Source organism: Falco rusticolus, chromosome 3, assembly GCF_015220075.1.
Source record: "Falco rusticolus isolate bFalRus1 chromosome 3, bFalRus1.pri, whole genome shotgun sequence".
NCBI lineage: Eukaryota > Metazoa > Chordata > Aves > Falconiformes > Falconidae > Falco > Falco rusticolus.
The window spans coordinates 67,635,740-67,706,993 of NC_051189.1; the positions used below are offsets into that span (position 1 = coordinate 67,635,740).

General features: G+C 43.4%; 3 protein-coding genes across 3 annotated transcripts in view; 2 read left to right on the top strand and 1 right to left on the bottom strand.

The window, feature by feature from the left end:
- Positions 1 to 3,631: 3,631 nt before the first annotated feature.
- On the bottom strand, positions 3,632 to 19,225 carry DIPK1C (divergent protein kinase domain 1C). The gene is made up of 4 exons (XM_037382281.1): positions 18,938 to 19,225; positions 12,943 to 13,620; positions 8,977 to 9,141; positions 3,632 to 8,241 (listed from the first exon to the last, which is right to left on the bottom strand). Exons 1-4 carry the CDS (start codon positions 19,118 to 19,120, stop codon positions 8,026 to 8,028), a joined length of 1,242 nt encoding a protein of 413 aa, XP_037238178.1. The 5' UTR covers positions 19,121 to 19,225; the 3' UTR covers positions 3,632 to 8,025.
- Positions 19,226 to 37,225: 18,000 nt separating this feature from the next.
- Positions 37,226 to 52,518, top strand: CNDP2 (carnosine dipeptidase 2). The gene is made up of 12 exons (XM_037380429.1): positions 37,226 to 37,317; positions 39,824 to 39,909; positions 40,875 to 41,018; positions 43,452 to 43,614; positions 45,158 to 45,246; positions 46,144 to 46,344; positions 46,864 to 46,948; positions 47,496 to 47,656; positions 49,594 to 49,758; positions 50,280 to 50,421; positions 51,059 to 51,206; positions 51,824 to 52,518. Exons 2-12 carry the CDS (start codon positions 39,850 to 39,852, stop codon positions 51,891 to 51,893), a joined length of 1,428 nt encoding a protein of 475 aa, XP_037236326.1. The 5' UTR covers positions 37,226 to 37,317; positions 39,824 to 39,849; the 3' UTR covers positions 51,894 to 52,518.
- Positions 52,519 to 66,551: 14,033 nt separating this feature from the next.
- Positions 66,552 to 71,254, top strand: part of CNDP1 (carnosine dipeptidase 1) — a 17,462-nt gene continuing 12,759 nt past the window's right edge. Inside the window, exon 1 of the mRNA XM_037380676.1 lies at positions 66,552 to 66,830. The gene's annotated coding sequence lies outside the window, so the exon portion shown is untranslated. The remainder of the gene's footprint in view (positions 66,831 to 71,254) is intronic.

The following is a 71,254-nucleotide window of genomic DNA, read 5'->3' on the forward strand; positions in this document are numbered from 1 at the left end:
TCACCATTCAGGTGCAGGAGAGAAGAACCCGAGCCCCTGAGCTGCCTGCCCTGCCCTAGAGCTGAGAGGAGGTGCCCAAGGTGTGAGCAGAGCCGCAGGCTCGCCGCCAGTGTGCCAGGCACCATCACTGAGCCAGCGTGGGTGGAGTGGTAGCGATGACTGCGCCATGGTCCTCAGGAAGCATCCCTGGATCACTTCTGAGGTGGCACAGCTGTGCGTCGCCCTTTTCCAGAGATTTCAGCTAGGGAAAGAAAAGCAGCTCTGGGCTATAGTTAAACTTCGGTATTCTCACATTCATTAAATGAGCTTATTGCTCATATTACTCCCACCTCTGCCCATCCAAAATGCAAGGAGCTCCTTCTCTCCTGCTTGACATGATTCACGAGCACACACCAAAATGCCAGTGAGTTATGCTGGTGTAAATCCAACTTGATCCTTAAAGCATGCTAGTATCACATGTGAATTCATGTAAGTACATTTGCAAGGTAAAAAGAATGCAAAGGGAATGAGGTGGTACTGAAGATCTGTCCCTGCAGAGACCATTTGCAGGCATTTTAGTAGTGCTTATCATTGTCCTGCCTGATTCCTGGCTTCATTTCTTTGCTTTTGAGAGATATCTACTGAATCGGCAACGGAAATTCATGCAGTATATATTTGCATTATCTAATGCCTCTTCAGTGACATTGCTTTGGTTAATATAATACTGTTTATCTGATATTTTCTAATGATATGATTAAGACAGAAAGAATCACTAACAGAGGCTGAAACTAAAGCAATGATTAACTCAACCTATTGAATAAGCTCACTAAGATGCAGCAAGCTTTCTGAGACACCTGGGTTATAAGAATAGACAAGAGAAGTGGGATAACAGGGCATTGCGGTCAAAATCTTGTAACACAGAGAACTAATGAAGTTATATAAGATCAAGCAGTGCGCATGTTCCCCAAGAAAGTTCAGCTGAAGTTCACCAACTTATCATCCACCAAGGGTCTCAAAAGACCCCAAGAAAGACCCCCCAGGAGCGAAGTACATATATGCGAGTGCCTTATGAATATGTAAATCCTTTTGGGGAAGTAGTTATAATATATAGTAGATTTTGGGGAAATATGATGAATATGTATGTTTTGTTGTAATAAATCGAGGAATGCTGGTCAGGTAGGTGTGCATGATTTGAGATGCTAATCTCCATGTGCCCAGCACTGCAATAAAGAATGCCTGTCTTCTAAACTTACAAAATGAAGTCTAGAGGGTTTTCTTTTTGACAGTTTCTCAGTATCACTAAGAGTTGGAGACTAGAATCTAATCCAACAAATTTAACTCTTTAGTCACTTAAGAAAGCTGAGTGAAAACAATGGGTAAAAGATCAGAACTTGATTAAACATTCTGTTAAGTTTTCATTACTTTTGTACACTGTGTGATGCTCATTCATGCTGCTAATTACTCTTGCATTTTCCCAATTTATATAGACTATAACAAGAAAAATAAAAATACCGGGTATTTGTGGACTGCGCATTTGTTACATGAAGTTACAGTTCAACAAACAGATGCGTGAGTATCTGTGTGCGCGCACGCTGCCTTTACTCCACAAACCACTGAACATGATGAACATGATGAACATGACTGAACTAAAAGACAGACCATGGGTGTAAGTTTGTAAGGGTTAGCTTTTGTTCTTCTGTGCTCTGGGCCAGATACACAGTTTTGCCAAGAGTCAGTTGTAGTCTTAATCCATGTGACAGCATATCTGAACATAGGTTTGGCAAAGCACTTACTTGAACATATGTAGTCTAGAATCAGACAGGATAATACTGGTATCATTACATTAAAAGTGAAATTCTGTAATTACATGGATATTTACTTAGTTATTGTTAGACACTGAGCCCATTAATTGAGCCCTGGATCATGTAATAAATACTTAGCCACTGATAACTCTCTGCAAGATTAGAATGGTGCTTAATAAGACTTGAACAAGAGAAAAATTTAAAAACGTATTTTTCCAGACATTCACTTTCTTGGGATAATGGAAAATATCTATTTCCTAATGACAAAGATAACAACGCAAAATGTCTGACTTAGAAATGGGAAAGAATTAATTAACATACCTGTGAAATTTGGAGTAGTAAACGCCTGCTTTTTTTATTTTCTTTTGAATGGGAAAGAAGCAGAGGGCTTTAAATAATGCAAATACAGACAAATGTTAATTCACAAATGTACATGGGATATTGGTGGAAACATTGATTTTTTTCAGCTGCTTAAATTTAGCCAAAGAACCTCTTCTTTAGAAACAAAAATTAACCTCTGTTCTTTCCAGCAGCTTTGCATGTCGTAGCTTTAAGAGAATGAACCCATCCTGAACTCGATGCAGTTTGGTCTTTTCCTGCCATAGCATGAATCTTGGAGAGATTATAACCAATTTAAGCAGGATGGGAAATTCTGTTTCTAACTAGCTACAAGCAAACCGCTAAGGAACCAGCAAGGGAAAAGGAGAGGTATTCAGAATATTCTCCAGCTTGGATTACGTGTATCCTGAAAGCACTAGCAGCAGATGCTTGTGGAAGTGATTATGCACTGGATCATATGCACATCCTTCTGGCTGCCGTCACCACTTAGGCCCATTTGTAGTGTAGGAAAAAGCCCCTCCAGTCTGCAGAAAAAGGAGCTCAAAGTATATTGCAGAAGGCATCAATAATCACGGAGTTTAAAGGGGCTCAGCAATCACTCTGCTGCTGAGGGGCCCAAGCCTGCAGGACCAAAACTTTAAACAAACCACAGGATTATGGATCGTAGCCTTTCAGGGATTTCAACATTTTGCCATACTTTAATTTATAAACATAACATTTTTATGGAGAAAAGCACTCTTTTGTCCTTTTTTTGGTTGACATGGGCTGTTACTAATTAGGGCAGTTTTCTGCATTTATGTAAATAGGAGTTCTAAAAGCTTTTGCTAAATTCTGTTATTCTGTCTACCCTTTAGGCTGCAGATGCTGTTGCACAGCTCCACAGTCTACTTAACAGATCCTTAGGCACATAACACAAACGGCTTTGGAGATGCCTGCACTATATCCCCCGTGCTGCTGTTCTGTTTTTTGGGGTTTTTTTTATTTGAGAGAACTACAACAGAAGTGTTCAGGACTTTTTCCCCCAATCAATTTATTGACAGTCTCTGATTTTTCAGTACAGGGTTTCTTACTAGCTTCAGTTCTGAGTTCAGTTGTCCTGGATTTTCATTCTTCCAAGCAACTCATTCTTTCCCTGTCTGCATGTTGCTGCCTTTTCCTGCTACTGAAAGCCTAGCAGCCTTTCTCCTGTTTTCATCAAGGATCCAGGACCGTGGCAGTGACCGAGGCTCCTGCAGAGTGACTCTGCTTATTGCTTGGGCTCACTGCAGGTCAGCCCTGACAGAGGGATTTCCTCGTGCACCTGCACCAGGCTCCCAAGAGCATCTGCCGAGATGGCCAACCTGACGGTGTGCTTCCACGGATGCAGGCGTTTTTACATTGGTTGTCCAGTCGTGTAAGCTGATATTACAACCACAAGGCTCCAATGTTACAGGCTGGTACTAATTAAAAGCTGCAATTTATCACCTTCCTGCCCATTACATACAACAATATGCTCTGCTGAAAGACAGGCAACAAGGTATGTGGCTTCTTTAATTTTTAATTTTTTTAAAAACTTCATAAAAAATAAATAGGGCATCTTGGGTCTACACTTTTTAACAATGGAAAAAAAAACCAAAAACCAGTGAGGAGTCCCTAGTTCCTTCAAGTTTGTGATCCCATTTTTCACCTGTAGGAAGTGTTTTGTTCAGTCAGCGTGTCTAATTAAAAGAAAGCAAACCCTCCTCTCTCTTCTCTCCCAGTCCCAAACACCTGTTGTTAGCCAGCCTCCAGCAATGAATCTGAATGCCCTCAGTGGAGGGGGTCCATGAATTTACACTAGGGAGTATTGCTCTCTCTATGAAAAACTGTGTCTATAGCAATGACCTGCTGTTCCAGGGCAGCCACCATTAAGCCAACCTCAAAACACAAGGGAGACCATGTCAATCCTCTGGGGCATGGAGTTTTGCTCTGTTTCACAATGACCCTAGTGCAGGACTGTTGCTTGCGGATGTTTTTGCAGAGTATAAAACGCCAACTGGAGAAAAAAATCTACATTTCAGAAGTAGTTGTTCTGTGGAAATCTTGAGGAAAGAGTTAAATTTATCTTTCCTAAAGATTATGAAGCAGACCTCCAACTGGACTCACCTCTTGTAAAATGTGGGAACAGACAGTGTATCTGGATTATTGCAGAGCTGAAGCATGTGCTGCTAACCAAGATGGAAAGAAGGAATAAACAATATCTTAGTGCCGTTCCTGTTTCACAGAGAGTCATAAATGTGGGAAGAAAGTTGCTGAGCAAGGCACTAATGCAGCAAGTGGTAGAATGAATCAAGAGATAGTGCCACTTTTATAAAAACGATTCAGGGACAGACTGACTGAGCAAACAGATGGGGCTGAGACCGTTTGAATGGGAACAGATTCTTGGATTAACTGGCCATTCCCAGGGCAGCCAAATGCTATTAGTGAACCTGTATAAGAGGAGTCATCTTTTATATGGAGGGGATGAACAGTGTGAAGAATCTTATGTAGCCTGTGATTTTGCAGAGCTGCAGTGAACTAGATACCAAACAGGGATGCCAGTGGGCAGGTGCTTTGGAGATACCTCGAAGTGAGAGAAACCAAGCAGAAACCACTGCAGCCCAAGTTAACAGCACAACCAGCGTGCAGAAATTAAGTGGGAAGCAAAGGTGCCTTCTAAGACTGTATCTGGACCTCCTGTTTTCTGAATCTGACCACTGGGGCTAGATGAAAAAAACTCTGCAAAAGATTTTGAGTTTTCACAAAGTTTCATCTGAATCAGGATGAAAAGTAAACATCAGAAAATACTGAAGGTACTAACAATCTTCACTGCATAGACCAGACAGAACACTGGTTTTTAAATTGTGATTCATTTCAACCTTTCTCTTTTTGCTTTGCAAACCTCAATATGAATTAACTAAAATTAAGATAATAATTTGCAAATTTTTCCAGATAGGAACTGTCAAAACTGAGTAGGTTAGACATTTTCAAAAATTACTTCAGAGCTTCTTATATGGAGAGTTTTGGTGTTTACAAATAAAACAACCAAACAACTCTTGTAGTGCATGATATCATTTTGGACAACTTTTCATTTTCTGACCATAGCCCAGAAAATCTTCCCTGCAGAATTTGCCAGCTATCACTGCTGGCTGTTGTGGTGCAACAAGCAGTGCCAACAGCCCACGTTCAGCAGCACACAGGGTGCTCATTCAGTACCCGCCTGACCTGGCCGTGCCCCCTGCAGTATGTGCCAGCTGGGTATCTCTGTGCCAGGGCTATTTTTGGTGGCAGTACTGCCAAGGCAGTATGAAAAGGGCTTTGTTGGAAGGAGCACTAGGCCATGCGAGCCCGGTTCTCCTTGTCAAACACCTGTATAGGTATTTCCACCAAAAACAACTATAAGCATAATTTAATACAGGCTCAAATTATTGCAGTTTGCACTTGCCTCCTTAAGGTAAATGGCGACAAACCAATGTCTCCATTTTCTTTTCTTTCTGTCACAGGGAGATAAAGGCACAACTACTGTTTCATTCCTGTTCTGGTCATTGGTACCTGTGCTAAATAAATGAGAATATTTCACTTTTCTCTCCCATTTCCCATGTTTGAGTGATTTTACAAAGCACGTGGTGGGTAGTGAAGAATCAAGCCCTGTGTTCACACAGCCTGTCAGGTTCTCCTTGTCCTTTCACTCACCAGTGAAAGTGTACCAAGCTGGCTGCATCATTTATACTCAGCCTCACAGCCCAGCCAAGTACAAATAACCCATTTGTGTCACTCTTGAGAGGTTTGTGAGGATTGTTTTCTGTATCCTGAAAAGAAGTGAAACCTAATGACCTGGAAAAGTGTGTAGTGTGGGGAAGGAGGTCCCTGCCAGGTGGAGATGGCTGCAGCCAGGCCCTGAGGGGTTTGGAGAAACGTGTCAAAGGCAGCTTCCCTTCCTAAATCCTGCCAAGGAGAAGGACCTTCTGAGAAGAGTGACATTCCACCAGTGTTTGGCTCCAGTCTCTTCTTCCTCAGACTAAATGCCAGTTTATTCAGTCTTATACCATAAATCTCGTTTTCACAAAATGGGCCATACTTTTTTACTTCATTTTTCCTATTTCTCCTTCATCTCTTTTTCCTCTGATATTTTACCTGTCCCCAACACTTTATCATTACGTGATTCTACCCTTAATTATTTTTTCCTCTATAAATTTCACAACTTTGTGACAAGGCTAGCTCTAGAATTTGGCTCTCTTCTTATTCTGCTTTGCCTTCCTGCTTTTGCAAAGGGTGATCTTAAAGTATTGAAACATTGTCTGTCTCCCTGGTCAGAGAAGCATGGACTGAGCGCAGCTTTACCAGCCAGGAGCTCCTAAGCTGTAGCTCCATCTTGCCACCAGCTTGTCTTCAGTACAGCCCCAACCAAGGCAGCTGACCTTGGCCTTGCTATGAGCTTCTTGAGGGTTTGAGTTATTCTTAAAATTACAGTAGTTTATTGCAAGAAATACTAAAAAAACTTAGCCTAGTCTGAAAACCTGAGCTAGTTTTGGTTGTGTCAAGGTCTCCTAAGCAGCTCACATTTTTGTGGTCACAGGCAGTCTTTAACATCACTTTGAAGAACCACTCCAGAAATGGAAAGTTTGTGTATAATTAGTGCTCACAGGCTTCAGGGCTGTCATAAGGCTGAGGGCTATAAAGACGAAAAAGATTAGGTGTTGTTATGTGTTTCACACACACAAACCAGTATTGTCAGTCTTAATATTGAAGAGTCCTTCTGAGCTGAGGGCTGGCACACGCTGCTAGTTTTTCTGTTTGAGGGGGTTTTAATGTCTTCAGGATTGGGCCTGAACACATGTGATCTCTTCTGAACCCATGTGTTAGATTCTCCAGCCACAGCTACACACATTTGAAATGCAAAGTTAATGATTTTAACTTAATCTAGGGATCTTTATTTATGTAAGTGATTGCAAGATAATGAATCCTTATGAAAAATTTCCTTTTGTCCATTAAAAAAATATCGTGTAAAAAACCTCCAGTCTGGATATTGTTCTGTTTAGTGCAAAGAACAGATTGTTGGCATTCCTGGGTAATTCTGCTCTCTGGCAAAAGAGTGTTTCTTACGAAGTGCTCTGATGTACCAGTGCCTGAGGGCTTGTTCACATGGGAAAATTCAGTAGCACTATTCATACCTCTCCACTGCAGAATGTGAGTACCCTCATGGGAACTCAACAAGGGTACAATTATATTGTTCTAGAAAAGTCCTAAGTACCTTCACATCATTTGTCCCCAGAAAGTTAGCTACGGCACAGGTAATGCAACACACCAGAGAAAATGCATTTGGTGACATCAGACAGGACCGCTTTGTACAGCAGCTCTTCACTCATGTGGCGATACATTTACATATTTGAGACTGTTTTATCACACAGAGCATTCTGTCCCTGCTTTAAAAAAAACTCATTCTACAGAGACATTAAAACAAACTCCATGCACGTACTTATCCACACCGACTCACCCACTATTTTAATCATTGATGTTAGTTTTGCTGCACTTACACTTTTCTTCTGTAAATGCATCCTCACTCTGATCACTGCACTCAGACGGATGCTACCTGAGCAGTGACTACAGCTCTTGGTAAGCAAATGATGCGCTGAATGCTGATGGAGAGGGCTAGCGCTAGCTCAGGAAAATAAGCAAGAACAGCGTCCAGGTAATGTAAAACGATTTCACGCTTGAAAGGATATTAACAGTACCTGCTGCAGCTGCAGCTGTGAATTTCATTTGCATAGAAGAAAAACAATCTCTCTGCTGTAAGTGTAATACAATGGGTAAGAGGGATGGAAGAGCGAGAAAGAAAACACAGGCTGCCTCACATACAGCATCCCTTAGCAGTGGCTAGATATGGCCTTTGCAGTTCTGCCTTTTGCGCCTACTCTGTCGTTTGCAGTTCTCGCTGAGTGACCTGAAGCAGGTGGTATAACTCAGAGAGCGATTTCAGAGTCCTCTGGTGCCCGGCAGCGTCCATGTGCCCCGGCTCGGCACACTCCTGCACAGCCTTCTGCAGCTGCAGCTGCAGGGGGAGGGAAACCAACGGTCCTCTGAGATTTGGGGAAAACCAGCGCCGGAATATTTTGTCACAAATTACCTGAGGAAAGGAAAAAGAGCAGATTGTTGTCTTTCAGGAGGTACAGCTAAGGCCCTGCTGCTTCTCTAGGACTATCGAAATGTCATCGGAACCCAAAATGCCTCTAGCCATCCAAAGAGGACGGTATAGAAAAGGAGCATCCACAGAAGCCACACTCTAGCTGAGAAATTCCCTTCTTCTCAGGCTGCTCTTGCGCTTCTGCACAAGTGATGAAGGTGAGGGGGTGGGAGAAGCAGGCAAAAGGCCATCAGGCTGTACTCCCCCAGCCTCTCTGCTGCACTAGTGCCTCCCGCCAGCACAAGCCGGGTGAGCTATAAGACACCGCATCCCAGGGACAAGAACCCTGGGGACTCCCCTTTCCACTACATCCGCGTACTATATCTGTAGAGTGGAGCACCGCAGCCACAGCCCCCCTTGCTGCTCACACGTGAACAGCCCTGACTTCACCATTAGTAGAGACAGTAATGCCGATCCCCTGCCCCTGCTTCCTTCACTCTCCTGTCTGAGGCATTGGGCTAACAGCTGCACAGAAACACGGCAAGGAAACACTAGTGAATATAAAGATCGATTTGCGTGCCCCAGGATGGGACTTCTGAACAGGAACTGGCACTGAAATGTGGCCACATTTAAAAACCTGTCTGTCTTCATCTCACAGACTCCTAGTACATACTATGCATTTTATAGTCAATGTGATTTTACAAGAAATGGATGCATAAGGCAGCTGTGTCTACTCACTTGCAAGTTGTTATTGGCTCTCTGTGCTCCACATTTTCTGATTTTCAGATTGCATTTTGAAAAGCAATCAAAAAAATTACAATCTTCATCTCCCGTGCAGTTCTGTTCGAGGATGTCCCTCATTTTGGGTTCAAAAAAGGCCATATCCACATCAATGGCCACCACCTGTGGATCAAAACAATCCATGAGATCTGGCACAGCACAGCCAGTGGGACAGGGCTGAGCAAGCGTTCTTTGCTGCTCGCTTTTGGAAATGCTGTGCTGAGAGCATCTGCCAGTGGGGAACTGGCATCACAATGAAAGGGCTTTATTTCACTTAACTGAGCTGCACTTGTCTTATAAACACCACTTTTTAAACAAAACCAGCCAATGCTTATTACACAAGGAAAGGGGATTATTTGTGGACAAGATGCGTCCCTGAGGTCAGCTGGAATGACTTGCCTTAAACCGGAACTATCCAGCTTGAGGATTGATTTACTTGCTGTTGCAGCGTATGCAGATGGCACCCCAACCTTTTAATTATATGATGGTGCAAAATTATCCACAAGCCAGATGGTATCATTTCACAATTTGCCATTCAGACTAAACCCCTAACTTCACCACTGTGGAGAGGCGCAGTGGGATGTGCAGAATTACCTGCGCCTGGTACAGCTCCTGCAAACCTGCCATCGCATTCAGAGGGTTTGAGCCTTTTCAGCTGTAGAAAGAGATCCCTGAGATTGTTGAGAGTTGGGACTGTCCTGTTTGCTATGGTTTGACTCATTTATTGTGCATAGTTCTTGTTCTGCCTGTCCAGAAATACGGTCCATAACAGAGTCCAGCCAGCAGCTGGTTTCAGCTGAAAAAGCAAGGACTGGAGGGATCAGTCAGTTTTCACCCTGACACAAGGCTTGCAAAACAGTGACCACGCAGCACAAAGAGGTCTGCAGAGCTGCTGCCCGTGCTGGGTTTGAGACCGCTCTGGGGGCTAAGGGCTGTAGTCTCAGTTTCTGCCAGTGTCACTCCACCCATGAATACTTCACTTAAAACAATCACAGCAATAAACAGGGAAAAAAAGGGAGCCAGCTACGAGATGGCAGCTGGTTGACATGAGACAGACTGTGGGTGACCACAGTGAACGAAGCCTGCTTTCAGCGTGATGGATGCAGCAATCAGTGTACATTCAGAGCTGCACTTAACGCTTGACAGCCAGGGTCAGAGATGCTCCCTTGAGGCTGACACACGTTTCCACAGAGGGAAACATCTGGGACCAGGGCAAAGCAGAGTTACTTGGGCTCAAACGATAGTCTCATTTTTAAGAGTTGACCTCCCAAATAACAGGGAAGCTGAACTGTGTGGCTGGAGCAGCAGCTGGATCAACCCCAGGAACTAAAGATGTCTGGTCTGGTAGAAGGCCAAATAAACCTTCCACAGTCAAAAGAAAGAACATGGTCTAATCTTCATTTTATTCTACTCCTTTTTCCCCAGGGAAAAATCTTTAAAAGATGAGGCATAGCTTAAAAACTCAAGTATTTTTAAGCTTCTTGGAGAGCTTGATGATGATGATGTAGCCTAAGGAATTTCACACGTTTGGACAGGCAAATTCTTTTTCTTTTCTTCTTTTTAAGCTTTCTGCAGTTTTCCTGTTTGCTTCTTTGCAGAAGAGACAGTAAAAGTGGTGCAGGGTTTCCCTGGTCCTAGGGTTGCTGCATCAGCTCCCGGGTAGGGTCTCTGCCAGCGCTGAGCACCTTTGACAACCTGATCGATTGCTCCGCTAGGAAAAACAGCCCTGGTTCCCAAATGTGTGGCTGCCAAAGGGTTCAGTGGTTTCACTGAAGTTAATCTGTTATAAAAATGTGTGGGCATCCAGCCAGATCCTGTGATGATGGATCTGGGTGACACTCTACCTGTGAACAGCTACATTTTGGTGGGGTTTGTTATGATGGTAACAAAGGAGGGTACCTAAGGAAACACAGGAAGGACCCGACTTGGCTCCTGACCTGATTTAGAGTCATGTTTAAGGTGCTGTAATCTTTCTAGTTCTCTCTGAGGTGCTGGTAAAAGAGGAAGTTGTCCCAGAGCGCTGTATATTTACCCAGACATCCTTCCCACTCTGCACCTTATGTATCTCCATCACAGCTTAAAATTCCCGTGGATGATCTACCAGGCAGTGATCTCTCCCCTCTGTGCTGCAGGAACACCATGTGAAGGCTGGAGTGAGAGCTGGAGGCTTACCCCAACCATTTGAAAACAATCCTCAAAGTAAAACTGTTGTTCTCCAGCACATTTCTTTGGGCATTAGCAGTCTCGTTACTGGGCTGAGGAACAGTGGTACTATTATGGGTGCTTATATATATTATCCTATACAGAGCACAAAAAACAAGCAAGTGAAAAAATTGCTTAAAACAAACATAATGGACAAAAAAGAGGCTGCCTTGCTGTGCGCCGTTCTGGCACTGGTTCGTAAAACCACATAGAGTTTCTGCTTGTCACTCTCCTTCCTTCTTCACCGACCAGAAGCTCTCCCTGTCCCATCCCTGTCCCGGTCCACATCCTTGCCACCCTGCAGCTTTCTGACTGTGTGTACCTCCTGCCTCCCAGCCCAGTGCAGTGATAACAGGCGATACCAATGAGCTGTAAGTAATATACAACTAGGAAGTCCATGTGTAAGCAACAACTTCTTTTTCTTAATTAGTTCTCCTAGAAAATACTAAATTGCTTTCCTTTACTAGAAGGTGACTGTCGTCTCTTTGGACCCCAGAAGTCACAGGATCCCGGAGAGGTAAGCCTCACCAGGACTCATAAGGGAAGACGTAGCCAATATTCTTTCTCTTTTCCTAAATGAACACTCTTTTCCTGTAAGTAGGCTGTAAAACAGATGCTCTGGTGTGTGCTCAGCCCCACGCAGTCACAGCTCTGCATAACTGAAAAAGATGGGCAACGCCTCCAGGAATCCCTGCCATACCTCACTGCCTAAATACTGGTACGTTTGTTTTAGTTACTTGCTGTAGCTCCTCACCCATTCCCTGTTCAGCTGCTGTATTGCACCTGAATAAACAACGGGAGGGAAGGGAAGGGTGAAGGGGAAGCACTTTAATTGCTTTTAATGGCTAAATGTCTAGGCAATGTTTGCCTAGTACTCTGAAGATGTGAGTGTTACATTAACACTCAGTGAGTACTGGAAACCGCATTAAAGCCCCTGGAAATGCTTTACATCTACTCAGAGTGCAGAAACTCCACTGATGTCACTGCAAATTGTGAGCCTGGTTTAAACACTACTGCACAGTGTCTCCAGTCTGTACACACAATTCCCACCAAAACCAGTGGAATTTCTGCCCGCAGAATGAATGCAAGATACATGCAGCAATGTGGTGCTCGGCTACGTCACTACTTATAAAACATGCAGAGCTATTCAGGTCTGAGTTACAGCTGTACAATGAAAAGTCAGAGCGTAACACTACCAGGGAGTTTCATGTCACTGTCCTTGGATGGCTTCCAGACCAGATAAGCTGAACACTGCAGCATAAATGTGTGTGTTGGGATGTGGTGAGTTCCCCTTGTATCAGGCCAGACAATTCAGTTTTGAAATTCAAACAGGTTTTCCTTTCAGCATCACTACCAGAAATAGTTGCTGTGACTCAAATTGCAGCTTCACTTACAGCTTTTGAGATCTCCTTGCTTTCAGGAGGTATCCCTCACTACATCCAGGGGACCCTGTCGGTACTGATGCCTTTAAGGAGGTGAAATAAATCAGAACTAAGCAAGCAGTCCTCAAAACGAGCAGCAGGATTAGTGCTTTGAAATGTGGCTGCACATATTACAAAGGGGAAAAACAGTAGAGAATCTCCCAACGCTTGTAAATGCATCAGTTTTGCAAAAACTTAGCCAAAAGTTGTATGAGGAGGGAAGTGTCGTTTTTACACAGCCATTTTCAGACTAGAATTTGACCTCAAATTGCTGTAACGCCCCCCCAAAGACCCAACTTACTGTAAGATCGTGCCTGATAGCGAAGTTTTCTGGTTTGATGTCACACAGGTGAAGTCGGTGAGAGAAGTCATTGTCAAAATGCTGCACCATGTCCAGAAAGCTGAGTGCAATGTCAGTGATGGCTTTCACCCTGCTTCTGTGGCCAGCAAGGGAGAGACCAACCACATTTTCCAAGGGAAAAAGAGTTTTGTGCCAGGCATGTCCAGCTGTGAGATACTCCACAGCATAAAAGTGTCCACAAGAGCCAATAATTCGCAGCACGTGTTTGCTGAAGTCCTGCAGCAAACTGAAGTAGATATATTCTTCCTGCTGGAGCAAGGACCACATGCTGGCCACCTGTGCTTTCCAATGTGGTCCCTTCTTCCTCATCCAGAGGGGCCCCATGGTATTGTTAGATAGTTCCAGCCCCAGGACATTTTTGACCTCCAAGGCTACCATCAGCAGAAGCTCTGTTTCAGGAAAATCCTCTGTTTCCACCTCCTCCAGCATACTGAGATGCTGGTAGCTGGAGAAGATTTCCTTTTTGGATTTCAGGATGATGGGCTGGCCTCTCCAGTCAGCCTGGATAACCTTCTTACCTCTGTCATAGTAAAGGCAGTGTTTGTACACCAGCTTCTGTGCCACACACAGGTCTTCACAGAGGTCGCCAGTCAGGGCTCCGCTGCTGTAGTCAAGACACTGGAGTGAAAGAGTAGAAAATTCATAGCAGGACCATACACCCACAGACCACACAGAAGAAAGGCAAGCAATCAGCAACGGTCCTAAGCTCGAGAGGTCTGCAGTAGTCATGGTACTGCAAGCACACACCTTGTACAACTGATCAGATGTTTTTTTCAGAAGAAGTCTCTAGAGAACTTTCACTAGGCAGAGTCTTGCCTCAAAACTGGGATTCTTGGATGGTAAAGGACAGGCCTTTGGGGGGCAAGGAAATGGACCAGATGACCTGCTACTCTTAAATTCTTGACACATATGAATTCAGTGAGACAAGCTTTGAACACAGTTGGCTGTGCTATGTTAAGATTCTGGGCTGTAACACCCTAAGGCACAGGAGATAACTTGCAGTGTAATGCAGGATCTCTGGAAGGTTCAGGGCAGCATAACTTTGACATCCCCACTTAAGCTACAGGAAAACCCATGGGCAGATTGATTGCGGGGACCTTCCACAGGCCTGCAAGTTTCAGCCTTGCACTCCACATGCGCTGAATGGAGCTGTAAGAACCTACTTCTGCACTACCAGGAAACAGAGGTTGTGCTCAATGCCTCTTGGACCAAGAAATTTCAGAATTTTAAAATATGTAAATGCTGTAAGACAAAATGACTTTTCAGTTCTTATATATAATTATCAAAAATGACATTTTAATATCAATTGCTTAAATATTTTTTTTAATTGGGGAAAAAAACAGCCTGTGGAAACATGGGAACTGCTGCTTCATAGTTAAGTGGTTACTACAAATTCGTATAAGAACTGCAAGGATTCCCCCATCAGTCCTTCCCTCAACCCATAATTGTTTCCATACCATCACTTCCAAAAGTGTAGGCAATCAATACATTCCTATGGGCATTCAGAAGTGCAGCTGCAGGGACTGCTTTGGGCGAATCAGTAGAGGGGATGATCAGAGGTCTCTGGTGAAAGGGGAATAGACTGTGCTGATGTTGAAAGCCAAACATCTGGGAGGAGGTCTCAGCCTTCTTCATTGCTTTCTGGCATTTGAACCTTCATTTAATCAAGTTGGCAGCTCCCCCTGCATGTGGAGTACTTGCAACGGCTGCCTGAGCCCCACCTCAGTTGTGACTTGCTGTTACACACACAAGAAACACGATCATAAAATGCAGGTGATATATTTTATTAGGACGGTGTCTAAGGTGTGCACCAGAGGAATATCTTCTGATGCCAGGCAACATTCAGAGTCCAAACTTAAACAGCACACTGGGGAATGGGTGGAGGATTAAGTCCAAAATCCAGGAACAGTGATAAACTGACTAAAATAGCCCACTGAGGGCAGTTCAGATGGGCATAAAATTTATTTATACTCTGATGTTCTCAGAGCCCGCGTGAGAACATTCAATGCCAGCAAGGAGAGCCAGGTGGGCAAACTCTAGCATGAGCGTTCTGACCCTGAGTCCAGGGTGATGTACACGTGTGAAACGCACACTGCAACCGCAGCCACATCAGGATGGCCAAGCAGACTCACCGGGCTGTCCACAGACTTTAGAGCATGCAGATCAATGCTTTTGAAAAGCTAATCCTATGAATGTAATACACATTTATTCTCCCTATCTAAGTAGGAAATTTAATTTTCTTAACAGAAGCATTTTAACAGTTCTTGGCATCTGGAACTCTAAGCGATTTTAGAAAGATGATTAAAAACAGAAGGAATTTTGGGGGGGTTCTTTGGAGCGTAAGCCTAGTCACATTTAAAATCATTGATCTCCTGTTGAGATGACCACAACCTAGCTCTTCTTCTGCTACAGTAAGAGAATATAGAACTTAGTCCTGTAATTGGGTCCACATGTGGACAATTCTACTGTGGTCCACCAAGTTTGCTCTTAGACAGTCTGTATACATGGACCTCCTGCATCTAGAAGAACACACACCCAGAAGACCTGTAGTCAAACATGGAGCTTATTTTCTTGTATTGCCATCACGTCATTCTTAATGGCATTATTGAGAAAAAGTAGTTGTGGAAAAAGCAGTCTCATTTACATTTCCTAGACATAGGAGGTGAGTCACTTTTTAACCTGGCCGCTGTTTAGGACTTGTCCGCTGTTCCAGTGGAACCCATAGAACTGTGATTATTAACCTGGTGTCTGACAAATGGTCTCTGAATTGGATTCTTCTTATGCTGAATTTGCGCAGTGATTTGCAAGCTGGGATCTGTGAAAGAGGACTTGACCAAGGAGTTCCCTGTCTCTCCGTAATGAAACACAGATCAGCCTTCCAGAAGTACCCTTCTCTACTGGTCACTAAAGCAAGCAAGAATTTCAAAACTGCTTCCTCAAGTAAGCAATCAAGAAGTTTGAACAATTTTCAAGGTGTCCCTCTCTCCTCACAGAAAGTAGTGAGTTGTGAGTCACTCCATGGCTTTAAAAATCTTCTCAGTTTCCTGTTCATTATGACCTAGAAGGTCAGCAAAGAGTGACTGCACCTTCACATACTCGCCACCCCCCCTCCATTATTCCAGCTTTTAGTGTTTTGCGTTTGCCATAAGCATAGTACACTAAGTAAAGCTTAGCTCCACAGCCCTCCCACTATAATCCTTATTTTTTCAGCCCACAGATGATATTTGTGTTTTTATTCCCTCTCTGTTTCTCCTCTCCATCTTCCCCTCCACCAGCCTTAGAAAGACAGACATCAGAACTGAATGCTGTTGTCCAGTGCTGCGAAGACAGCCAACAGCCCTTCTCTAACTCTAGGAGGGATCTAGATTTGGATCTAGATCCAAAAATCCTAATTTTTGGAGACATTCAGAGATAATATAGATCTTTTAGGTACAGTCTGCACTGGTAGTTCATGTTGAAGCAATTATCTGATCCCTACATACTTTCCAAAGTCATAGACTTTTACAAGACAGTCTTCCATCCTATTGGCATAGCTTGTACTCTTGTGCTCCCCAGTGTACTAGCTTGCATTTTACCATATTAAAACATATTTTGGTGGACTGAAAACATTTAACCAGGTGATTCAGATTACCCTGCCATGAAAAGATGGTCTGTTTATTATTTACCAACCAAGGAGTCTTTGCGCTAACTGCAAACTTCACCATACAAGATTTTGTATCATAGCAATGACTGCCAATAAAAAGAAGAAACAATTCCCCAAAGAAATCTGCCAGAAATGGTTCTCCACACCGCCATCCTTGTCTTAATGACTGCATTTTGAGATCTGTCGATGAGACAGTTTTAAATCTATCTAGTGAGTGCCCTTTGAATGGCACCAAGTGCCAGGCTTTTAAAAGTAAAATATGAAAGTGATACTAAGCCAAAAGCCTTGTAGAAAAGCAGCCATACAACACAAAAATGCAAACACAAGCATGATTTGGACTTGCTCATTTGTGTGTTTAAAACTAGCTACATAATTTTTTATATCCTTACTAGACTTTTAAGTTCAAAAAGCAGGATTTAAATTAATGTAAAAGTTTAAAGTCATGTAAACCACGCTAAGGATTTATATAAATTCAAATAACTTACTGTGTACCACCACCACTTTTGTGTAGATCAGGCCTGAGACTGAGTCCTGCCTTGTTATCAAGTAATTCTCCTGTGTAAATGCAATACTGCGCAAGGTTCTGGAAGGCATCAAAATTAATTGATTTATCCAGAGAAAACAGAAATTGATTGCTATGAGGTAGGTGTGTTCAGTGTAAATGAAGATGAGACCAGCATTAGGAAAGAGTTAGTGGTTTCTTTGAGAGTTGCACGCATCTGCACAGACGTATATTTCACTCGGAAGAAGGAAATCTTCAGAAATATCACTCGCAAGGGTATACAACCATGTAATTTTTACCCTCTTGCTTAAAATATCTCATATTATATCCTACTGAAAGCATGACAGATGATTAGTAAAATATTTTTTTATCAGAAATTGGATTTTGCTTAATAAAAGGCATGAGACTCAAACTATCAGATTATTTGTCTTGTAGATCAATTGCACTTTCCATAACTGCAAAACTCATGCCATTCTCAGAAGATGTATGGAGACTTATTTCAGGGCTGATGAAGATAAGCTTATTTTCTAATCGTTCCACTAAAAGGACAATCTTTTTCTAATGTCATCTGGGAAAACTGTCGCTTACAAACCTGAATGATACTATTGCAGACTCACCTACAGAAACAGATGGGCACAGCGATCTCAGCCACTCTTCCTCTGGAAGGAGGATCTGAAAGCTGAGCTACCACACAGTACCAGAGACAACTTTCCAAGCTTGTGTCTGAGACCTGATCCCGGCCTGGGCGTTCGTCATGCCCTATGCTCTCCAAACTGAAGAACAACAAGAAGTCTCCCTCCGTCTGTTTACTGGTAGAGTGTGATGGCAAGGGCCTGGATCTCCCTCGGCTTGGCAGCTCCTTGCACCTCCGCACCTCTGTGCTCCTGCCAGCCCCATACAGAGCAGGCAGGGCTTGTTACTCCAGCTGCAATCCTGAGCTCAGCTGTACTTCAAGCTGACTGCTGGGGTAAAGAAACTAGCTCTCATTGCCATTAAAAACAGGGTGTCAGGACCACTGCCCTATAGTTTCTCTTCCTTTATTATACAGAATTTAGGGAAAATCTACAGCAAGTTTTTGCTTGCTGCAGTAATAGATTATCGAATTTCCATTAGCACTCCTCCTTTCCCACCTGAACATTGGCACTACAAACACCTCAATGAAGAAACAAAATTAAACTTCAAGCATTAACCCACGCTGCTCCTCTTCTCGAAGTGTTTCCGACACAATTCTAAATCTGTTTCTTCTTCTTTTTTTTTTTAAGGGAGATTTTAATGAGTATTTGCAAATCCTTTCTTGAATTTTGAGTAACTGCATCCTAAATGCCAGCCCCTGCCAGCCGTAAAGGAGGCGTTACAAGCTGCGTGGCATTTCTGAAAGACGGCTTTTGTACAAACACCTTTTCGGCTAAATAAAAACAAAAACAAGAACGGAAAAATAAACAAACAAAAAAGACAAGCTGGAGGAAGGCTTCCCCCGGCTCCGGAGCGTGCGGGATGCCGAGCTGCCCCTTCCCAAACGCCGGGGAAGCGCCCCCGCCGCCACGCCGGGACCGCCCGCTGCCGGCACCTGCCCGAGCCCGGGGGGGGAGCGGGGCAGCGGCGGAGCGGGGCGGGCAGCTCCCGTCCCCCCGCCCGCCGGGGCGCTCCGGGACCGCGCCGGGGATGCGGCACCTCCGGCGGACGGGGCCGGGCCGGAGCTGCCCGGGGGACGGCAGCCCTGAGGGACTGCGGGCGCCTCGTCCTGCCGGGCAGCCCCCGAGGGATGCCCCGCGTCCCGCCGGGGCACGTACCAGCCTCGCCAGGATCCGGTGGCTTTTCTCGTCCGTGCAGCGCTCGGAGAAGACGCTCCTGTGGAGGAGGAAGAGCAGGGCGCTCACCACCACCCAGCAGGCAGCCCAGAGGAGGAGGAGCGCCACGGTGCATCGCCGCCAGATTTTGAGCCGCAGCCGCTTGAAGCCCGCGATGCCCCTCATCGTCGCGCCCGGGCTGGGCTGGCGCGGCCGCTTCAGCCGCTGCGGCCCCGAGCGAACGGCGGCGACCGGGGCCGCCGCGCTCCCCCCGCCGCACGCCTGTCCCGCTCCCCGCCGGCGCCCATCGCCACACGCCCGCCGCCTCCCCCCGCCCCGCCGCCGGGCTGCCCGCCGCCGCCGCACCGGCCCCCTCCCGCCCCCGCCCCCGCCGCCGCCCCCTCGCCGGGCCGGCGCTGCCCTGGCGGAGCCCCCAGCGCCCCTTTTGAATGGAAGCCACGTAGTTCCGCCGGCTTTTGTCCGCTCCCCCGGTGCCAAGCGGCCCCTGCCGCCACTTGGCGGCTTCTACCCGCGCCCCCCCCTCCTTCCCCCTGAGTTTCCCACCCGAGAGTAAAGGGGTGATGAAGGGCGATGGGGGCGGCCGCCGGACCCGTGTCCCCCCCCCGGGTGGCGGCCCGGCGCTCTGGGGGAGGCAGCTGCTGCTCCGGCGGGCGGCCCCGTCTGCTGAAACCTTCCCCTCCCGTAAATAAAACCCAGGAGCAACTTCTCCGGTTTTATCCGCCCAGGGGGTAAAGGAGGAAGAGAGAGAAGCGACTCGGTGCCCGTCCACTAACACGCCCCCAGGCCCCCCATGGTGGGTCACCCCTGGACCCCCCAGCAGCTCCCACAGCCCCCCCGCCCGGCCGCGGGGGTATGGGGTGGCTCCTGCACGGCACCCCCATGTCCCGGATCCCTCGGCAGCCAGTGGAGAAGCCAGCGGAGCCGCCACGTTGCGTACGCTGCCACAACAGGGCAGGTGTACTGGGTCCAGGGATGCTGGGGACCATAAATTGTCTCCCTGCCTGCTGGCAGCCGGAGTATATGCTGCGATGTCCCTCCGTGAGGAGGGAGGGGCCAGCTCCATGGGACACTTCTAATATGTTTGACCTCAGTGATGTTTCTCAGGGGTCAAAGACCCAGATGATTGTTCCTGTGCAGCAAGCAAGGTCCTGGCATCCTCTCCTCAGTCCAGGTGCAGATGTTCACTGTCTCTGTCTAGCCCACTGCATTCACTTTTTCCTCCCTTGGCTCCCACTTGACAGCATCTCACCACCACAATTTTCAGTGGGAAAATTCATCTTTTAAAGTACAGCCCAATGTCACAAGGGTATCTGATTCAGGTTTTCTGTTGAATATGATGAAAAAGGACCAGATTAATTTTCTTTCCCCTGTATGGATGGTTACCTCAGGCTTCTGGCAATCCTATAGCAGGAAGATGAATTGCAGTTAATGAAACCACTCAGAAGGTAAATTATTTACCCAAATGAGTAAGGATAGCAGAATCTGGCCCATGGATGGAGAGCTGCAGAATAATTCAGTAGACTTACTTTAATGTGCACCTTGTGTAAGTTACGCTGGTGCACATTGTTAGTAAATTAATATTAAAAAGGGAAAGTTCACTGTTGGAGAGCTGGGTTCAGAGATATATGTTCTGTATCATCATGTCCAACTTCATGAAAAACCCCTCTCTGTATAAGTTGTTAAAAAGAAAGATGCGTCTATTGACATGATCGAATTTTACCTCTCAAAACAGCGAGGGGAAGAGCACAGGTGCAGCAAACTTGCTGCTATTCACACCTTTTGCATGGTCAGTACAGTTCTTCCCTACACAGCAGAGCAGGGCCTGAAATACAGCTGCTAAGTAGATGGCAGACTGTGGCAGAAAGGAAAATGGAAAGACAAAAATATTGCTGAAAGTACTAGAGCTTTCTAGAGATTGGAGTGGGGAGGGGGGTGCAAGAAAAGCAAAACCACTTTCATCTCCAAAGAGTCTCAGAAGCAGAATCATTATCACTAGCCACATCTATCGTTAGCGTGTTTTGCTCTCTCTGCCATCTCATTTCTTCACCTGCAGAGGCTGTCTTTGGCTATCCTTTCCATATTTGCTTTTTTCCCCCTGATCCTTTTACCAGTAGGAAGCTTCCTTTTGAGGCACTGGTGATAGAGTCTGTTTCCTGGGAATGTAGCAAGCAGGAAAGACCAACCGGGCAACCAGGAACTGAAAACTTGTAATCCTATTTCTCAGTCTGGCACAAAATACTTGCAGAAGCTGTTTCTGACCAGTTTTGAGTGTTCATCTGGAAATCCCTAAGACAGTAAGTGGGGAAGGGCAAGAAGGAGAGTTGCTTAGCCATTCCTCCGTAGGGAGTACCAGCCAGGCTTGGATACAGCCAACTGCCACCAGCTGCAGCTGCCACCTGGGTTGAAAAACTGCAGACCTGCCATACTGACTTCTGGAACAATCCTGAGATGGAGGCAGAAGTGTCCCACATGGAAGAGGAATGTGGGTGGTGGGGAAAACTCAAGCACCAGATTATCTCCCTACTGCTTGGTCCTAAACTGTTTAGGCACTACCAAAGTTATATATTATTTTACACTTTATTTTTTAAAGTGTGGATCTTGATTTGTCTGTGTGTCAGCATTCCCCAAAGGACATTAAGTATTATTATTTCATGCCCATTAAATCCTGTATGTGTTATCGTTTGCATTTTAACAATAGTTCTGAAAACAAATCTTAATTACTCCTGACTTTGAGCCAGGAGCAAAACACGGAGACTTCAGATCTGGTTAGGTGTCATGGCTGAGCTGTTCTAATTGCTACTGAAAGAAACAAGCATGTTCTCTCCTCCACCACCGCCACCACCTCCTTGTTTTCCTCTTGGTCTTGCCTGCCTCGTCCAGCCCTTTCCCCCAGTTAAAGATACGCCTTCCTGCCCAGTGAGTTTTCTCAACTCACTGACGGGGCAGAGAGCTGTACATTTCTTTGCTAAGATGACCTTCAGACAGGTTAGAAAGTCCTGAGGATGCCACCAGGCACACGGGCAGAGCTGTCACAGGGAGGCTCATTGCCAGATCAGGCACTCTGGGATGCTGGAGGCAGAACTGTCCTGCTGGCTCCACTCTATTAGATGTCTGCACCTTGAAGATGCAACACAGTGTTATGGATAAGGTGATCTAAATGGAAATTGGTGCTGAAAGGAACAGCCCTGTCCCCATTTTCATGCCAGCCACATGCTTCCACTGCTTCCTTGCCAGCAGCATCAGGGTAGTTAGCCCAGCAGGCAGCACCTGCAGGTTTCGGAGTGAGTGCACTTTTCATTTCCTCCCAAGATACCAGCTAAAATTCACTGGATTTGGGGTGTGTAAGGAGCCCACATCCTTCTCTTTGGTTTGGGAACAGCTGCTACACAGAGCAAGTACATAACGTACAGGTGTCTGCTGCTTTGAAAACATGGAATAAGAAGAAATAGACTAAGAAAATAATAATACTTTTTAATATCGTTTAATAACGTTTTTTAAACAATTTTAATAAAAAATAAAAGTACATGGTGAAAGGAGCCTAATGGAGGAAATGCAGGTTGCACGACACTTACACTAGACTGTTCGCCAGTTTCATTCTATGGCAAATACCACAGGAGGCATTTGCAGGGACTAAAGCCTTGTCTTCCCAAAAGATTTCAATATAGCATTCAGACAGGGGAAGGGGGTCGTGTCTAGATGTTCAGTCTCTGAATTTTCAGATTCCACACTGAATTTAGTGGAAGTGAAAAGCTGGACAAGTCTGGTGAATGCATGTGTGTGTGTACACATACCTTCATGTATGTACCTGTATACATACACACATATACACAGACATCCTCAGAACAGATAAAGAATTGACGCAGAAAGCCTGGATTCAGTTAAAGCTGAAAGCCTAGGTGCTTTAGGATCCAGGGGTTTAGCCTTTAATAACAATCTATTGCTAGCTGCAAAATTCAAAGGTAGTTTTAGATTTCCCTAAACTCCAAGGTTCTTCAGACTAACAGGGTTATTTCTAGTCCATCCTCTCTAAAATATGTATCTAAGTGTCTATCTGTCCCATAGCAATTTTTCTTTGAAAAAAACCTTTGCATCAGAGAAACTTTGCTTCCTGTTTATATTAAAATGCGACTATTTCATATCACATTCCTATATTCCTAAAGGAAGCTTTATTCCTATTCTCACTTCAACTGTGAATTCAGCTTTATGGAAATGATTTAGTGGAAGCTGAATTAAAGCAAGCAGCGCCAAGGGCAGTAAAATGATCCTGGACTACCTGCATTAGTTCCTACCCAATTAAAATGCCAAAACACTTGAATCACTGCTTAGGGCATGGTGACAGCAAGTTGGTCTCCCCTTCACCACTGTGTTGGGCACATCACAAAATTGCACGTCACTGATGGCAGTTCAGAGCTGGAATAACCACAGGCTTCAGTGGCCAGGAGTGAGATGGGTAGGCACAGCTAGGTGGAGGAGTCTGGCATGGTGTTCACCCATGCTGTCTACTGCGTGTGGGCTCAGCAGCTCTTCAAGCCAGGAACAGGAGCAGTCCTCAGCCGGAGGAGCTGCTGGGCCCACATGTTCCTCATTGCCTTCAGACACAAACTGCATTGCACAGGCTCAAGTTGTATTGGGCTGTTAGTCCTTATTTTCCTAATTACTTAATTCTTCATGAGAGGTTAAAAGAAAAACAAAAAAAAACCACCAACCCTCAGTCATTAAGTACTACCTTGGCAGTCCAGTTAATGAAATGTAAAACTGGTTCATTAGGTAATATTGTTCTGTTTGATTGATTTCATCACCTTCTGTCATTAGCACTAGGTTGTCTATGGAAATATGGTAGTTTCAGCTAATCTTTCACAGGGTGCACATGAATGTCCTATTTTCCTGCTAGAAGCTCAGGAAACTTTCAAGTGCTATTCAAATCTACCTTGAAAATATATTTTAACGTATTTCTTTCTGATTTCCTGTGGCAAAGCTGAGTTACTGAAAAACATCACAAGGTCTGACATAGGTTTGAACATGTCCTTTAGGCAGTGAAATTCCCCTGCAGAGCACTGAGTCTACCAGAGGAATCCAAATGTATTTTCTCATTTATGCCGTTAATCAAAAAGAGTATGCTGCAAACTACTCACAGAAGTTTTATTGCATCAGTGTGCAAGTTTATTGGGTCACACTGCAAAATAGAGGCAGAAAAATGGCACAATATAACGTACAGAGTATGGCTTTGTGGATAACCGAAAAGCCTAGAGTAATTCACTGATTTAAACAAGGGAAAGTGTTTAGACAGAAAAAGCCTTCCCATGTATATATAGAATAAAGAATTTGTAATATATTTTGTCCTGTTTGCTTTTTACTGTCAGCAGATATTTCCTAGGCATAGTTGCCCATGAAAGCCAAAGATATTTATTTTCTCCTTCCCTTTTACTACTTTCTAGATTCCACACCACAAATTTTAATTGTCCTGCTCTTCTCATATATACTCTTCCAATTAATCTTTTCATGAACCTCATGCCAACTTTTCCTTCGCATTTGGGAACAGTATCGCCTGAAGAAGCCGGTGACATACCTTGGCAATGACTCGGGCAGACTGCAGTTCACTTTTAATTCTTTGGATTAGATAGAACAATCAAGATGTAAAGATATGCTTGAATTTTTGTCCACATATAAAAAATGATGCCCAACATAGCATTGCCTATTGCTTCTCTGCTACATTATTTGTCTATTTGTGCTACCAGTCACTAACAGGAAAAAATTAGCCTAATTAGCTGTTAAGATGAAGCTTAATCAGTTTATAAATGGAATTTTCTTTGCCTGGGATTGGAGTAGGTGACCTGAGAACAACTTTTCTGGCCTAAGTGGATGCTCTCCAGTGGAATCTGCCACTGTTTGGCATGTTGTATGTCTATCCACACTGTGTGAAAGGGAGAACGAAGAAGGGAAAATCCTGCAATTCTTTTTGGGTCTTTCTATATGCAGTTTCTAGTCTTTGCACTGAGTTCAGGCCAAGTGATCTCATTATGCCAATACTGAATCTGGCTCTTTGTAGCCTCCCTTTATGAGTGTCTGAAGCAATTCCAGAAATATTTTGAAGTTGCACTAAGGTTATGTAGAAAGAAAAAAAAACACCATCTAATTAACTAATTCCCTGTGGCCTCCTGCATTGTGCTGTTATTTATTTGAGTGATCTAAAGTAATTTTTAAAGGCAGATTATTTTATACCATACACATATGGCATTCACAGGGCTGGGATCATTTAGATACGTGGTAGCTCAACAGAGTAGGAAAGTGCCATCTTTTCTAGTCCAATAACTAGACTATACATTCCAGTATATTAAGAATATGTTTCTATGGCTGATACTGTCACAGAAGTTACCATGTTGTCATATAGATTAAAATCGGTCCAGCTCTATGCCTGTAGATCTTCTGTAATGAGTTTTTGTTAGGAATTTACACCAGGCTGGTTTTAAATTTGTTTCACTGGCAAGAGTGATCCAGGATAGCCAAGGCTCACCCATTTGCATCTTGTCATGCCGTTGATTTTAAAATGCAGCCCAGCTGTTTCCAGAGGTCTGTGTGCTCTCTCTTACTAGAAGAGAAATGGAAAGAAAATAACTGATTCTTTAATACAGAAAAAAACATCTCCATTGTAGGCACAAGTGACCACCAAGTGGATACTGTCGATATTGCACGTGAAAGGTTTTGTAAACTATAAATTTACCTTCCAGAGAGAATCTGTGCTGCTTTTCTCCATTCACATAAGCAAATCTGAGTTTATAGCATTTTTCTGATTGTTTTGCTTTGTTCTTTTGGCTCAAGGGCTGTATACTATAACACTCCATGTTTAAAAATCAAATTAAATGTAGCCATGACATACGATAAATCACAGCTCTTTACAAGTGGATATGCCCATTTCTTGATTTCTCTTCTAAAAATCCAAATCTTAAATAGGGGGAAAAAAAAAAAAAAGGAGGATTTAGCAAGATTGTGGATGACTTTCAGTATCAATTCTGTAAAACTTAATTACCTCAGCGATTTCCTTGAAGCTGTTCTTTGCAGTTTCTTTGCAAATGATGAATGGCAGGGCACGGAGCAAACTGCAAAATGATACATTATTGAAATTCAATTTTCTATCAGTCTTTACAAGTAATTAGCCTTTCTTTAGGTAATGTATTAGTTTGCATGCACCCATTGTTGTATGACATTTGTTTAGGGAAGAGCAGACAATTTAGTTGCTGTACTGCTCACAACAAATAGCTCATAATTATACCAAGGCTAAGTATCCATTAGCACAAGTGACTGCCCTATGTTATTCCTGAGCAAGAAATCTGTGTGTGGGATCCTGTTCAGCTGCCTGAGCAGCAGCAGTGTCACTGCTCTATGATGTTCCTTCTGTTACATAGAAGCATCCTCCAAGAACCTGAGTGGTTCTGGTGGCCAGACCTATCTCTGAGAGGGTCATTGCCACACAGGCATGAATAGCCAATGTAATACACTGGGACTGCCACAGCACTGCTTCCTGCTTTGAGCAGAGTTGTCTGTGGCTGAGAAGCTTCAGAAGCCGATTTCCATAGCTACTTCTGCAGGTACAATCTTTGTACCCTACTTGCAATGCATTCCCTCACACAAAAAGAACAGACAGAGAGGAGAATTTGCTTCTCATCAAAGCCAAGCTGGTGTGTACGGTTTACTCGGTAGATGGGTCTTTCAGGAGATGTAACATTCCTCTGTCTCTATGCTATTTTAAAATCTGGCATTGAGTCAGCTCTTCCTACATTGGTTTTTGTGAGCTGTCTTTTGATGAGAAACTAAATTGACTGAGAAATACTTTATAAGGCAATAACATAACTTTTGAACAAACTTAATTTGCTATGGGCTGGAGCCAATGGCCACTGCAGTCAGTGGGAGTCATCCCATGGTTTTCAGTTGGCTTTGGCAGTATAAATATCTTTCAGTGTTAAGGATGTGTGATTACAAAAAGCCCCACTTAAGTTAGCTACCCAGTCATCCCTGCCTACATTTGTGCAATGAGTAATCAAAAGTTTGTCCTTTCATTATGAAGCAGAACTTCATAAAGGCTTGGAAAATGCCTTTGTGTAATGAGGCTTTTGCCTTAGAATTTCTTATAATTAAATTGGCGTTACTTTTCTTCTTTTCTGAAGTGACCTGTTGTCTTCCTTTTCCTGCCTTCTGTTTTCTGCCATTTTTCTCCAGTACAATCCCATTTTTCTTCCCTACTTAGATTTTTTCGTTTCTCCTTATCCTTCAATGATTTACAGTTTCTATCCCTATTAACCCTTAATTATCTATATAATACCAAAAGCATCTGTCAGTCATCTCTCTCCTCAGAAGACTTTGTGTATTGTTGAAGGAGTCCCTCTTCCACATCCTTAGCAAGAGGCTTCTGGAAAAAAAAAAAAAAAAAGCCTTAATTCTGACCCAGTATCAGTGGAATTACTTCTGATTTGCACTCAGGTACATAAAAGGAGGAATACACAGAGATGTCATTATTAGATAATATTTAATATTCCTGGTTTTGTGACTCCCTGTTTCCTGCAGATAACTAAATTGTTTTCAGCCCATGCTGTACAGATGCACACACGTAAGTTCTTACCAAAAGAACTCATAGCAAGATTCCCAAAGTGAAAAACAGGGATTGCATTTTTCTGGATCTGATACCTATCCTGGGAAGAGGGGAGATCCACCAAAGGATGCGGAAACAAACCATGGTGAAACCACAACAGACACTGAAGAGCAGTCCTGCAGAGCTGCAACCCTGGAGGAAAATTCCAGCTGGGGAAGCACTTAAGCTCAATTTCATTGAGGAAAGCATGCAGTGCTGGCCAAGTCTTTTTCATATTTCTTTCACTTTGGCAAATCAACAACTTACAAAAGACTGAAATAAAGTCTCCCAACACTCAATAATATATTCAAGGAGAAACTGAAAATGACATCTACTGACACACACGGCATGTTCCATGCACTTTCAGGGTGGATAAACTGGGTATGGTGTTGGGGTGAAACACTGGGATGAAATACAGGGTAGTTGAGATCAAGTTGCAAAAGGGTAAAGGTTTTGTCATTTGGGCTCTGTGGTCATTCCAAAGAAAAGTGCTGGACTGAAGCAGTCTCCAAGGGCTGTGGTTCTCATTTGCAGTCAAACCACATCTAGCTGGGCTATTGACCCTTTGCTTGCCTGTCTGTTACACTTGCTTGTTGCACGACACACGTCCCACCATTCCCATCTGAGTCAAAGTAATGCGGAGTATCAGGACAAGCAGGCAGAAGCACAGAGTGCTTTAGTGACTCTTAGGCAGAGGAACAACCATTGAACGAAGGGTCATAGGTGCATTTTTTTACTCCTTTTAGACCACTTGCACAGCTGGACTAACACTTCAACAAACAAGGAATCATCTGGCATATCCAATCAATGACTTTACAAGATATGTTGGCTCTGCAGTTTGCGAGCCAGTCCTCCACACTGCTGGGGAAGAAAAATTTACTAATAGCCTCACCCACTGTTATTTCATCTGTGCCTCAAAATCAGAAGAAGGAAGAATAAAAATAAAAAGCCCTCTATGAGCCTAAGATCCTCAAAATAAACTGTTCCTGGGCAATGTTAGGGCAGTGCAATGGGGGGTGTGCTGTCAAAAGCAACTTGATATTTGGGCAATGTGCACAGTAAATTTAGAAGAGGAGGCTTTTTTGTCTGGTCTCTGCCACTCTCTCCGAGACAGCTTCTCCAGCCCTCTAGACAGGTTAGCCAGTCTTTGGGTTTATTTTGTGTTCCTAACAATGATGTTTCTGACATGTCACTGCTGCATCATGACAAAAGGACATGGAAAACGCAGATTGTAGCATAGTGTACAAACTCAACAAAACAGCACTTACAGGGAGGGGCAAAACCACCTCGTATAAAGCCGGGGGGAAAGGAGCCAAGAGTTATCCAGCAGTGCACAGCAAGACTCTTGTATTCTACTCTGTGCTCTCATGGTTTGCAGATAAATCTAGTCTCCCTAGTGAGAGACTTCAAGATCTATGGTGTCCTGAAGTGGCTTAGTTAGGCAACTAGTGACTGCTGAAGGTTTAGAGTAATCAAGTTTTGGTGCTTTGTGAAGACACTGGAGGATGTGAAGTTGCAACAAGCTTGTGTGTATGGTTTTTAGCAGGAAAGTTACAACCACATTGATATAGGGGCTACCAGAGTTTCAGAAAGCTTTGGTGCATCAACCACTGAGCCAGGAGGCTGGGGACAGGAAGACATTTGTAGAAATCAGTGAGGAAGAAGAAGACTGAGCATCCTGGACATCCTGAGCATCCAAGCCACCATTGCAGGGCACAGAGCAGAGCTCCTCAAGCTTGTGCCAACCAAGCCAGTAAACCAACCTAGCACAGCACTGCAGACACACCCCGCTGTAGTGCTGTGTTCAGGCAGGCTTATATGTCTGCTGTACAGTGGCCTGACCCTGTGGAGTCTCATGGGGGATCAATGCAGATGTCTCTGTTCTGAGTTGGATTGGATGGAGCCACAGGGCAGTATGTGCCCTGGGAATATAAATCCTTCACTTGCCAGGGTCAGTATAGTGAGAAGACACTGGAGATGGCAAAAGGAGCAGACAATAAATGGTGGGACAGAGAAAAGGAAGGAGCAGGGAAAGGGAGAAGGTTCCTTTAGTATTTATTACTTGCACTGCTGAGCCACACAGGTGTCATTTTGTACTGGTGCACCATTATACAAGGGTGGGAAGAAGGATCACAGGACCAGGACTATAGACCTAGATTCTTTTCCCAATTGCAGCACTCCTCTGGGTCCGCATCTTTGTCCACAACAGCAAAAACTGGGTGCATAGTCCAATGTAGGGACTTGGTGCACTCCATGATTCTAACCAGGGATTCAGGCACATGGGCACACCACACTGTGCTCTCTCACAAAAATATCAACACTTTTCTACATAGGTTAAGTGTAATCTGCCCTGTACTTTGATTAATTACGTGTTTAAATAAAGAAAACAGTATTTCTTTTGCTGGAGGAAGCTTGTGAGGATCAAACTCACTAATTACTATATGGCACACATGCATATACTGAGTAGGAAGGCCACGAACGTACCTAAATATTCAGCACTCTACAATTACATACATCACATAAGCAGCCCTGCTTTTTTGGAGGCCAGAGCAAGGTTACTTCTGGAGCCATAGTACTGAGTAGAGAAGAGGGACAATAAATGATACTTTGATTTGGTTTAGTTTAGTGCTATTCCTCTAAATGCATTTGGGCTCTGAGGCTGCTTCTTCCTACCGCTTGGTTTTGAAAAGCCAGGGGTAACGGGTGAGGCTTACATTGCTGTAATGTCAATGGCAAGGCAATTTCCAGGTGTAAGCAGCTCTGTTCACCTTTAGTAACAAAGTCACACACAGCAGAAGTGGGTGTAATTCCGTCATTGGATTTGGCCCATCAACTTTACCTCCTTCTGTTGGGTCCAACAAAAATAGTAGCCTGCTCTGTTCCCAGGGAAGATTTCATATTTGACCAAAAATAGATGTTGTGATCAGAAGGCAGAGAGAGAAGTCACCCAAAAAGCATAGCCATATTTCACTGACAAAAGGCTAGCAGAGCAAGAATCAAGCTTAGTTTCACACGTCTCTATCCACAACAAGGTTCTGCTTGGAAAAGTAAACTGCTTCCACATGTTTTATTTCAGAACTGTGGCCATCATGAGTGGAGCATCTCTTTAAAATAATGGGGAAGAAAAGTGAAGCCTTAATACAAAGAAGGATGTTCCGTAACAAACCTATCATTAAAACTGAGAGAGGAAAAATCTGACAAAGGAAAACTACCATCTTGCAAACTCCTGGGAAGAGTTTCATCTAAGGTCTGGTAACATGAGGAGTTTTTCTTGAAGCTCCTAAATGCCAGAACTGTGTTTCACATCTCCTCCCCCTTGTCTCAGACAGCTTCTAGTGCTAATGGCTGCAAAACAGTTAGAAAAGGTGAACGGATCCACTGCCACTGATCTCAGAAGACATCTAGGCAGAGACTGAAAGGTAGAAAAATATGATGCAAAGGGACCTCAAGAGCTCATTTAATGCATGCCCACACCCAAGACAGGCTTAATCAAATCTATTTTACTCTCTTGTCTAATATTGTCTAATTTACAATACTTCCAACACTGGAAAACCCACAATTTCCCCAGGCAATCTATTTCAACGTGCGGTGGGTTGACTCTGGCTAGCACCTAAGCCTCCACCCAGTTACTCCACCCCTCCACTGCAGCAGGATGGGCAAGAGAATCATAAGAGTAAAAATGAGAAAAAAAGTCTTGTGAGTCAACATAAAGGCAGTTTAATAAGTGAAGATAAAAAAACCACAACCCCAAACAAGTGATGCAAAGGCAATCTTTCACTGCCTCCCACCAGCAGACTGATATCCAGCCATTTTCAGAGCAACAGTTACTTTGGAAGAACTCCCCACCAGTCTTATTGCTGAGCATGACATTATATGGTATAGGATATCCCTTTGGTCAGCTGTCCTGGCTGTGTTCCCTCACAGCCTCTTGCCCACCCCCAGCCTACTGGGGGTGGCAGAGTAGGAAACAGAGAAAGCCCTGACGCTGCAGCACTGGTCAGCAATAGCTAAAACACTGGTGTGTTAACAACATTGTTTTGGTCACCGGTCTAAAACACAGCAGTGCTATGAAGAACATTAAATCCATCCCAGCCAGACCTAGTACACAATACTTTGTAATCCTTAATGTTAGAAAATGTTTCTGGATTCCCAGCTTTCAAGTTTTTTGGTGTGATGTAAGCTTGCTCTTGTTCCGTTCATTTTGGAGAAACAATCCCTTTCGTTTGCTGCAACAGCTCTTTAAATATTTCAAATGAATTATCTTTAAGTTTAAAAACATTTTTTTTAGTCTTATGCTTTCACTTAGGATTCTCCCTTTACCTGAAGCTTGCCTTCAAGTATCAGTGCAAACAAGCTGAAAAACAGAGTAAATTTTTACTAGTATCTCTTCTAAACCTTCTAAGACTCTGTTCAAGATTGATCAGACTGCAGATTCTAGGAATAACAGATTGCTTTTGGTTGGAAGGGATTTTTGGAGGTCACCTAGTGCAGAACCCTGCCCAGAGCTTCGGCCCTGCCTCCCAGACGGACCTCAGACCTACGTTTGTAGGTAGGCTGACCCTTGGTGACCCCACTGTCAGGGTACTGGGTGGGCCAGGGGTTCCCTGTGGGCCCAAGGCCAGGAGCAGTGGGGAATCCTCAGGTGGTCTCTCAGGGCATGTGTCCCCACCCAGGGCCTGTCCCACCACCTCTCTGGGTGGGCTGAGACAGGGCCAGGACATGGGCCCAAGGGTGGGTTGGCCTGGGGGACCTCATGGCTGGGCAAGGCAGGGCCGTGGGGAGCTGGAGACTGGCCCTGCTGGGGCAGGCTGCTGCCCTGGCCATGGGGGGCCGGGGGGGGGACCTGGGGGTGGGATGGGATGGGATAGGATGGGCAGGGCTGGCAGCGCTTCAGAGCACTGCTGTTTCCAGTCCTGTCCCCATCCCTGCCCACTGCATGGGCTTTGGACCCATGTTGCACCTTTGCCGCAGACCAACCTTTGGCTCCATCTCCTTTTGCTCCTGACAGGACTCTGGCTGCACCCTGGACCTGGCTTATGGCTTGCCACGTCTAGGGCTGTTGATGGACTCTGTCATCTGCCCCTGGCTCTGCCCATCACATTCAGATGCTGTGGGATGCCCCTGTGCTGGGTCACCCTCGCTGGGTCGTCTCACCTGGGCCCCGCTGCTCCTTGGAAAGTATCTCCGTGGGTGGAAACTCCACAGGCTCTTGGATAACTTGTTCCAGTGCTCAGCCACTTCCTCCCTGACAATTTTTTTCCTTATATCTACTCAGTCTTTCTCCTGCTGCAACTTGTGATCACTGCCTCTTGTCATTTTGCTGTGTGCCTCTGAGGGTGATCGGTCTCCTCCTCTGCACTCTCCCTTTAGTTAATAGTAGACAGACATTTGATACCACTTGGCTTTCCCAGCTTCAGGTTGAACAAACCCATGTTTCTTGGCCATTTCCATATACCATGTTGTCCAGCCTGCCTAACCATCATGGTGGCCTGCTGCCACCAACCAATCCAGTTTGTCCATACCTAATTTGTTCCAGTTTGTCGATTTCTCTAATCTCTCTCTCGTATCAGGAGAAGGGCAGGAATTAATTTGGAGGAAAACCTGATGTGTCTCAGATGGCTATGGGCTTCATCCCATAGAGTCTACATGTTAATGTGCAGATCCACAGAGAAGATACAAAACCCAGCAAGGGTTAGTATAAGATTTTGATGATCATAAATCTTACCAATACAACAAGCCAGTCTTGTGTATTCAGTAACAGATCCTGGTGACACCTTCATGGCTTTCAGACTCCAGAGGAGTGGAAGAGAAGTCTGTTTTTTAACACAGTGCTAATGAGGTATTCCCAGGGATTAGGGTCCTAAAGAAGAGAGCGAACATGTACTTTTACCTCATCCATAAAGGTGTTCTGGGACCTTAAGTTGTTTTGATGAGGCCTGTGATGCAGGTTGGTTGTATGGAACACCCACCTATCTTGTGAAGCACCTGGGAAAAAGAGAAAATCCAAACCTCAGTGAATCCCTGGGACATGCCAGCTTGACTAGGGGACGTGTACCATCTGCAGAAGTGAACACACTTTGCCTTCTTGTGCATTTGAAAGTAGGAATGGAAGGAAGACCCTTCCAAAAATGTTATCTTGAAGCTTTCAAGTCCTTACCCAGATTAGTGTATTTAAGGCAAGCAATGTTAATGGAGTCAAAATGTGCAGGAAAGCAAATAAATCCAACAAAGCTGCATTGTTCTGCCAATCTGCATACATAACCTTTCCTTTCAATCTAGCAGTCCACCTAATGTGTGAGCCTCTGATGTTTAGAAAGTTGGGCTTGTGACCCACCTAAGCAGAACCATGCAAAATAAAGACAAAAAGAGGAAGACAGAGCAGGAAATAGCACAATACAACAAAGAGGCTGAAGACAACTAATTTACAGCTTTTTATGGTTTTTTTATATTTTTTTCTTTTTTTTCCCCTCAGAAGTGCAGTAAAGTAACTGTTATGTATTTATCTCACTCAGGAGAAAGGACAAAGAAACTGAGCAATGTAAGATTTTTAGATGCCATACACCCACATACGGGGACACAACCACTGCTTGAAATTAATTTCAAAAGAAATGAAAGCGAGATTTTGTACATCTACTGTAGCATTTGTAGAGGCTTTCTGTCCCGTTTTATGGGTTTGCATGGGAATTTTCAGTGAGGACGGCCACAGCTATTAAGGCAATGATGTCTCTGTTGGCCTCCCATGGTCCACGGCTCTCAGTCCACAGCCATCCTGCAAAGCTGATTCACGATGTTGTCCTCCCCTCAGCCCAGTGCTTGGGTTTCAGGCCCCTCACCTACTCAGCTGCTATTGCTTCAGCTGCCTCATACATGCTACACTCCTGTAATTTGAGCACAGTGGCACAAGTATCAATGAATGACTTATTTAGAACAAAACTATTTCAAAGACAACATATTAAAAACAGAAATAGAGCAGCTTAGATAGCTGCTGTTTAGATAGCTTCACCTGGACCAGAGAAGGCCGAGCATCCTTATATTTTCTTTATAAAGTACCTCGCTTTGTCACCATCTGTCCCTAAAGCATTTCTGATAAATATGTCTTTTCCTACTCTTCCTTTCTGCTCTGTCCCCAAGGGATTTTTATGCATGCATATGTTCTTTTCACTTGCAAATTACCAGCCTTGCAAAGCAAAACTGCATTCCCTTAAAGACAATTTACAAGGCCCTCAGAGCTGATAATTGGGCCTGTTATCTTTCAAAAAAGTTGTTGTTATTTTCACTTGGGTAAGCTACTATGTGGTTTCCCTGTTAGTTCTTCACATAATCCTTTGTGGATTTGAGATCAATACAGGCTTGCAGAAAACTCTGATAACACAGTACACAATATTTTCACTATATGCTTCCCTAATGGTTTATTTTTATTTTTTTTTTCAGCTGGTGTCCTTGATCTGTATTTTTGGTTTGTGGGGTTTGTTTTGGATGTGAGACAAAAGTATCAAAAATTACTTTCACGTAAAAACGTGGGAATGGAAAGAGGTCACCAGGAATCATGCTAGATCATGTCACATAATACCTTTCATAAATGCAGCAAACTGCTTTTTAGAAGCGGTTTCTTTTCTTTTTTTCCTGTCTTTTATCTTTCCTTTTGCTCCTGGGCAAGGTTTTTCCTCATATAATTGCAGATAGAAACTTTATTCCAGTTTCTAAAGCTCCATTTGTCCGCGTGCAGTAGATTTGGCCGTCGGCTCTTCCACCAAGGCAGAGCAGTGCCGGCTGTCCCGATGCCAGGGGCTCCCCGGGGTCGGGTGTGGGGACCCGTGGGGGTCTGTCAGGGCAGGGCCCGGCAGCCAGGGCCTGTCCCACCCCCAGCCCGGAGCCGGGCCCTGGGGAGCACCGGGGGGCACCGGGCAGCGCGCGCCTTCCCGGGGACTGGGGCAAGGCCTGGCCAGGCACCAGCCTGTGAATGCCCAGCACAGCATGGCCCCTGGCCAGGCCAGGCAGAGCTGTGACAGTGGCACCTGGAGCTCAGGTGGGGCCAAGCGCTGGCAGCCCAGCCAAAAGCAGCTCCCACGGGTCAGGGGCAGCCCTGGCTGCCGCCTGGGAGCCTCTCCCCAGCACCACAAGTGTGAGGGGGCAGCCCTGGCTTCTCCGTCCCTGGCTGGCTCCTGGCCCAGGCAGCCAAACCTGCAGGGAAGGGGATGCCCACAGGCCCCTACGGCTACTGTCTAATTGTACTCCTCCCCCTTGCTCGTTAAAGCATGCTTGCAACTGTGTCTTTCCTCAGTCTTTTCTGTAGGTTACTGAAGCCAAATTCGTATGCTCAGAGATTCTGTTTCTCTGGCCATTGGAGCGGCCCCCCTGGCACCTGCTGTTGTAGTTTCAGCTCATCCCCCACAGGTGACAGGAGCTGTGCCCGGCAGTGCACAAAGGGACAACGCTGACCACAGCCGCGCACAAGGCCCTAGCACTTACCTCACCCCCCAGCCACCCCCCGCCAGGTTCCCCAGTCATGTTCTGTCCCACAGCGGCTCCCAGCAGTTCCTGGACCTGCTGTGACCAGCTAGTATGTCCCACTCCTCACTCATTTCCCACTTATGAGCTCCCGGTTGCCTAGTTTCACTCTGGTTTTATTTCTGCAATCCTCAGGGTCATCAGGTTGTTCCATTTTCCTCCTCTTTACTGCATCCATCTCCAAGCTTTATGCTCTCAGGAAATTTTACCAGCACAATTCCTAATATGCGCGGTGCTGGCAGTGCACCCCCCATATGTCTGAGTGGTGAACCTCCCTCAGTAATTCAGGTAACAAATACTTCTACTACAGCCTAGGGCCAAACACCATTTCTACAGTTCTTTTAAGAATGCCTATAAAACAATATGCGTTACCAAATTCTTGCACTCATATGTGGTTAGTAGCTATACACATCAGAGCTATTCAATTACTCGTGAACAGAAGCAGCTTCAGCAGGTCCCATTATATAAGGACATGCTTTGTTTAGGTCAGGTGCAATTAATAGCAAGCTTTACCTGAATTATTATCTTTCTGCATGTGGAATGACTTTATGCCTTTCCATCACTGTTAGGAGCAAAGGAAACTCCTCACCAGGTGGTCTTACTTCACTTCTGCACCTTCCTGTTCATAACGCACTCGCCTTATCTGCCTTATCTAAACCACATCTAAATCTACCTAAATCCGTCTAATCTAGCTAAACCACAAATGTAGGAAGGTGATACGGATACTCCCAGTTTTGGCTGGAATAATTCAGTTGTCCAGACAGGCTTTGGCAAGATCTGCCAAATTTCTCCCACATTATATTCGCCCATATTCTATTCCCCTTTATTATCTTCTTTACTTTTACTCATCTTTCTCTCGCATTATTTATGTCCTTGCTGATCACGTTTCACTGGAGGGTGGGAAGTTCGTCACCGCCGCCCCTCCTCACGGGGATGCCCGCGGGCAGCAGGATGCAGCGCCGCTGCCCCACCCCGCCTCGGGGCCCCTGGGCGCCGTAGCGCGGTGTGGCCGCTCGGAGGCGCTGCAGAGCTGCGCCCCCCTCCACCGGCGGCCCCGCCCCGCCTCGCAGCGCACCCCGCCCCGCGGCCGCGCGGCCGCCGCGCTGCCCTTTCCTTGCATGCGGATTGGCCGCCGCGGCGTGCGGCGCGGGGCGGGGCTGGCGCGGGGGTATTTAAAGCTCCGCCGCGGGGGCGCTGGTATCCTGTGACGGGGAAGCGGTGCGGCGCCGGCACAGTGAGTGGCGGGGCGGCAGGGGCCGGGCCCGGGCCCGGCCCCGGCCCCCTCGCGTTGTGGCGGCGCGGCGCGCAGGGCAGCCCCTTGCCTCCCCGCGGCCCCACCGGCGGCTGCCTCCGCGCCGCGGCCTTGCGGGCGGGCGTCGGGTGCGCGGCGTCCCCGCCGGGCCTTGTGCGGTGTCCCGCTGTAGGAAGCGCCTGCTCGGCCTCGCGTCGCGGCCGGGCCGGCTCTCCCGGCGGTGGCAGCCCCCCTGAGGGAAGCTGCCGCTGCCCCCGCGCCTGCTCTCGCTGGCTGTGAGCCTCTTCCCTGTCCTTAGGAGCCCTGCGCCGTGCCCCCCCCCCCCCCCGCCCCACCTCCGGGGTGTACCTCTGTGGGGGCGCCGCTGAACTTTCCCTTTTGCTGCAAAGTCTCGTACAGCCCCAGATTTGACCTTAAGTCAGCCTCGATCCAGAGAGCAGGGCCTGTGAGGTGGGCGCGGGGCTGTATGCTGCTGCTTGCAGTGGCTTGTGGAAGGTGGCAAGTGCTCTGTGACTGCCACTGACTAACTCGATTAAATGCTCTCATGTGGGGTACTGATCTTGCCTGTGAATAAGGAGGGCAAAATTGTCACAGTGCATTGATAGTCCCTTGGGGTTACCTTATTTCATAAGTGCAGCTGCTACAGTGCTGTGAAAAGGTAGAGCTGTGGAGGTTCTTCCACGCAGGCTGGAAGAATTCAGTTCTGTGATGTGAGGGACCCACAGGAAATTCTAGCCCTGCTTTTTGAGAGGGGAGGGAAAGTAATGTTCAGCCTTGGGTTGTGCAGTAAAGCAACATTTGTTTTTCCAAGTCTGAAGTCTACTGGGGCAGACTCTTCTGCAGCTCTACAGTGTGACTTGAGTGATTCAAGTTCAGGCCTTGTTTGTTTTGAACAGAATATCAGCCTCCAAGTAGTAAGTTGTATTTTGTGTCTGTGCTGTGAAGCTAGGGTCTTGATGTTGTTGTAAGAACTGGTTATGTGAAGGAGAGGGTCAGATGCACGTGACAGATGCTGGTGTGCTGGCTACCATGAAAAGGCCCAGATGAATCATGCTTGAGCTGTAACTGCATGTGAGGATGGTGGCTTTGTTATGGAAACCAGGCTTCAGTGAGAAGCATTGCTTTAACTTGGTTATGTCTATATAGTCCTTTTGAAGGTGTTCAGTTTTCACCATTCATGACTGTTGAAGAGAATGCTTGAGCTGTCTGGTGGCTTGGTGTTGTTCTAACTGGTGCTTAAAACTCATTATCCAAGCTTAAACTTGCTGGATGCTGTAAATTAAACAGAACCCGTTTCCAGTGAGTGGATGGATTTTTGGTGTGTCGGATATCAGTGATCCATATAAGTACAACCCTGCTTGGAAGACAATGTGTTCTGTGAGTCTTTTGTAGATGTGGGGTGGTAGGATGTGCTTATATCACAGTATGTTGTGTTGGAAAACCTGCAGCTTTAAAGTATTCAACTACGTAGTCAGCTGTTCAAGAAATCCTAAGACAAGTATTTCAGCAACTATCATACTTGTCTTGTGACTTCCATGTAAAAGTGGAAGAAGGACTTAAAAGATCTGCTGTAAAGCTGACTGCACTAAAGACTGAATCACAGTAGTTGGTGCTGCTGAGCGTGCTTATTCAGTGTATTACACAGACGCTTTTTTTTCTTGCAGTCTAGGCACTTGGATTTCAGTGTATTTGTAAAGATTGTTTTTGTATTTGTAAAGCTCATTATTTTCCTGGCTTAGAGGAGGTGCTGTATCTTTAGTTCTACCTTGAGAACTAAGTTTAAGCTTGTTGGTTTTGTTGGTTGAGTGGACATTGTGTCTCTTCAATGGGACTTTGGACTGCTAAGGAAGACAGAAAACTGAGGAGGGGAGAGTCTTGGATTTTCTCACATGAACTGCAGTTGAAACTACAATAAAACAAGGAAGTGGTAGCATTGAACTAGTCACTGACCACTTTGCTCATGGCTGCTGGGTCTGCTTTCTGTTTCCATGGCTTCAGTCTGACCTTTGGGAAGACTCAGTGGCAAGTTGGGACTTGAAAGCTGACGAAAACAAAATACAGTTCTTAAGCTGCCTGCTTTTAACCTTGTTTGTAGAGCACAAAGTGTGGTGCTTTCTTGGACCTAGTTACTAGTGTTCAAGCCTATGGCACACTACTAGTTGAACTCTTGAAATCTCCTTGAAGCTGCATTTTACTGGAGTAACACTTTGCCTGTAATTCTGCAGTGAAGTGAAGTATATCTCTGTAGGCAAGCTTGCTCAGTTTAACTCTCCAAGTCATTTTGGGGTGAGAAGCAGGAACACCAGTGTTGAGATTGTATGTTTTTGTTTAGCCACTTCACTGTGACTGAGAGGGAGTAGCCTTAGGTTTTATATTGGCACAGCTTGGTGCGTGGCATTAGTAGTTGAAAGGCAAAAGTCTTCTGTGGTTGCTTGATGACTGATGTGCTGCTTAAACCTGTGAAGGCTGAATTATTTTTCTGTGACAGAATCTTCAACACTGTTTGGTCAGAAAATGGCTGCCCTTGAAACCCTTTTTAAATACATTGATGAACACCAGGACCTCTATATTCAGGTAAGTTTCCTTTGAATTTTCTCCTGGAGCACAGATGGCTATGGGATATTAGGAGTTAGGTGGTCAGCTTCAAGCTTGTTGTTACACATATATAATATACTCAATAATGGAGTAATGCCAAGTAACAGGGGGTGGGGTGGGTGGGTGGGCAGCAGGTGTGACTGATTTGGCTCATGCAAGAAAACTGTTTCTTAAGTTGAGGTGTAGTTCTGTTCAAAGACCTAAATCTCTATGGTGGGTTTTAGGAAATGCTCTATTACTGTATGGTGCAAGCAGTGACTTATTTAGAGGTTCAAGAAATCTGACACAGATTCCTGAATGCCAGACTAGGTTTATACTGTCTCTCCCCTTTTGAGATGGGAGAAGAAAGATATAAGCAAGGCTGGAATAAACAGTTTCATACACGAAAGCTTTATGTTGGGGTACAGAAGGAGGGGTTATCTTCTGTACTTCGCTATTTAACCTGCTATTTAATTGCACATTGTATTGCAATCCCCTTGACCTGTGAAGGAGTCAGTGGTACAGCACCATAAACTCTTAGGCAAGAACTATGCCTGGTGTTCAGGTTGACTTCTGCCAGTTGCTTTCACTGATCTCACACTGATGGGGGGAAAAGCTAATGTGGCCTTTCTGAGAAGCCTGAAAGACATTAGCTTGTTCTGGATACTTAAAGAACAGCAAGCAGAAAGGCACAATATGTACAAGTTGCCATACTTGTAAGTTTACCCTTATGTATCTGTAGACTTTGTGCTATACTGCAGGGGCAGTTGTAGGAAGGTAAAGATTTAGAGAGCTTTTGAGTGTCATACTAACAAAGTACTCCTTTGAGCAGAGGACAGAGCTGATTTGCAAGTTTAAGCTCTACCAAAACAGTCTTAGTTGAATTGCAAGGTGTTGTATTTGTGTAGTGCCTCCCATGCCATAATTCATGTGTAGCAAAATGTTTAGCTTTTCTCTTTCTGCAGCGGCTGGCTCAATGGGTGGCAATCCAGAGTGTGTCAGCATGGCCGGAGAAGAGGGCTGAAGTCAGACGCATGATGGAGGTTGCTGCAAAGGATATCGAGCGACTGGGAGGCACAACCCAGCTTATGGATATTGGGAAACAAAAGGTATGTGAGCATCTCCATGTTAGCTTAGTAGAAAAAATCTCTGTAGAAGACAAGGTGTTCTGCACTAGGAGGTGCTGGCTGCTTAGGATCTCAGTCAGAAAGGCACTTAAAATTCATAAAGTATCATTTAAAATGCTGTTTATTAGAGCTACCACTATAAAGAAAGAGGATAGTATAGATAATCTTACGGCCCTTCAGATACTGGGAACTCCAAGCTGTGCAACATCTAGCAGGCATCAATCAGCAGGCAGCATGCTGTGCAGATCCCATTTATGGAAATACTGTTCCATTACATTAAAGCTGTTTGATTCCACTGCCATACAAGAGGGAAATTCACATGAAAACTTCTTGGTGCACTTTTAGATAAAGACAAGGACATGCAGGTGGCATTATCACCAGTGCCAAGCGGGAACTCTGCAAGCTACAGCAAACTGGTTAAGCTTATCCTGCAGCTCAAGGATATGCACAGCACAATACAGGCAGGAAGGTGAAGCTGTGTGTGCAGCATAACACAGCACAGGCTTGGGTGTACTCAGGCTGTGTGGATCACTAATTCCTTGATGTCTGATGGTCTTGTCAGGATCACCACGCAAGAGTGTTGTGGGTAGTGGCCTAGAAAGGCAGTAACCTGTTGGGGTGTGGGATGTCTTTCCTGCTACACAGTCAAAGCTTCCTGTTGAAAACTTTATAATAAACCTTGGGATCCAGATCAGTTAAATGTGGTGTATTACATTTTGGGCTATGTATTAAATACTTAACTGAACCTGAACAGAGCACCTGAAAACAAAAATGTTAGCCATTTTTAACAGCAGTCTGGTGTTGTGTCATAGACCCATAGGCTGTAAAGATACTGACTAAAGTTTCAAGAAGTTTTCCAGAAGACTTTTAGGCTCTTCCAGAAGGCTACATTTGTCACAAAATTGCACTGCTCCCTTACAGATATAGAAGGATCCTTAATAAGATCACTTCCCTCCTTATTTTTAGGTATCTGCACTGTTTCTTCACCTGGGAAATGTGTTTATGCTTATGATGATGATAATTTCATCCTAGGAAACCATCAATCACATATGAACCTCCTTTGAAGTGGTCACTACATGTCAAAGATAAGCCCAATACCAAAATTTATAGAGTAGGATTTAGTGCCATTCAAAACCCTGCTGCATTGGACTGCTTGCTAGTTTTAGAAAGTTGTCACTGTAATTGGTGCTAATGACTGCTAGGTGAAATATATGTATCAGAATCATCTGAGCAGGTTTTGATTTTAGCAACTAGGATATGCTTGCTTGTAGCACTACATGTCCCAGCAGGGGAGCAGCTAACTTCATGTGTCCTCCTGGGAGGGAATCTGTAGAGTAATTCTAGCTCTGCTACTACCTACGGCCTAAAATCCTATCAAATTAGTTAGTTCAGAGACAAACTTGTTTCTTTCATCAGTGTAACTTTTTAGGGTCAAGAACTGATTTTACAGAATTTTGCAAGTAACATTTCTATTCAGGAAACTCTTGTAGCTGAATTAAAGTTAACTTTAGTATGTTATATTGAGTACAGGGAAAACTAGCCAGTTTATGTATATTGTTAATGCTATATCAATGAAGGACAATGTAAAGCAAGTGGTGAACTTGTCTGATCTAACTTTGTTTGCTGCACAGCAGTTTGTACTGATTATTCAAGTGTAAATTCTTGTAATAATACTTTAATCACAGCTGCAGCTGGCCAAGGACCATGTAACCTGCTGATAAAAAAAATAATCAGAGCTTGGAGTCCATATGAGCAAAAAGTCAAAGCTGATCTTGATCTGCTGAACAGTGTCTAGGAGTAGGTGTTCACTGGAAGGGAAATTAATAACGTGATAATTGCTTATGGGGTGTTTCAAAGGACAAAGCCAAGTTCCACTCTTGAACTAAGTTCATCAGCACTACCCTGCCCTTAAGTTAAGGGGTCAGTGTAACAGCTGTATTTCTCTGTTCCAGTCTACACTTGCGTGTGGGCATGTGTTAGTCAGTGACACTGCTGTCAGGAAATTTTTGTCTAGGATGCTGTACTGGACAGGATGAAAGTGCAGTGACAAGCAATACAGAATGTGGTATTGAATGGAGTTTATTACTTATGCTTAGTTCAGCATTAGATGTGGCATTTTGGCATGCAGACAGCTTGCTCTGCTAAAATCTGATGCAGAATTATTAGCTTAAAGCTAGCAGTTCTGAGTGGCTTGGAACATTTTTACTATTACTGGGACTTATTAGGAAACTTACCGGCATGGTGCCATCATGCCTTCATTGGCACACCACTGGCAATCAGTTTAAGTAACTTCGTTTTGTTTAGCTGTCCATGCCCCTAATCTCACAACCTCTGTAATGTTAAATTAATTCGTCTGATAAAAATATGCCACTGATGCTCCACACTTGAATAAAGCTTCTTGCCTTCTATTTCTAGCTGCCTGATGGATCAGTTATTCCTCTACCACCAATTGTTCTGGGAACACTTGGCTCAGATCCATGCAAAAAGACCGTGTGTGTATATGGTCACCTGGATGTTCAGCCAGCAGCACTAGAAGATGGCTGGGATAGTGAGCCCTTCACACTGGTAGAAAGAGAAGGTAAGAGCAGCAGACTTCAAACTGATGAACACTTCTTTAACAAGTAGGGTGTTTCTCAGCTTTCTAAAGTTGTACCCTTGTTTGAAGGAGTGAGACAAGACATGGGTGTGTATTAAATACTGTTGAGATAAAATAGGCAGAAGGGGGCATGGCACGTGCAGAGTTGCAAAATCTCAGCTGCTGTTGGCTTGTTTCCTGTTCTGATCATCTAGGCTGTGCTTGCATGTTCTTTCTTGTAGCTACAGCAAAGTCTTAACTGTTGCCTTCCATGATAACAGTTTGTTGTCAGAAAGCTTTTTAGAACTAGTTTCTTGGGCTGTTCACAACTTGCAGCCTGCAAGGTCATGTCAGACTGCAGGGATTCTGAACCACTACAGGGGACAAACACTGAAAACAGCTGGTTTATGCCTGGAGAAAGGAGTTGTACAGCAGCCTCCCTGGGTTGCCTTTTCTTTGCATACTGTGCTGTGATGAGTACTGCAGAAGCTGGGTTACAGAGCGCAGACAAGTGTCCTCCCATAAGTGGGGGTGAAGAAATCCTGCAGGAACTCCGGTTGAAGCAACATTGCCAGTAGCCAAGAGGAGACTAAAAACCTTTTCTGTTTAAAGCTGGTGCTAACAACCTCTTCCTTGTTTCATTTGCACAGTGTTGTGACAAAGGTCACATGAGTAGAAGGACACTAACCATTGCTGTTGCATAATCATTAATGATTACCAAGAAAAGCATCCGTGGTAACTAGTATTTCTACTTGGGCACTTGGTCATAGGCAGCAGAGTCCAAGTTACTAAATCAGATTATCTTGTCTGATAGCAAGAACTAGACTTGCTGTTGCTTGTCTCTGTGCCCCTGGCAGTGTAAGAAGTGTATTTACCAGTGGCTCCTTACCATGCAAGCTGTCTGGCCTGTTCTATCGCTGTGCTAACACGTAGCCTTTAGGGGTTGTAGCCACAGCTCTGAGTTGCAACAGTATCTGCCCCTACTGTGATCCAACATGCTACAGTTCCTGGGAGTTCCCTGCAGCCTGTAAAACTTGTCTTAGATATCTAAAGCCCTTTCTGGGGAGATTCACTTTTATCTGGAGAATCCAGAGAAGTGGTTGGTCACTAGCTAATGAATTCTTACTCTTCAAGCCAAGAATAATTGAACTGAAGCTAATACTGGATAGGTTTCTGTTAAAAGGAGGTAGCTTGTTTCTGTACCCTTACTGTTGTGCTTGTAGGAAATGGCATTACTGTGGAGGGTATGGGAACCATATAGCCCAAGGCAGTTACATATGTTTAGGTTCTATTGGGGAGCAGCTGGGGGAATAGGTTGGGTAGTCTTGTAAATGGGAAAACCATTGTAGTCCTCTAACTGTCCCATTTGCGTGGGTATATGAGGTGGGAAGTAACACTGCTACTTCAGAAGAATCAGCAATGAAAGTTAATATAAGCAGGACTAAAAAGCTTATCCAAAAAGATGTTCTCTCCTGCAGACAAGAGATGGTTGAAGCTTCATCCTAGTCTTTCTCCACACTGGTTAATTTTTTTCTTGTTTCTACAGGAAAACTCTATGGGCGGGGATCAACAGATGACAAAGGTCCTGTGCTTGCCTGGCTGAATGCCTTGGAGGCTTATCAACAAACTAACCAGGTATGTGCCCAAAATGTGTCCTGCTTTTCTATGTACAGCTGAGTCTAACAATAAATGTTATCCAAGCCACAGACACCTGAGGTGAGCCTGCTTATTCAGCTCATCAGGTAAGTGATGCAATAGTCCTGTAAATTTCCTGGTGTTCCCATAGGGTTGAGCTGACTTGCTGACAAGTTAGTCTTGCAGATAGTTGGATTGCACTTCAAATGGTTCTGCCTTAACAAAATGTGTAGGAAGGAAAATACATATGCAGGCATCTGGAGCAGAAGGAATAATCAAATGTTACCCCTTCAAGTAAGAGTGTTAAATTAGCTTGGCCTTTAAAAAAAGCTTAATGTCTCTGCCACTGAGCTCTAAGAGGAGATTAAGTTTGTAACACTAAACTAGGAGCTTTGCTGTTTCTGTTCAAGAAAATGTGCAATCAGAAACGGCTCAAGGTGTCTGCTTTATCTTAGAAGATGAGTTGCTATTGTGAGAAGAATTACCAATTATCAACTAAGCATAGTGTGGTAGCCTCGGTAGACAGGGTGGCTCTTGACTCCTACTGTGGCATGCAATTTCTGTGCTTAATATTAGTTTTGCTAGCCCTGTGACTTACCTTTTGGCAGCAGATTTCTGCTGTGTTCCCACAGTTAAGGGGATTGGGAAGAAGTTCTAGAGCTTAGGTAAAACTTTCTTGAAGAGTTTGAATTCCATTAAATGAAGGGTGGTGTAAATGCCCTCAACATCAGTGCAGTCTAAACTTTGTAATACTTAGTGTATAATTAACAAGTTCTGCTGTAACAAAACCAATTTACACATGTCCACTTTTATGCTTTGTATGTAACAGATGAAATTTACTGACTGCTAAAGGAGTCCAATGTTTTCACATACTTAATCTGTTCATGTTTTTCAAAGGGGTTTCCAGTAAACATTAAGTTTTGCCTAGAGGGTATGGAAGAATCAGGATCTGAAGGCCTTGATGAACTGATTTTTGCTCAGCGAGATTCTTTCTTCAAAGATGTAGATTATGTTTGCATTTCTGACAACTACTGGCTAGGCAAGAAGAAGCCTTGTATCACCTATGGCTTGAGGGGTATCTGCTACTACTTCATAGAGGTAAGTGCTGAAATACAATGCAAACCCAGTACTATTAAACTGAATTTTCTGCAGAAGAGTAGTGGCTCTAATGTCTTCATGCCAAAAACTTTTCTTTGGAAAAGGTGAAACTAAGTAGAATGGTTTCTACTAATTGTCTAAATATCTTCCTTTTACTATCCTGTATGATAATAGGGTGGGAGGGATAGCCTTCAGGTGTATGAAGTGAGATGAGACAGCACCTTCACTGGAGGATTATCAAATTGTATAGGTATCTTTATCCAGATACTTTCTTGAGTGCAGGAAGACATGTCACCACTGAAGTCCCCAAGCTTGGGACAGTCAGTACTAAAGGGCTTGTACTCCACAGAGCAATAAGAGGCATATCAGCTTTAATGTTCTACAACTGAGTGGTCTGGTTTCAAAACCAGATACATTCTCGAAATATATGCAGCAGGAAGCTAAGGTAAATGTCTGTTCTGTGCATTTGACGGTATCTCATGCTAAAATTAACCTGAACCTTGATTCGCTTCAAACCAGGTGGAATGCAGTGACAAAGACCTTCACTCTGGAGTTTATGGTGGTTCAGTACATGAGGCCATGACAGACCTTATTACTCTAATGGGTAAGAAAAAGCATGTTTCACTGAATGCATCTAAAATGGGAGTAAGAGCCATTAAAGCATGAATGAGTTTGCTGTGAAGGAGGTTTCTAATGACTGTTTACACTAGCAAAGCAATGACCAATGAAATGGTGCTTGTCAGGTATGCAAGGCTGATGCCTTACACAATGAAATTTGATGCTCTTGCCAAGAAGCTGTCTAATTTAACTTCCCTTAAAATCTTGCTGCAAACCTGTGTAACTAAAGCAGCACTTCTCTGCAGACACTTCTGTGGATGCCATATTGAACTCTATGCTTTCAAACAGCCAGCCAAACATATAGCAGTAGAATTCAACACAGTTGGTTATCCAAAATGTGCACTTCCTTGCAAATTTCCTAAGTGCCTTTCATGTCTAGTGGTACAGGCTCTGGGAAGTAAAGGTCAGAATTTCATTTCATAAGTTTACAAAGTTTTCAGATGAAGACTTGTATTTCCCATGGAAAATGTTCCCAGCAATGAAGTCTTGTTTCTTCTGTGTGAATCCTGATAGAAGGTGCTTCTTGTTTACAGGTTCTCTTACAGACAAGAAAGGGAAAATCCTTATCCCAGGCATTAATGAAGCAGTGGCACCTGTTACTGATGAGGAGCTGGCACTATATGAGAAGATTGATTTTGACCTTGAAGAGTATGCAAAAGATGTAGGAGCAACAAAACTATTGCATGATACAAAGGTAAACTGTACTTCTCCCTCTCTGCCCTGGTTAGCTGTTAGTTGTTTGTCTTCTAATATAGATAACAAAGCTTCTGTGGATACTTGTTTACCAAGTATATGCAGTAGTTTAAAATTCAGCTGATGTCCTTAAAATGGTGTGATTGCCTTAAAGATAATTTCACCTGCTGCACAGATGCCCACATACTTAAAAGTGGCTGTTCCTCTGTGAAGTGTTAGGTGCTTGGAAATTTAGTCTAGGTTATGTTTAAGGTAAGCAGTCTAGATAACTTTAAACTTGTTCCTTAGCCTATGTATCAGTAGCATTTCAAACTTGTACCGGGCTTTTGTCTAGTGCTGTTCTCCTAATTCTAGATTAATAACTTGTAGCACTTTTCTAGAGGTCAGATACCACATCTACAGAAAGCATCTGATTTCCTACATCTGTAGGAAGTTCAGTGGGTTATTGGAAGTAAAGCAGTTGCTCAGAGATGACTTCTCATTAGGTGAGAAAACAGCTTGAGATCTAGCTGTGATGGACTTAAGGTTGATGTACTGAACATCTTCCTATACTTGGCAAACAAGGACTGTTTTGTAGCCATGAACTAGGCAGCTGTCCAGATCTTTGAACAGGCTCATGCTCAATAAACGCATGTCTGAACTTTTCAAATCTTCATCCTGGGAGCTCTCCAAATGAATGCTTTTAACAGCATCGAATCTTGTAAGGTATGGGTGTTGCATACTAATTCTAAAGCATCAAACCCTAGATGTAAATACATCTATCATAAAAAGCAGAAACAAGTGTTGTAAAAGAAAAGTTTTACATGTGCAGGTCTGTCTTCTGTCCTAGCACTGTCAGAGGAGACTTCAGACTCAACTCAAATAGGTACAAGTAACAATTTCATATGCTTCATGTTCTCTTTACATGCTCACGTTTGTATCAACAGGGAGCATGCAGACTTCCTTGTTTAGTCTTGTTTTATAAAGTAATGTATTAAATGGTTTTTATTTAAGGAGGAGCTGGCAAGATGCTCTTCATGTATGATACTCTAAATCTGTTCATCCTTAGCTAGATTGAAATCTTAACAAGGGGGGTTTAACTTAGCTGCATGCATGCAGTAGGGGTCTTGGGGCTAAGGAGAGAGAGCAGAGAAGGCTGTAATCTCCAGGTGAGAAACCATGTGCTTCAGAGATTCAAACTGTGACAGTTAAATTTGCTTTGAGAGCAGATTAGAAGCAGGTTGTACCTGGAACAAAATTAACTGTTCTCATAAAGGCCACAAAATTAAGTCTCCTGAACTTCTGCAGTGAAGTTCAGGTTTAAGATATGTAGCTGTCTATACAGGCCCCAAGTAAGTTGAACTCTGTATCCAGTGTACTGGGCAGCTGTGTCCAAGTTAAGGAGGAGGAAATGCAGAAGTGCATCTGAAAGAAGGCAATAGTGCTCACTTTAATCAACCTGGAGTTCAGGCAGTTTAATACAACTGATGGTATCAATAGGAGCACACTGTATGTCTCATTCTGCACAGTGGTGAGGCTTTTAGAAAACCTGTGAACTTCATAAGCATGTGACTCGGTGATGAAGCCACCTGTCTGGCTTGAGGCAGTGGGGACTAGAACTTCCAATACGGTGCCTACACTCTGTGCTTGAGCACCTTGTAAAGGGTGTTTGTGTCCTTGTCAGAAGGAGACTGGTCATGTCCTGTAAGTTCCGTAGAACTAGGAGAAAGCAAAAATAGACATGAATCTTTTAAGGTGCTGAAAACCCAGCTGTTGTATCAAAATGTGTGCTTAATGGGAGTAACAGCTTCACTATATAATTGAGTGGTCTTGAATGAGCTGCATTTCTCCATGGGAGAGAGCACTGTTTCTTGCAAAGTCTTTTAGATCAAAAACTGTTACTTTGGGGAACTATGTCAAACTTAATGTAACCTTACATCTTCCTCTCTGCTTCTGCAGAGAGATATCCTTATGCATAGGTGGAGATACCCTTCCTTGTCTCTGCATGGAATTGAAGGAGCCTTCTCAGCTTCTGGAGCAAAGACTGTGATTCCTAAGAAAGTGACTGGCAAGTTCTCAATCAGGCTTGTGCCAAACATGACTCCTGAAGAAGTCACAAAGCATGTATGTTGAGATGGATTGATGGTATCAAAACAAGTGTCTCTAAATTTCTCCTGTTCCCCATGCTTGGGGGAAAAGTATTTCTGGTTTCTAAAGCAGTTCTGTTAATTTACTTTGCTACCATCTTCCTGGTTCCACAGCTCAACTCGCATAAGGGAGGGAATCATTATATATGGTCCTACACTGGACCGTTGTGGCCTGGCTATGTAATTTCTCTCAACTAACTCAAAGGGCTCAGGAGTAAATGCTAATTTAATTGCAGGGCACTTGGATTGCCAGAAGTGCATATTCAAAAGTGTAAGTTTGATATATTGACTGTTCTACAGTATACTGTTAACTTGCCTAAAGGAGAGATTCTGACTTCGGGGCAAAGATACATAGGAATATTAAGAAATAATAGCAACAGAGAAGTATTGCTGCACAGTAGTAGTGACCTGCAAGTCCCTAAGATGCTTTTAGTACAGTCTTTACCAGTGTTCATACAAATGCTAACAGCAGATAAAATTCTTCAATCTTTCCTATAGGTTGAAGACTATGTGAGCAAAAAGTTTGCAGAACTGCAAAGCCCCAACAAATTCAGAGTATACTTAGGCCATGGTGGACGACCCTGGGTGTCAGACTTCAACCATCCCCACTACATGGCTGGTAGGAGGGCCATGAAGACAGGTCAGTGGGTTTTTCACTTGGCGTTGGGAGGACTAAAAATTTTTTGTTCAGCACCTCAAGAAATACTGAGGTCATCTCTGCAAAATGTTTAGTGTTCTGCACTTACCTAATAAGCTTGGCTCGCTAAGTAATGAAGCATGTCATGCGTGGTACTTAAACTAAAGTCTGAGGTATAGGAAGGAAACAAACTTGGTATCAAGCTCATTCCTATTATACTGGAACAAGTCCATTGGTATGGTGTTGCTTTGGCATAAGGATGAGACTGTCAGGTCAGATGACTTAGCCAAAGCCCTCAAAGCTTAGTCATCCTAGCATCCCTCTAACTGGTTATGCTAGGGTGACTAGATTGCATAGGGTAGCTAGGGGAAAATCTGGCTTGGGTTGGAGTACAGACAGGCTTTCAGCTGGAGTGTTATTTGTGTAACTGCTGGAACCGAACTCTGAAAGGGACGAAACTCCAGCACTACATCGAGGGGAAGGAAGCTCCACAGTTCTGCAGCCTCTGCAGTCTGGCTGATTAAACCAGCAAGATTTGGTGGGCACTGGTACAGGTGTGATTGATACTTCATGGCTTAAGTAAGGATTTGTTGGAAAAACAAATACAACTCTAAACTGACTTAGAGTATCGCTTTTCTAGTTTTTGGAGTTGAACCAGACCTGACAAGGGAGGGAGGAAGCATTCCTGTTACCCTGACTTTTCAAGAAGCAACAGGCAAGAATGTCATGCTGCTTCCTGTTGGAGCTGCAGATGATGGTGCCCACTCTCAAAATGAGAAGCTAAACAGGTAAGAAGTTATCTCTGCACCAGGCTGAGTTTTTGGACATTGGCACGTATTATGAGAAGGACCAAGAACTGAGCTCTTGCTTTTCTTTAATTCTCTGGAAGGCAATGTGCCATTTCTCCCTAGCAGGCATGACTGGTTGGGCAACTAGTCTGTAGCTGAATCTTGCTCCCATTACTGCTTCTGGTTTTATATACTTGAAACCAAAAGCAGTGTTTATACTTTGGTCTCCAAGCTTGGCTGTGCCCTACCCCGGGGTCCTCAAACTATGATCTGCAGGCCGAATACGGACCCCCAGGGTCCCCAGTTCTTCCCCTGGTATTTACAGACATGCACACCCACCCCGTTGGGGGGGGGGGAACCAAGCAGCCGCAGATGACTGCCTGCCACTTCATCCGCGCGCCGGCCCCCTGTTTAAAAAGTTTGAGGACCCCTGCCCTACCCCAAGGGTGGCATTTCTCTTGCTGGGGGAGATCTAGGGAGGTTGGGAGTAGTGACTGCTGCCTGCAACAGTAACGCCTGTCGTGTCTGTGTGCATAGGACTGATATTGCAAAAAGAAAACCTGCTAGAAATACAGCTCAAAGACAGACAATGCTAATGAAAGTTCTGTTCTTTCCAGGTACAACTACATCCAGGGGGTGAAGATGCTTGGTGCGTACCTCTATGAAGTTTCCCAGCTGAAGGACTAAGTTAGACACTTTGCCTTCTGGTTTTTATAAGACAATTCAGACTTCTGATCCATAAAATGTCATCAGTTACCAAATCTTACATGGCTTCTCTCTTCCATCAACACTCCACTGCTTTGATGGGGGAGAGGGAAGCATGCGGTTCCACTTAAAAGAACATTGTGTGCCAAAATTTCTTTAAATGCTTACTTCAAGTGACAGACTATTCTTATCTGGTCAGCAGTCCTGAACTGCATCTTTGTCCCCTCTGTATCACTTCAAAGTTGTGGTTTGCTGTATGATTAGTTTCCTGTAAAACAAGAGGAATTGTTTGCTCACCTGTTTAAGCAACCACATCAGTTGCAGGACTGGCAGCCAAGTTAAGGTACTTGTTCCTGCGTATGTCCTGGAAGTAGTCAGTGACAGACTACGGGGTTATACTGGAATGTGTTCAAACTGTAGTGAGGCATCTGTCTTACTGAGTGATTTGGAAAATACTTTGTCTCACAGTTTATACCTGCCTGCAGGTTTCAATTCACAGTGAATGAGGTTATAACAGAATTCACTGTGGTAATGACTACTGGCCATCTTTTTGTAAAGCTACCTTTGTACTCTCTGAAAAGGACAATAAATCATGCATTAGAGCTTGGCTCTTGGTCTCTAAGGACTAAATGATTACTTCGGAGGGAAAGCAACTTTGGGTAATGTGGGAGGAGCTCTTCTGAGGCAGATGAACAATGTGGCTACACTCGCATGACTACCACATTTTTATTCTGTAGGCTCTGGCTCTGTAACAGCTTGACTTGAAGCAGATGCTGCTAAATCCTGCTCTTCTGAAAGAAAAGCTCAGAAAATTTTCCATTTTGGCTCTGTAAGCCAGGTCATCACACTAGCACAAATATTGTAGGGGTGTGGGTGGGATTTGTAGGCATAAGTGAGTAGAGAAGAGCATCATTCATGGCAACTACTGACATCAACTTCAAGGTGTCTTTTGGAGACAAACTCCTGACACTTCTGGTATGTAAAAAAAAAAAAAAGCAACCCTATTGAATGTGTGCTAATCTGAACTGGATTTGGCTCACTGTTCCTGAATTACCTGACCAGCACTAACAGGCTGAGCTAGGTCAGTATTTCAAGTGACAATGGTTTGCCCTGAGAGCAGCATGGTGCAGTCCTGTGCCCTGACAAGTGAGCAGCATGTGATGCTTCTTCCCTTGGTGGGGCAGAAGGCAGGGATGTCTTCTTGCTGTGAAGCTTCTAAAGCCTCTCTGCCTTCTAGTTCTGCTTGGTTTGTCATGGAAGTTGATGGCTACAGATAATCTGGTACCATTAAAATTTGCATGTGTAGCTGGGCTACACTGAGACATCATGTACCTGTGTCAGGACTTGATAGCACCAAGCATCTCTGCAAACACTGGGTAGTACTTTGCTGTGTTCTCACCTTTCAGTGACAGTGGAACTACTCTGCTATTCAATGTATGTAGGACAAGATTGGCTTGCCTGAGTATTTGAAAGTCATCCATATACTGACATGATTAGTTATACAGGGTAACTAGTCCTAGCAGTCAGTGTGTTTAAAGCAGCTTTCTCAGTTACTGAATTGATACCTCAAACTTCTCTAATTGGGGTAACTTTGCACAAAAACAGTTTCCTGGCTGCTGGTGAGTTTATATTACTTATTTTTCACCTACCCATTTGAAAAGTGTCAAAACTTAAAATCCAGTTCCTGGGCTGAGGTAATATTTTCTCACAATGCAAAGAAAAAGCTTATTTGGGCAGGAGAAAAGCTGATAATGTCACGAACTATGCTCAGAAAGTATATTTCTGTAGCCCTGTTTCATTTGGAACTAATTTATTGAGAATCAGCTAATTGGCTCAAGTTCTGCACTGAAGACATGACATAAGATCCCATACTTCTGAAGTACAGCATGACAGTTGTGAGTGATGCCCAAAACACAAGGATGTTAAGGGGTTTATAGAAAAGGCTGGGAAGCAGATCCTGTCAGAGACAGCAGAAATATTTTCTCATAGGGTAAGTGCTAGAACCCTTTGAAAAGGAGATTAAAATGGGATTTTGGCCTGTGCAAAATGCAGGGGCCTGTTTAAGCACACGGGAGATAGTTGCTGAAGTAATTGGTCCTTTATAAGACTGAATGGGATTTCAGATTTGTTTGGGTATGTGATTTTAAAGTTGGAAATCATCAATATCCATTACCTTGCTACAGTAGAGGTTGCTCTAGCTGTAACCTCTCTTGTCCCTGCCAAAGGTGACCACACCACTTGGCTTGAGTGAACAATACAGGCAAAAAGGACTGACAGTGCCAGCTTATTTCTGTAACTTGTCTACTTCAGACCTGACTGAAAACTTCTAGAAAGCCAGTATCTATTGCAGAGATCTGGTTTGCTGCATCTTTGAATATTGTGCATCGTATGAAGTTTGCTTAGCCCAACTCGTTTGAATAACAGCACTACGGTACAATACAGAAGTGTCTAACATGGCAAAGTGGGAGCTGAAGGGGAAAACCAAAATACACCAGTGAATCACAGCACCATCTCCTGGATGTGCGAAGGCTGCCTAGTATCTTCCACAGAGAAGCATTGCTATTTTTTTACCTGTTACAGTTTACTGAAAGGCTTGGCCAGCTCCAGTTAATATATAACATGAAAGCATGTCTAACTAAAATCCCTCGGTAGATGCTCATTAAAAGACTTCCATGTGAACAGGCACAACTGCCAGGCTCTTGCCTGGTTCGGAGGAAGTACCACCAGGAGGAGGGCAAGACCACAGACGTTTCAAATGATTTTGGTTAGCTTAGGTAGCTGCTACGTGTTTTACTCTGCTAAGTAACTCCGATGTGATGGTAAGCACCAGCAAAATGTTCTTGCTGGTTTTGCAGTTTCTTTCTCATGGACTCTGCCTGGAGCCACCATAGTCTGCCTGGGGTGGAGTTATGCCTGCAACAGCTTTATTAAATGTCAGCAGCTACAATCTTCAACTTTCCTGAGTAGAGATGTGCCAGCTCTGTTTACAAGCCAGCATAAACAAGACCGTCAAAGGGAACGTGGTTGTGAACTTCTCTAAACTGGTCTGAATCTTGGCTGGGCCTGTAAGGTCTACCAACACATGCCTGCTTGGCTGAGACTTAGTGCTTAGACTATTGTTTCAAGATGGTCTTTTCTTTTTCACACCCAGGTTTTACTTGTGTACCACTTGCCTCTTAGGAGTAAACCAGGTAGGAGCCCAGCTTACTGTCAGTTGACCCAAATGGCGCGTGGCTGTAAGTTGGTGAGATCTGCTTTGCAAACTTCTCTTTAAGTTATACCCAAGTATGCTAAACTCCTTCAAATACTGAAGCAGAAGTAGTTGGATCACCTTTGTACCTTCTCTGTGCCACCTGACCCAAGATAATTTTGCTGGTTTTGTCCAGATTCCCTTCCAGTCGAACCTGATGGAACTGCATAGCTCTGCTCTACTTGAAAGCTGGAATTTTATTAAAGATGCTGAGGCGGCTTGTATATCCTCACTTAGCTATTTTCCCCCTTGCTTAAGTACCTTAAGTCAGCAGCAGTGGTTTCCTGGAAACTAATTCTGGGGAGCTGGGAGGATTACTTGCAGAAGCAAAGGTGACTTCATAAATAGGTAGCTGGGGGGGGGGGGGGGAAGGTATCTATATACCACGAAACCAAAACATATTCTATCTTGTTGCCTAATATGGAATAACAGCTTCATTCCTGATAGGAAATTGGGAAATCTCTTGGTCAGTGGCGTGCTGATATTCACAAGTTTAGCTGACGTGTACTTCCAGTTCTCCCACTACAAGAATGGAGGGAGATATAAAATGTGCATTTTACAATCACTGGTTCACAGGGTGAGACTACTGCAGAACTGAGAATCCAGGCTTCTGGCTTGGAATACCTTGCTACTCACTAGATTTCTTGTGTTTCAGCAAAATCCGTGATGGTGTATCTTGATACATAATATGCACTTAAAAGAGCAGCTGGAGTTATTACGAGCTATTACCCCTAAATGAATGAACCCTGACTGCCTTTTAGAATGTCACTTTTTTTTTTTTTTGCTATACTGGGAAACAATAGCATGCATATTAACAACACAGCTCTGATTTTCAACTATGTGGCAACCCATTTTAGGCTTATTGAGCACAAGTTCCTAATTTGAAACTGTTTTTAACTTGCAAGGCAGACTTGGGTTTAGCATGAGTTTGGATGTACTAACTGAATCAAAACTTATTTTTCCATAAGGTTACACGATAGACTGTCTTAACTTCAAGAACTTCAGCTTTATGATCTTGACCTTGAAGCAATGCGAAGAGTGGAGATAACACAAAGCTAGTCTCCATGAAGTATGCAAGTTTGTTCATTCTGTCAATGTACTGGCTTCAACATTACAAACTTTTCAGTGTTATCTGAACTCACTCAATTAAAATAGACTAGATTAATGTGTTAACTATGCTTTCACATTATGAGGAGTCAATCTGAATACATCACCTTCCTGACTACTAATAAAGTCCTGCAGGGGATTTAAATCACTCTTCAGAGAATCTGCTTAGGCTACAGAGGAAAGCTTAGTAGTGGATAATTTTGATTCTAGTCCCTTGCTGGCTTGATCATACCATTCTACATCATGATGTTAGGTTATGACAAAGCTGACTGCTAAGACATGTTTTTCTACTACTTTTAAATATTCATCTTGCTATTAATTTTGCATATCCTTAGTGATTCTGAGATTTCTCAGACTGCTTAGAAGGTGTACCAATGAAATGTGCTAGCTGATGCTGACATATTGGTATGCAGTGTCCTCTCATCTGGGCAAGCTAATGGTCTTCTCAGTCATGGAGGCAGCCCACGGACCTCTCCTATTTCTGGCTGTTAGACTGAAAGATGAGATAACAAATACAGTTGAGCAGCTTCTTTTATCATCGTTATTGTGCTATGCCCTCTGGAAAAGCAGCTGTCGTGTAGGCAGTGCATTTGATTCATGGGACCTGTTGCATCCCCATAGGATGTGGTCTCATCACAAAACCTAAAAGCTAACTCCACCAAGACAACTTTAAGAGTAGCTATGCAGTTATAATCTGGAGCAACCAGGTGAAATATGTTCAGTTATTTTAGATACTCAAAGCCTTCATACAGAGACATTTCTTCTGTGTTAGCTGTTGCTTGTGTGCCCTGCAGTTGTGTCAGTCCACTGGTCTGTACCGAAAGGCTGGCCTTCATTAAGTTGAGGTGTTCGTAAGGAATTTGTATGAACAGCAATTAAGGAAGGATCCTTTGAAGGCTGCTGTTGTTGTCTATACATGTAAATACATGTATATGAAAACGCTAAATGTCTTGGTACGAAGGTGGATCTTTGGAGGACTGCTTCCTTGCTCTTTTGTACAAAATAAATGGAATTGCAAAACTGAGCTGTTAAAATATGCAAAATTGTAGCCAACTCCTGAATTGCAAGATAGCTGTTAAGATATATGATGAAATTAAATTTCATGTTTCGGAACTACTTAATGGATTTAATGGCCATGTAGTGAATAGTGGAGTGACAGTCAGAGACTTCAGAATAAATGCTGTTTGCTCTTGGACTGTTTTAAATGCTAGTAGAGACAATTCTGAGATGATGCTGCTTAATTTCAAGAAAACCTGTTAAACCCTTCCTTAGACTTGCAGCAACTTGGAATGCAACAATACAACTAAACTAACTAAAGTGTTAAAGTAGTAGAATAGCCGCAAAAGACTTTTGCAAGCTAGAATGCTGTGTATTTGTTTATTTATGAATATATCTTTGATAAAGTGCTGTTTTAGACTGTCTTGCTGTATTAGTAATGGGTTGACTGACGTATTTTCCATTATCAGCTGTGTGCTGGTGCCTCATTAGAAACCTTTTAAATGCAAAAATCGTGTTTCTTTTGATGGACTTTTTACTAGTACACACAGAGTACAGTGTATCTGGCCTTTGCCTCCCGTGTTCTCTGCTACTGCTGTTCTTTCTGCTCCCCCTCTCAGCTATTTTTTCCAACCATTCACATGAAGGGAGCTAATCCTACTGGGGGGGGGGACCCACGGACTTTCCCAGGAATGCAACCAGGCTTTCACTTTATAATGTGATAGTTATATGTGGACTGGACTTAGTGTCTTCTACTTTTCCTGTTAAGACTGTAGTTCTTCTGACGCTAATGTGGAAAACTCTAGCAGGCGATGACCTTTAATTTCAGCTTTACTCTGTAGCTGCCACTGTAGTATTTCTCAGGTTTTGGAAGTTGGCACAACAGTATAACAACACTAAACAGAATGAGAGAAGGTAACTTTTTTTTTTTCCCCCCCAAATTCCTTTCCATTAACCTCTTTACTACTGGAGTGAATAGCAACCTGTAAAAATTCTGGCAGAAGGGCAGCTATTTCTGCAAGTGCACTGGAACATACTTCTTTTTAATTTGTGGAAATGCCAGAAGTTACAGGCATTGGACAAAATAGGCTCAGAAATGGTTTCAGGCAAATCTCTTTGTTTTTCTATTGTATGTGTTGAACACTTAGCTGGAGGACTCAAGCTCAAAGCTGTAAGGATACAATATAAATTAAAAAACACAGTATAGGCTGCATGTCATCGTTTTCAGGAATCGGTTGTCAAACAGAATTAATAAAAAGAAAAGATTTATTTCTGCACAACTTTGAATCTTGTTTGCATTTCAGAAATACCCTGTAATGCATTGTCAGCTGTATTCTGAAGTTTTGTACAAAAAGGCACAGTGCTGCTCTTGATTATTTTAAGGCGGTTTAAATTCTGACTGGATGGATTCAGAAGTACAAATCAAGAAGGGGGAAGACTGCATCAGGAGCTTGGGCATGCATTGGTTACCAATTCTGTTGTCTGGCAACAGAATTTAAATATAAAGATATGTGAATAAAGATATGTGAATAAAGATAGCTTGAATGTGGAGAGACTGGGGAGAAGGACAGGTAGAGAGCAGGTTTCAGAAACAAAAGAAAAGGCTTCATGAGAAAGCTGTAAGTTAATGTATAAATACATGTTCCTAGAGTATGGAAAGCCAAAGTTTCTTAGCTTCCAGGCTTTAGTCTGCTCATGTTCCTTTGCATTGATCTGGAAATGACGATTAATGGAATTTGGCTGGTTGTGAACTTCTGTAAGTTTGTAGAGCTGCATATAGTTTTTGGAAACTTTATCTGGGAGTTGTCTGAGACTTGTAGATGAAACTTAAATACCTTGAGACCAGTTCAGAAGTCCTTATATTTTAAAGTTATTAGAAGTTTTGAGGAAGGGATTTGAGAAATGGGAGAATAATATGTTGTCTGTAACTGCAGATAAATTCATGCATTGATTAGTTTAAAATAGAAATACACTAAAAAGTAGCAAACACATCTCAAGGTTGGGTGGGGTTTTTTTATGGAAAAAGGAAACACTGGATTTACTGGCTATTAAATTAATAGAAGACTATGCTGTATTACGCTGCCCATTCTGTGAAAATGTTCCTATAGGATATGACAGGTAATTAAGTCATCAACATAAAATATTAATATTAAAGATGATACATTCCATTTTCTTAATGCGTTGTACTTCCACATCTATCTATGTGCAAATATGACACAGATTTACTGGGACACAGCAGTCACCTTGAAGCTTGCTCAGTAACAGCTGATTAGCGTTATCTGTTCCAAATGTAAAACAAGTTCAGCTTCTCTGACCTCATTAGAGGGAGCTGAGAGTGTCTCAGTAATAAATGCTCCTTTAGCTCCCTCCGATAATTTGATTTATATGGAAGAAAGTTTTAATGACACAATCCCTGCCACTAACAGACAAGTAGTTGTTAAGGATGTAAAGGAAAGATTCTGAGAATGATTTGACTTTTCACTAGAATTAAAAAGGAAGCTGGAATAGGAAAATGTTTTGGGTTTCTTTAATAGCACACAGTCTGCAATACAATAGCCTTTTCATCCACTTATATTCACAGACATTAATACAGAAGTAAGGCTAATATATCCAGGAGCGCATGGTAATCTGTTCATAAACTTAGTGTAAGCACCTGTTCGCTTTTGAATTTGAGTATCTAGAGTCTATGACCAATGAAAATAATTAACCTTCTGGGACAGTTTGTTAGTGTTTTTCAATTACTGAATGTAAGAATTTGGGGTGACAAAATGACAAAGCACTCTATGAGTCTGAAAGCCTGCTTTGAGTTGGATCTAAATCAAAAGTAGAGCATGTTGTGATTTTGAACTGTGAAATGTTCAGAAGCTTGCTTTAGAATAGAGCAAGACAGTGAATTTTAATCTCCATACTTTGAGTAAGATTATAATGCAAAAATAAGGATTGTAATTAATCTGTTCCAAATACAATTTTGTGTTGATATAAATTAATGTGTTATCCTGAGTCCTTTAAACCTACTAAGTTATTCTACAACTCAAAACTGACAAATAGCAAAATGGCATAAAAGCCTCTTTCTTGTAGTCTGTGATTAGGGAGAATTGGTTACTTCAGGTTGACAAGTATATTAGCAAATGATGCAGAAACTTATATGCTCGGTCTGTCACTCATTTTTCACAGTTTTATCAATGTTCAGAGAGTTTTCAAGACTGGCTGAAGCACAGTGACTTAAGATTTTCCTACTAGCAAAGGAACACACCAAACACCAAGAAGCTCTCTCTCTAAATCCCTTATTTCAGTACTCACTGGCACATGTCACCTGGATAAAATCCATTTATCTTTCAGTTGAAAGATCAAAAATTCTGTCTGTTTTCAGTGCTCTGAATTTGATAGCTTGATCCTACTAAATCTGTTAGCCAGTTTAAGTCCCAATTACTAGTCACAGGAATAAATGAAATCTCCAGATAAAATGACACCATGCTGAGATAATTCAAAAGGAATCAGTGACACGACTTCAAACTGACGCTTTTTTTTTTTTTTTCCTTGAGATGTGGCTCTTCGAAAGCTGACTATTTATGAGGAAAAAGCACTTTTTTTTCCTCCTTTGCTTGCAGGATTCACCTAAAGCCAGAACTGATTTGTATTATCTTTCTAATATTTCCACAAAACATTTTCTCTCCTCCCAGCTAAGAAAGAGCAAGTGTAGGTAGATGAGACATGTTTACTCTGGGCTGGGAAGGCTGCACACTGATGAAGGATCTGACATTTCTGACACCTTCGTATGCAGCTGAGATCACTCGCAGGGTACTAAATGGGTGGTTTGGACTCCTGAAGTCCATCATATTCCCAAGTCAGATTCTTCTATGTGAGTTCTTCATGTAATTACTGCTTTGGAAATGGAGGTATGTGCTGCCTCTAGAAATACTTTTAATAACTTCACCTCTACCCCAGCAGTGAATGATCAGACAGGTGAAAGCAGACATGGCAAGTAGAGAAACTAAGGCTGACGTGACAAATGTACTTCTCTAAATGTGACAGGAAAACTGGGTCCATTTCACTATGCCATTATCTTCAGTCCCCGTTTTCTTATGCTAAATTACCTGCACATGTTGTTGTGTAAGCTCCTCAGGTAGCTTTTTGTTGTGGGAATCTGCTTGCCTACCCAGTTTTCCTGTAGGTATGAACATGAAAACAAACTATCCTAACATCTATAGCCTTAACGAGGGAAGGCACGATGGGAAAGTAAGGGGACATCAGAATACGTGTTCTGGTTCCTATGTGCTTTTCTGTAATTTAAGCTATTGACCTCTGGTGTAAAGAAATACAAAAAAACAGCTAAACAAAAAAGCTTGCTTGTATTCTGATAAAGACGTAGCAAAAGGCACAGGTACTGTGGGGTTTCCACGCAGAGAAGTTAAAAAAATGCTACCTCTGAATTTTCAGGTTTTTTCTTTATGGGTAGTTTCTATGTAATGGCATGTCATGGATTGAGATTTATGGTTTGACTCGATCTTAAAGGTCTTTTCTAACCTAAATGATTCTGTGATTCAAGGATATGCAGCTGTACCATCGACTATGTCTCTTCCAACGTATAGGACAGGACCAAAGAATAGAATGTGATCATGCAAATAGATGTGAAACCAAAGCTATTGGTGTGTCAGACTGGTGTGGTTTGTGATTAGGAGTCAGATTTTGAAAACATGGAGCTGTTTGGTTAGGCTGCCAGCAGCACTCTGCTGCTAGGGAGTTTGGATGATGATCAGTTTGGGATGAGCCTGGAGCAGTGCTGGTAGCAATGCACTGGACATGGATCCATGCTGTCAGGCAGCTCTACAAGCTATGGCAGCAAGCTGAAGGCTGCCTTACCATTCAGCTCAGCATGGCAGGGAAAGCCCAGCACCTCCTCTCAAAGGTAGGTGACGATAACCTTGTATTTGTGGGCCTCAGCAAGAAAACCTCATTCAAAACAGATGAAGACCGAAGTCAGTGATAGTGTTGCTCATCCGAAGTGCAAGAGTCTTGTGGGTCAAGCATGCATCCAGGTAACGTGTATCTGAGATGTGATTCCCTCCTCAGCCTTCCCATTTCCCATCCTGCAGGAAAGGGTGCGTATTTTATTGCAAATGGGGAGAAGGTACTTTCCTTCCTGCTCAATCCCCTTAGAGTGGCTTCCAAGCAAGAGGAGAGGAGCATGTGGTGGAACTGATCCTCTAACAGCTGTGTCTGCGTTTGATCTTTCATAGCTAATGGCTTAAATGCATTTATAAATGATATTATTATCGTGGCATTTCCCCTGTTTGTCTTTTTCAGTTCACCCTGAAACGTAATTCCCTCTGAAGTGCAGTGTGTGAGGGGATACAACCTTTATGCATCTTCATGAGCTATCGCAAATACTTCAACCAAAATTTCATAACTTGCATAAGGATTTAGGCACTCGGCGTGTGGGATTAATGGCTTATATCCAAACCAGTGATTTGCAGAACTGTCATTTGCTTAGAAATTAAAAGCTGTAAAAACGTTAGTTCTAAATGTTCACGTTCCTATAGTACAAAAAATGTGAAGCCATCATTGCCTTCTAAGCCATGTCAAGGCACATGCTTCTCGTGAAAGGCCTTTGAACATACAAGAAACTTCTCTGCTTGAAAAGACTGTAACAAAGAGAGCAAAAATACTTGTCTGTAGGGAAAGTATTTAAAGTCTAAACCCTTGTGCAACGAGCAGGGAACTATTTTCCACCGATGTTTTAATTAAATATATAGCATCTCGGCCAAAGAGCCTGATCCACTAGTCACAGGTTCACTTCAGATTTTAGCAGGCTTAATGCCTACGTGCAAGCATTTAGCAAGATGTCCAGATATCAATTAGTTTTCTAATCGAAGGTCTCAGTCTTGTAATTATCTGGCTTTCTGTTTTTATTGAGATGCTACCGTATCTTTCACACAGCGACCCGTTGATGGCATGGCTTGCATAGCACGGGAATGGTGCAGAGCCTTAGTTTAATGAGCATCTGCTCTGGGCTCTTAAGAATGTGCTTTACCCTTGATCATCGAGTCAGTGGCACTTTGATAGAAGAGATGTGCTAAGGAGTATCTCTCCCCCCTCCTTAAGGAGGTCACAATCACAAAGACCTTGAAATAGTAACACCCATTGCTATGAGGTGTGACAGTATTGTGTGTGTGTGTGTATATATATATAGTTTATACATATTCATATATGTATAAACAGCAGTTTCCTTAAATTTTAAGCTATTTAAGAGCAATTCATATTTATCAAGAGAAGAACCTCTCTGCTTGATTTGGCCTTCTCCCAAATACACTTTGGTGAGAGGAGGGCTGCAATGGAAAAATACTTGTAAGCTGTTTCAGAGGCTGTTGCTCCTGGGACACCCAGCCAAGATGCAGAAGTCAGCGAAGTGTCAAACTGAGTTAACCTTGTGGTACTCCAGATGTGTGCCTTGAGGGACACCATGCATACCACCACCTCAGTGCCTTGTGCCCTGCTGCTGCTGATCCCTGGGCAACAGCAAGTTGGGAGGAGGCAGCGTGAAGAGCTAAATAAACAAAGTACTGCATGGTTAGCATCAATGTCACCCTGTGAACTCATGAAGCCAGTCCCCATTGTCTGTTTGGGAATGACTATGAGTTATCAGATGGATAAAAACCTCACCTGCACGGAGACCATTAATCACCCTGAAGGGAATGCTACTAAAATTTGGCTTAACAAAGCTGTCTGAAGGGTATCAAGATGGGAATACATGCTTAGAGAATTGCATACAGAGAGCTCATGGAATTAGCCACTAGCCTGTGAGAAACCTTTGTGTTACTGCTCTTCCTTTACAGAGTATCTAATGTTTGTGGCCCTGCTTCTGGAAAGTGCTGAGTATCACTGCCCCAGAGGACAGTCTGTAACCACCAGCCCTTGTGAAGCACCATGTGATCTCTTGGCTGGGTGAGGGGGGTCTTTTCTAAATCAGTCTCCTTCTACTGACACATCCAGGTGTGATTACTGATGCTCAGGTAACTAGTTATTAATTCAGGGTCTTGGGGGTCTTTACCTTTCTACCAGAGCAATCTCCACCATCTGACAGGTTCTCGCAGCAGGAAATGTTGCTCAACTTGTGGGTCCAGGTTTTGGCATCAGCTATGATTATCTTGGAAGATGATGGCTGGGAAATAATTTCTGAACTGCAGTGTGAAGTGGGAGGAGGTGGAAGGGCTTGTTCCTGTGGCTGCACAGAGGGTAGAAGTAGGAATCCTTGTAGGGGAGAGATATTTCTGCAATTGTGTGAAGGGGCTTCTCCATACAACCTAAGTTATATGAAGGCAGTGTATTGAGAAATGACAGTGAGCTGCAATAATAACCAGGTACCACTGATTATGACGTTACAGTATCTTTCCTGTTTTCCTGCAACAGACCTTCAAGAAATGAAAACAGCCAGCTTGAACTAGAGGTAACTGCTTTTAGTGACAGGTGGTGTTGAAAACCATCATGTCATTTATCTGTCAATGAAACATGGCTCTTAACAGCATATTTCTTATATATTTGCTTGCTTAAAATGAATACTGTACTTCCTTAAGATACCTTTTTAATTAAGGTAAAAATTAAGACAGCAATTAAGGACTGTTAATTCTGCTGAAGTGCCAATGACATTAAGTTACTCCTGTTTGTACCATTACTTTGTAACCAACTGAGCATGCTGCCCTCATGTAGTAATAGAAACACAAAGTAGGAGACCATGTCTGCACTGGATAGCTTACATTTTCAAAGGACAAGAGAAACAGAGATATTGGTGCTTTTTTTCTTTATCCTATTGTTTTAGTTCTGCTCTTATTTTCCTGTAATTAATCTGTTTCCTTCTGCTTAAAACTTACTGTATTCCAAAGCAGAGTTGTCTATGCCAGCACTCAGCCAAACTATTCAAGCTGGTTCTTTAATTTCTTGTAGTTACTAAGCTACCATCAAAGAGTGTTGTTTTTGGTGTTTTTTTTTTTTTTAATTAAGGAGATAAAGCTGCCTGCATTTAATAAACCTAAACAATGTTGGCAATGTTTATGATACTCCATAAATGGAGTAATGACCATAAAAAAATAAAACTCTTACACTGTGGACTCTAAACCTTGTTCCAGGTTATAGGTTATAAAATAAGGAGCAATTAGTAATGAAATAATAAGCTACAAAGTAATAATTGCTCTTTTTTCCCCACAATGGTATATTTCTCAGTAGTATAAAGTGATAAATAAGCAAATAGTTGAACAACTAAATTTAGTAGACCTGTTTCTAATCTCACTTGTACTATTTTCATTCAGGAGTAACTCAAATGTGAAACGTTTAAAGTTAGGATAAAGGAAGGTAGGATTCACCTAAAAATAGAATTGTTTTAACTAAATGGAAATATTTGATCCCCTCCCCCCCACTTTTGCATTTTATTTGCAAAGGAGTTTTTATATATTAATCAAATGAAGAACAAGTACTTAAAAGAAGAAAATGTGAGGCTCTGAGACAGGACCTTGACCTCCCTTTGAAGTCTGATGCTTGTTACTGAATCTGATCATGTGAATAGTGGTTCTTTCAAAATGGACAGTGGACCATAAGGATATGAACTTGTATGCAAACACAAGCACCTAAAATTTACTACAGATCAGAGGCCTTCTGGAATGGAAGAACTGGCAGCAAGAAGATAGTGAGCCTATCTGCGTCCCAGTGAGTACAACACACTTAGCTGTGGATGTCAAATGCCAACCCAGCAATTTAGAATATGGTAAATATTCTTAATGTATACTCTAATTTTCTTTTTGGTGCTCACTGCATTTTAAGGGCGTTACGAACCAGATTAGTAGCTCAGCCTTACGTGCTAGTGCACGTAGCTTGGTACTTAGCTGTACCTCCCACAGTTCTTTCCTATTAACATTTTGGCTATGAAAAAAGCAAAAGACAGTACAGCTGTCTTTTATAAAAAGAAGGATCTTTTTATACCAGTGTTTGTCTGATTGCAAATGCAATCAGTCAAAAAAAAGCAGTCAAAAAAAGCAGTCAAGCGCCAAAAATTTTCTTAGTCAAATAGTGAGTGGATTACTTCTCAGTGAGCACAGCATGAAATACTACTTCCTACTTTCTGGGAGAAATTATTTTCCTTAATAGAAATGTATTTTTTCTTTTCCAGTTTTCAAATCAAAGCAACAAAAGCCACCTCTTTTCTCTAGGTCCTCCAAAATATTGTCGTAAAGCAGCAACACTTATCAGCAATGCTGAAGTACTTTCAGATGTTGAGATTCCTGCTAGGATCCAGGACTTCCAGGGAGAAAAAGAGAAGGAAAAGGACATGGGAAAATTCCTCATTGCTTGATGTGGTAGTGATTTGGATATCCTGCTTGGATTATTATACGATACAGAAACAGACTTAAGCATCTAAACCAAAAGTTAATCTGTAACTCAAAAGTCACCCTTAATAACTGCAGGATGTATCAGTGAACTGAGATAAAATGTCCCTGTTCAGCAGGTGGAAGAGGAGATCTCTCCAGTTCAAGCTTTCATCACGGGCCATAAAGGTAGCTGCAAAACAAGAGCACAAATAGGTAAGAACTTTATTTTTTAATATCATTTGTGTTACAGCAAAGCAAAACTGACAGACAGGGTCTAACTTTTTCCTCTAAGGGGTTGGCTTGAGCAAGGCCAGGGCTAGTCATTGCCATTCTCTGAAACGTCCTTAAGGCAGCTTATATTGCAACACTTTTTAAGAGCTGGTTGCTGGAAACAGCACTGGGCATTGCAGCATCACCTGCCAGCAAGTGCCAGATCTCACCCGTGCTTTCCACCAAAGGTTCTTGTTGCTGTCACACCATTCATTGCATTTGATGCCATTTCTTTAATCGTCTCCAAATGCACCCAGGCTCTGTGAGTGGGTGCTCACCCCCCGGCAGGTGTCTGGATCTCTGCAGCTCCTGGGCATTGCGACAGTGGCTGCGCATGGTCAGGGCTATGCTCAAGAACTGCCACGTGAAAAATCATTGTCCTCCTCCTCCAAGTGTCTCACCTAGTCAGCTGGAGAGGCCGCTTCCACCAAAGGTGGGCCACTTATCAATGGAGGTTGTTCAAGAGAGTTAAACCATCCCCCTGTTATCTGAGTCACCTTCTCTGTTGGCAATTGCTTAGCGGGAATGTTCCTTTCAATGGACCCACAGTAGTTTTGGTAAATTAGCTCCTACTGCCATATGCATCTTTATCTCCTCTCATGTCAAGTGTTCTTTGTTTATTTGAAAACCAGGCGACCTCTGACTGTGTTTTCCTCTGGGTTGGTTGCAAAACGTTCAATCTTCATTGGCATCACCCCCCACACCCCCTCCAATGCTGCATCTCAGTGAGAAAAACATGTGACGCATGCACCTCAGAAACAGTGAGGAGAGCAGAAAAACATTCAGGAGATGCTTCTGAAATGTTTGTAAGTTTAGTTGATATTTTATCAGGGAGTCATCCTAGTTAAAGAATCAGCTTGGACTGCTCATTAAATCACCACCTAGGAACACTACGTTTTCTTTTAACAGTACTTTACGGGATGGGAGGAAGTGAGACACAAAATGTTCTTACTACTAAGGAACTAAGGAAGAGAAACTGCATGACTGTCATGCATTATTTCTAAAAATAGTCATACTACAATTTGCTTTAAAGCAGCAACTTCTCTTTAAAATGAGATCAAATAAACTACACTTGAAATTGAACACTGAAGTCTTTGTTTGATATTCCCCCCTCCTCCCCGCCCCCTGGCTTTATCATCCTTTCAAATAATTTTTCACCTCCTCGTAACACCGAGCTATTTTAGCCTTGCCTGAAACCTTTCCACTGCTTTATTAAACTGACTCCCTTTTCTACACAAGCTTTCCCAGTCGTGATCCAAATGCTTCTGAGCAGCATTGTCTGTATATTAGTAGTGCAATAACATGAAGTTCTGTCTGCTACTCCTCCACCTCAAGTACCACACATCATAGCTGCTACCTAATTTCTTGTTTGAATTACTGGAAATTGGTGCAATCTACAGATCTGCAGGACTGTGTAAGTCTCTCCTTGTGTTCATTTTCCCAACTTTGCCACTGTTCATGCTTACTTTTGTTTGCAAATGCAACTATTTTTGCGATATTCTATAAACTTTTCCTGAAGTCTGTCTCTGTTTTGAAAACATCACACAATTATCTCAAGTATTTCTAGGATGTTTTGCTTGTTTGAATGCAGATTTTGCTTTTTTTCCTTCACAGCATTTTAGTTTCCTCGTTTCATTTTCTTGAACCATTAAAAGCTAATGAAACATGACTTGAAGATGTACGTCTCTTGTCTGCATCTTTCCAGGTCATTTGTGCGTAATGCAGATAAAAAGAGGAAGATACCATCACGGCAGCACACCTCCCCTGTATAGGCAGCCCTTTTGTGATTCTGACCTTCATGTAATACTAAAAGATATGTGTTCCTTCAAGTCACCATAAGGTGCTAGCTAAATATATACTCATTCTTTTTAGAGTGAAAATGCATAGAAATCAGTGACATTGAAAGTTCTGTTCAGAAAGAGGGAAAATCATATATGATGGAGGCACTGATAGTGACCCATTGCATGAGCGTGGTTACTCTAGCAGCCATGTTTGTGACTGTGTTACGACCCTCCTTGCTCAAGCGTGGCATAGCCCAAAGGTATTTTTTTTTAAGTACTGAACACAGAGAAGCCTGTCTGGTTTTCTATGGTAAGGTTAAATGAGGGCACATTCAGCAGCCTCTGTTGCAAGTATTTTCCAAATTAAGGTTTGGAAATGGTAAGGTAGAAAGAATGAGTGAAGCATGTGTGAAACTGAGGCACCTAGCAGGCTTCATGGTAAATGAACGTACAGTCCTAAAGTCTCTCTAAATGAACATCTGATTAAGATCCTCATATGCTGGGATTTCTCAACCTGTCTGTTGGCAATGCCCATGGCAAGACTAGAATTTATCCCACTTTTAAATGAATGACCATGCTGTACAATGCCTGCTCCTATCACTTTCTTCTGGAGGTGTAGTGCCTTGCGCTTTTTTGGAGCCCCTCACAAATGTACCCACTGGGCCTCCTGTCCTCTCCTCAGCCTGTGTGGGAACCAGCTCCCCTCTGTGATACCCAGCGTGGAGGGGGAAGACACTATGCCTGTAGGCCAGTGTGAAGGTAAACCTGGCTCTCCTGAGACCCACTGCTGGCTGAAGTGACACCGAGCAACATCATGCCAGCAGAGCCATTGCCTGGTCCCCCAAAAGCACACAGCCACAAAAAAAAAAAGAGAAGAAAACAACATAAATGGCCACCATGTTTGGCTTTTACCTAATACTGATCATCTCCTTGTACCTTGGGCCCCTTTCGGACATGACCTGCAGTGTCTCAGCACAGGTGCCCTCCTGTGTCTGCACAAGCACTGCCCCAGCAAGTGCAAGTGTCTCATCTGTGTCAGGAAACTCTGTTCACTGGGGACAGGTACCACCACTCCAGCCCAGGACTCCCAGTCTTGCCTGCCCAGTGCAGCCTGGGAGGCCCTCCTGACCATGTCTGTGGTTGCACTCCTACGTGCTATGTAAAATGGACTTTGGTTGCCAAATATTCACAGCCACTTGCAGAGTCCAAGGCTGGAAGGAATAGCCAGACTGGGGATTTTAAGTTTGGGGTGTGCATTGCAAAAGTCCTGTTCTGAAGCCTCACCTGCTGAAGCTCTGTCCAAAGACGACTATAACCCAAGCTACCAAACCCCGAACCCTCATACTCTACCACAGCTTTGTTGCTAAATCCCAGAAGCTGCTTTGTCTCTTCTGAAACCTCCTGAATTTTTTTCATGCTCTCTTCAAAAATTCCTATAATAATCCTTTTTGGTTTAGGCCAAATTGCTACTGCTGTGACTGGTGATGTGAATATTTGAAGGTGATGATTGATTAGATCCACCTCTTGGAGGCAGAGTTTACCTTTTCATGGAGAAAATAATGTGAGGAGAAAATGGTACTTTGATCATCACTTAAGGCTTTTTCCCAGCAAGTATTAGCATTTTAATAATATTCCTACATTTATATAATATGCTTATATTTAATCTCTCCATCCTCCAATTCTCACCCAAATTTGGATTTTCTTGTCTCAGTTAACAAGTCATCTCCATAGCAGTGCTCTGCAGCTTCACTGTCCTGCAAAATTGACATTTGGTCGCTTCCAGTGTCAACAGATGTCAGGAACTGGACACTGGGGATCACATGAGTGTCACAGGCTTTCTCAAAGCTTTACTTCAGAGAGTGACCTGTGTCACAGGCAATGTAGATGCGACCCTGTTTCTAAGGGAAGGTTGGAAAATGGGGCCCATTCTTCATACAGCCAGGATCTTCAGCTGAAATGAACAATGTTTCCCTCCTCTTATTCATCATGCTTGGGTTTTCAATCTTTCTCCTCTGTCAGAGAAACGTAATTGAAATTATTAATATTACCATAGCCTATCACCTTAGCTATGCATTAAAGTTAAGGAATTATGGATGGACCTGCAAATGCACATTTTGTTATCAGTATAAAATATTTTCAGAATTGAAGTGTTGGGGTTTGACCTTGGAGTCCACCCTGTCACACAGCCTGATACAGCAGGTATGCTGAATGTAGCCCAGCCAAGTATTTAGACATCCAAGTATTACTCTGCTAACACCAATTCAAAAGACTGCAGCAAGAACTTCAAGGAAACAGGAAGGGAAAACTGAAGGAAGGAAGATACACACTTTTAAAAATCTTATGGTTTTAAAATCTTCTCTTATCTTGTAAAAAAAAAGATGTCAGAGAGGTTTGCAGGTACTAAATGACTTCTGCATTTATGAGGTGTTTCAGTATTGACACTGTTCTTATTCAGCCACAAAAGCTACCTGTTGTCCAATACTCTCCGATGTCAGAATTGTTCTCCCTTGTTCACGTAAAATACGCAAAGTGTGTCAGTGAATCCATTTTTGTCCTTCCTTCTGGGAACGAAGAAAAAGAACAAGT

Excerpts from the sequence above, each read along its gene's own strand:
- DIPK1C (XM_037382281.1), bottom strand. The coding sequence starts at position 19,120 with ATGAGGGGCATCGCGGGCTTCAAGCGGCTGCGGCTCAAAATCTGGCGG. Across the intron at positions 9,142-12,942 it reads CTATCAGGCACGATCTTACA|GTGGTGGCCATTGATGTGGA; the intron begins GTAAGTTGGGTC and ends TTTGATCCACAG. Across the intron at positions 8,242-8,976 it reads GAGCCAATAACAACTTGCAA|GTAATTTGTGACAAAATATT; the intron begins GTGAGTAGACAC and ends TCCTTTCCTCAG.
- CNDP2 (XM_037380429.1), top strand. The coding sequence starts at position 39,850 with ATGGCTGCCCTTGAAACCCTTTTTAAATACATTGATGAACACCAGGAC. Across the intron at positions 41,019-43,451 it reads TGGATATTGGGAAACAAAAG|CTGCCTGATGGATCAGTTAT; the intron begins GTATGTGAGCAT and ends TTCTATTTCTAG. Across the intron at positions 46,345-46,863 it reads TCTGCTACTACTTCATAGAG|GTGGAATGCAGTGACAAAGA; the intron begins GTAAGTGCTGAA and ends GCTTCAAACCAG.